This window comes from Ranitomeya variabilis, chromosome 3 (assembly GCF_051348905.1).
Source record: "Ranitomeya variabilis isolate aRanVar5 chromosome 3, aRanVar5.hap1, whole genome shotgun sequence".
Lineage (NCBI taxonomy): Eukaryota > Metazoa > Chordata > Amphibia > Anura > Dendrobatidae > Ranitomeya > Ranitomeya variabilis.
In genome coordinates this window covers 7,289,548-7,361,636 of record NC_135234.1, presented here as the reverse complement: position 1 = coordinate 7,361,636, position 72,089 = coordinate 7,289,548, and the positions used below count along the sequence as shown (strand labels likewise).

Genomic DNA, 72,089 nt, shown 5'->3' with positions numbered 1-72,089 from the left:
TGTTTACACTTAAGAGTTCCCATGATGTGGGGATCCTCCTGATCATGGTATCTTTTGTATACGAGATTTGTACAGTGAGCTAGGTAGAAAAAATGGTTGCCATAACTTTACGTAAAGGGGAGGTTTAAACCTCCAAGTGAGATCACCACAGGGGGGTGACTGGGTTTTAGGCTAGGAAATAAGTAGTGAAGCAGCAGTGTCCACGTGGTCTTTGTCCGGGGTCTAGCTGCTATACAGATGTGCTATGCATCTAGATGTGGCCCTTCCTCCACAGCACACGGTCGGCCATGAGATAAGATGACATAACGAAATGTAAGTGTTTTTCAACCTTAATCCCATTTTATTTGTAATTGTATTGTACATATGATATTTGTCTTCTTTATAATATCTTTTATTACCTCTGTAAACACTGCTTACCTGTTTTTGGAGTATAATATAACATTTACTAGCTTGTCTCTCCTTGCTCTATCACGTACGGTCAAGTCCTCTGAAGTGAATTACGCTACTAATCTGGGTTGGCTCCAGACCCGTTAATAATTAAGATATCAGAGCTGGTGGCAGCGGAATTTGTCCTGTGCGTTGGGTGGCTTTGTAGCGACGGCGGCATTGATAATTATTGTTCCCACCTGAGTGGGAGTAGTTACATCACCCTCGCTGTAGCCAGTACAAAGTAAGGCAGCCTTTCTGGTGACTAATTATCCTAGGTGCAGTACCCGGACTGACCTGAGGGTAAGGGGGCGCCAGAGAGCTGCAAGTTCCAAACTGGTACTGGGAAGTGGGATATAGATAAGTCCCCTTCAGAAAGAACCGGGGGCAACCAAACACCCGGTTCATGACAAATTGGTATGAGCGGTGGGGATGATAAAGGTATCCTCCCTGTGAACCGTGACATATTGGCAGCGCGATGGGATTCCTGACATCAGATATGCCACACTTGCTAAACTATTCACTGTTAGTAACAATGCAATACAGGCAACAGAAACCTTGGTCCCCTCCGACCAGGCGGAGGACAATGGCTCTGCAGGACAGTTGGAGAATTGGTGTCAAAAGTCACACATAGGCACTGATTCCACTCCTTTACACCAAAAGCATGGGGCCTACCGGGTGGTCCAAGAGTATGAACGGGTATTCAGCAAACACCCACTAGACTTTGGGCAGGTAAAATGGGTTTAACATCATATCCCCACTGGTGATCATCTGCCCATTAAAGAGAGGTACTGGCCTGTACCTCCAGCTCACTAACAATGTGCCAAGAGTATGTTATGGGAGATGAATGAGACTGGGGTAATCAGAGGCAGTTGTAGCCCCTGGGCAGCTCCATCAGTCCTCGTTAGAAAGAAGGATGGTACAGTGAGGATGTGTGTGGACTAGAGGCAGATTAACAGCATTACACATAAGGATGCATACCCATTACCCAGAATTGAAGAGTCATTAGCGGCTTTGAAATCGGCTAACTATTTCTCCACCTTAGATCTCACTAGTGGGTATTGGCAGTTTCCCGTGGCAGAGGTGGATAAAGAGAAGACCACCTTCACGACACCAATGGGCCTCTGAGAATTCAACCACATGCCGTTCGGACTGTGCAACGCACCAGGGACGTTCTAGAGGATGATGGAGTTCTGTCTTGGGCACAAGAACTTTGAAACCATTCTGTTGTACCTGAATGATGTCATTGTTTTTTCCAAGACCTATGAAGACCACTTGAAGCACCTGGCCGAGGTGTCTGAAGCTCTGTCGAACTTTGGCCTGAAAGTAAAGCCTTCAAAGTGCCACCTGTTAAAGCCCAAAGTGCAGTACCTGGGCCATGTGGTAAGTGCCGAAGGTGTGGCACCAGACCCTGAGAAAGTCACCGTGATCAGGGACTGGCCGAAACTCAGCAACATCCACGAAGTCCAGCAGTTCCTCGGGTTGGTAGGCTACTACCGAAGATTATTCAAGAACTTTACTAAGATAGCTGAACCACTGCAAGACCTGTTAGTGGGCCAATCCAAGAAGACCAAGAACAAGGGTCCTCTGTTTGAGTGAAGCGACAGGCTGGAAGGATCCTTCACTCGGTTGAAGTTAGCTCCCACGAGAGATGAATACTGGCCTACCCTGACTATGACCAACCGTTTGTGCTCTACACAGATGTCAGCAACGTGTGATTAGGAGCTGTGCTGTCCCAAGTACAGAAAGGCAGAGAAAGAGTGATTGCCTACGCCAGTAGGAAGCTTCGTCCCACTGAAAGGAACCCCGAAAACTACAGTTCCTTCAAGCTGGAGTTCCTCGCCATAGTCTGGGCGGTAACTGAGCAAATCAAGCACTACCTGGCTTCAGCAAAGTTCACTGTTTTCACGGACAACAATCTGCTGACTCACCTGGAGTCGGCAAAATTAGGTGCATTGGAGCAGCAATGGATGGCCCGGTTGTCCAACTACGGATTTACCATCAAGTACCGAGTGGGACATAAGAACGCAAATGCTGATGCACTGTCATGTATGCCCAATTCACCAGAAGAGGGAGGAGATCAAGAAGCACTCAAAGAAATCGAGTTACCAGCCTTCCACTGCCCAGTTGTGGCCCAACATTCCCATTGTGTGAGGGACAAGCGCCATGTCATGCAAGAGGCCAAGCTTAATCCATTGTCCCACCATGGATGGCCAGAGGCACAAGATGTTGACCCAGCGGTCCGCCTGGTAAAAGAGCTGCTGACACAGGCTGATTCACACCCTGGCCCAGATGTTCCACAGGAAACACAACAGTGGTGGAAGGAGAAGGGCAGGCTGCTCATTTACGAGGGAAAGCTGTGTCAGAGGAAAATCAACTCACGCACCCATGAACTGATCTGGCAAGTGGTAGTCCCGAAGCGGGATGCGCCAATGGTCTTAGAAGCATACCACGATGGAGCAGGACACTTCAGATTGAAGAAGTTTGAAGTCCTACTTCGTGAGAGATTTTACTGGATTGGCATGAAAAGAGCCATTGAAAAGTGGTGCAGAGAGTGTCACCCATGCAACCTACGCAGAAAGGATCGCAACAGCCAGAGGGCTCTCCTACAGCCCATAGTCACGAAACAGCCACTTGAGCTGGTAGACTTAGACCACGTGAAGCTAACCCCAAGCCAGTCAGGCTATGTCTGCACCCTGACCATAGTGGGCCATTACTCCAGATTCCTGGTAGTCATGCCTGTCAAGGACCAAACAGCGAAGACGGCACCCAAGGCACTTCAACAACACTTTTGTCGACCACATGGTTACCCTGAAAAGATACTCACTGACCAAGGCCCAGCATTTGAAGCAGAAGTGTTCCAGGAGTTCTGTAATCTGTACGGATACAAGAAAATCAGGACAACACCATACCATCCACAGACAAATGACAAATGTGTGAGAAGATGAACCAGGTGGTAATTGGCTTACTGAAGACCTTGCCCTTGGAAGAGAGAAGCCTGTGGCCAGAGAAGTTGCCGGACTTGGTAGATCTGTGTAACCATATCCTGGTGAATTCTACCAACTGCAGTCCAGCCTACCTAATGAGAGCAAGACCTGGCAAACTACCTATTGGACATGGGAGTCGTAACACCTGAAGTCACATCACCAGATGCAGACTGGGATAAAGAGCAGCAACAGCGATACCGCAAAGTGCAAGAGTGTGTAGAAAGAAGTTTGTCATAAGCAAGACAGAAGCAAGAGAGAGGCTATAATCAACATGCTCCTGCAATTCCCTTGTTACCTGGTGTCACGGTTCACGGAGAGGATATCTTTATCATCCCCACCGCTTACACCAGTTTGTCATGAACCAGGGTTGTTTGGTTGCCCACTTCTTTTCTGAAGGGGATTTATCTATATCCCACTTCCCAGTTCTGGTTTGGAACTTGCAGCTCTCTGGCACCCCCCTCACCCTCAGGTCAGACAGGGTACTGCACCCAGGAAAATTAGTTGCCAGAAAGGCTGCCTTACTTTGCACTGGGAGGGGTATACATAATAAAAACAAGTACAATCTATCAATCCCTGTACTGCGTAGATCTACCCGTAGTGCCTGTGGTCAGATACCAGCCCGTTACAGGGACTAAAATATAAGGTGTCAATCATTGTTGTTACCTGTTTAAAAATGTTTCGTTATGCTTATTGAAAATCTTAAATGGACAATAGGGTAATAGAAGGTGAATTGCCCAAAAATTTTACTGTAAATAGTTGGCACCTCTTAAGGTGCATCCTATTGGTTCTACCCACATTGCCAGCGTGGGTAGGGCCTTGTTTGTCCTTAAGACCAAAGAAGCACTGGTGCCGCCGAAGACCAGGTCTGGATGTTACGCCTTGCAGCCCGCCCAAAGCCTATGTTGAGGGTTTAGAACGGGTCCCCCACATCATTACTGTTGTTGGTGCACAAGGACACCCTGGTACTAAAATGACTGCACCTTTATAAATATGTTTTGTAATGTTAAAGAAAAACAGTCTCCCATAAAGGGAAGAAAAGTTTATGTATCTGTTGAAATGCATTTCCCAAAATGTTTGCATTATCTAACCAATTTATTGTTGTTTTTGTTTTCCCAGTCCAGGAGTACTGGATTTAACGAGGGTGAAGAGTGTAACACCCCAGGTAACTGGTTGTTACAGTGGCATTGCTTTCCTAATGGGGAGAGTGATGTTACACTTGGAAGCGAGGAAGGATCCCTTTGACAGGTATTCAGCACATACAATACTGTTCTGACTCCAGTCCAGAAGTGGGAGCTCTACACCTGCCTTCAGGGGAGCTGCTCTCTCTGGTTGGGAGGAGGAGTTAGTTGCAAGGCAGTTGCTAAGCAGTTGGAGTTAGACAGTTGGTGAGAGGAGAGTGAGGAGAGAGGAAGGAAGCTGGGGCCGTGGAGATGAGTGATACTGCAGCTCCTGGGAAGCCAGAAGACCGAGGTTGTGGGGGTAACTTCATGCCCCACGGCAGAAACCGGCGGATTGTAACTTACCTGTCCATCATTAACACCCGAGGACACAGTAGCAAATAGAGCCTGGGTCGTCATAGAGATCCTGTAAAAAGGCTCGAGCTACCTGTTGTATGGGTAGTGTCCTACCTAAAGGGGGACAGAGAGAAAACTTGAGGACCTTGTGCGAGGCCTAAGGCAGCAAGGGACTACAACACCAAAGCGCTGGAAGGTTTACAACCCCACCTGGTTAGAGGGATTCCCAATTCACTTCCAAGCTGGCTGGACCCTACCTGTACCTTTAATCTGGTACCCTGGACTGTGGTTGCCTTGAACCAAGTAGAGTTAAAGAGACTGCAACCCTGTCTCCTCCGTTTCTTAACCCCTTCCCGACCTTTGACGCAGCATATGCGTAATGAAAACCTGTGCCAATACGAGCTGTGACACAGCATATGCGTCATGGTCGGATCGCGCTACTGCAGGTCAGGTGAAAGGGTTAACTGTAATTTCACCTGACCTGCAGGGACAGAGAGAGTGGTACTTGAGCCCAGGGGGGTGGCTTTGCCCCTCGTGGCTACGATCGCTCTGATTGGCTGTTGAAAGTGACGTTTCACTTTCACTTTCAATCAGAGCAATCGTAATATTTCACCAATGAAAATTGGTGAAATATTACAATCCAGCCATGGCTGATGCTGCAATATCATCGGCCATGGCTGGAGACCGCGATCTGCCTCCGCCACCGATCCACCGCCCCCATCCTCAGTCCTGTCCTCTGCTGTCCTTCATCCTCCTGTCCGCTCCCCCCGCAGTCCAATCTCACCCCCCGCTGTCTGATCCCATCCCCGCATACTTACCAAGCTCCGGTGTCCCTCCCGGTGTTCGTCCATCTTCTCCATGGGCGCCGCCATCTTCCAAAATGGTGGGCGCATGCGCAGTGCGCCCGCCGAATCGGCCGGCAGATTCATTCCAGGCACATTTTGATTGCTGTAGAAGGTTCTATCACAGCGATCAAAATAAAAAAAATTATAAATTAACTCCCCCCTTTATAACCCCCATAGGTAGGGACTAAACTAAAATAAAGAAAATATATTTACTTTTATTTTTCCACTAGGGTTAGGGCTAGAACTAGGGTTAAAACTAGGGTTAGGGTTACAACTAGGGTTAGGGTTAGAACTAGGGTTAGGGTTCCATCTAGGGTTAAGGTTAGAACTAGGGTTAAGGTTAGAATTAGGGTTAGAACTAGGGTTAGGGTTAGAAGTAGGGTTAGAACTAGGGTTAGGGTTAGAATTAGGGTTAGAACTAGGGTTAGGGTTAGAAATAGGGTTAGAACTAGGGTCAGGGTTAGAATTAGGGTTAGAACTAGGGTTAGAACTAGGGTTAGGGTTTCAATTAGGGTTAGAATTAGGGTTAGGGTTGCAATTAGGGTTAGGGTTGCAGTTAGGGTTAGAGTTAGGCTATGTGCACACGGTGCGGATTTGGCTACGGATTGGCCACTGCGGATTCATAGCAGTTTTCCATCACGTTTACAGTACCATGTACACCTATGGAAAACCAAATCCGCTGTGCTCATGGTGCAGAAAATACCGCGTGGAAATGCTGTGTTGTATTTTCCGCAGCATGTCAATTCTTTGTGCGGATTCTGCAGGGTTTTACACCTATTCCTCAATAGGAAGCCGCAGGTGAAATCCGCACAAAAAACACTGGAAATCCGCGGTAAATTTGCAGGTAAAACGCAGTGCGTTTTACCTGCGGATTTTTCAAAAACTGTGCGGAAAAATCCTCACACGAATCCGCAACGTGGGCACATAGCCTTAGGGTTGGAATTAGTTAGGGTTGAATTAGGGTTAGGGTTGGAAATAGGGTTAAGATTAGGGTTAGGGGTGTGTTGGCGTTAGGGTTAGGCTTGTGGTTAGGGTTATGGTTAGGGTTGGGATTAGGGTTAGGGGTGTGTTTGGGTTAGGGTTGAGGTTAGGGTTGGGATTAGGGTTAGGGATGTGTTGGGGTTAGGGTTGTAATTAGGGTTATGGCTAGAGTTGGGATTAGGGTAGGGGTGTGTTGGGGTTAGTGTTGGAGTTAGAATTGAGGGTTTTCCACTGTTTAGGCACATCAGGGGTCTCCAAACGCGACATGGCGCCACCATTGATTCCAGCCAATCTTGCTGTCAAAAAGTCAAATGGTGCTCCCTCCCTTCCGAGCCCCGACGTGCGCCCAAACAGTGGTTTACCCAAACATATGGGGCACTAGCGTACTCAGGAAAAATTGCACAACAACTTTGGGGGTCTAATTTCTCCTGTTACCATTGGGAAATTAAAAAAATGTGGGCTGAAAACTTATTTTTTTGTGGGAAAAAATGTTTTTTTATTTTCACGGCTCTACGTTATAAACTTCTGTGAAGCACTTGGGGGTTCAAAGTTCTCACCACACATCTAGATAAGTTCCTTGGGGGGGTCTAATTTCCAAAATGGGGTCACTTGTGGGGGGTTTCTACTGTTTATGCACATCAGGGACTCTGCAAACTTAACATGACGCCCGCAGACCATTCCATCAACGTCTGCATTCCAAAAGTCACTACTTCCCTTCCGAGCCCTGATGTGTGCCCAAATAGTGGTTTCCCCCCACATATGGGATATCAGCGTACTCAGGACAAACTCGCCAACAACTTTTGGGGTCCAATTTCTCTTGTTACCCTTGTGAAAATAAAAAATTGCTTGCTAAAAACTAATTTTTGAGGAAAGAAAAATTATTTTTTATTTTCACGGCTCTGCGTTATAAACTTCTGTGAAGCACTTGGGGGTTCAAAGTTCTCACCACACATCTAGATAAGTTCCTTGGGAGGTTTAGTCTCCAAAATGGGGTCGCTTGTGGGGGAGCTCCAATGTTTAAGCACACAGGGGCTCTTCAAACGTGACATGGTGTCCGCTAATGATTGGAGCTAATTTTTCATTCAAAAAGTCAAATGGCGCTCCTTCCCTTCCAAGCCCTGCCGTGCGCCCAAACAGTGGTTTACCCCCACATATGGGGTATCGGCGTACTCAGGATAAATTGTACAATAACTTTTGGGGTCCACTTTCTCCTTTTACCCTTGGGAAAATAAAAAAATGTTGCTAAAATATGATTTTTGTGACTAAAAAGTTAAATCTTCATTTTTTCTTTCCATGTTGCTTCTGCTGCTGTGAAGCACCTGAAGGGTTAATAATCTTTTTGAATGTAGTTTTGAGCACCTTGAGGGGTGCAGTTTTTAGATTGGTGTCACTTTTGGGTATTTTCAGCCATATAGAACCCTCAAACTAACTTCAAATGTGAGGTGGTTCCTAAAAAAATGGTTTTGTAAATTTTGTTGTAAAAATGAGAAATCGCTGGTCAAATTTTAACTCTTATAACTTCCTAGCAAACAAAAATGTTGGTTCCAAAATTGTGCTGATGTAAAGTAGACATGTGGGAAATGTTATTTATTAACTGTTTTGTGTCACATAACTCTCTGGTTTAACAGAATAAAAATTTTAAATTTGAAAATTGCGAAATTTTCAAAATTTTAGCCAAATTTCCTTTTTTTCCACAAATAAACACAAAAATGATCGACCTAAATTTACCACTAACATGAAGCCCAATATGTCACGAAAAAACAATCGCTAGGATCCGTTGAAGCGTTCCTGAGTTATTACCTCATAAAGGGACACTGGTCAGAATTGCAAAAAACGGCAAGGTCATTAAGGTCGAAATAGGCTGGGTCATGAAGGGTTAATACACCACCTACCACCATCTTCATCTATTACACCGGGAGCCCTGGGGACCCAGTTTCACCTATGGGAATCCATACCATCCCTGCTGCCACAACCTCATCCCAGTGGACCCCTTTAAGCAGCATCGGTCACCCCTGACCGAATACCATAGGTGGTGCCACAAACTTTTATTATTCAACTAACCGCTTTAAAGACCATCCCTTTAACATGGGCACCCAGGGCCATGGACCGGGTCACTGTGACACATCCCTTTAAGTACCGGACCCAGTACCGAGTACCCGACCCAGTACCGAGTACCCCACGGCCCTGGTGGGCGTTTCAGGTGCATTGGGGGTACTGGTACCTGAAGGGGAAGTGGTGCATTGAGGTTCCTGTTACTTGAAGGGGAGGCGGTGCATTGGGGGTCCTGTTACCTGAAGGGGAGGCGGTGCATTGGGGGTCCTGTTACCTGAAGGGGAGATGGTGCATTGGGGGTCCTGTTACCTGAAGGGGAGATGGTCCATTGGGGGTCATGTTACCTGAAGGGGAGATGGTGCATTGGGGATCCTGTTACCTGAAGTGGAGGCGGTGAATTGGGGGTCCTGTTACCTGAAGGGGAGGCGGTGCATTGGGGTCCTGTTACCTGAAGGGGAGGCGGTGCATTGGGGGTCCTGTTACCTGAAGGGGAGGCGGTGCATTGGGGGTCCTGTTACCTGAAGGGGAGGCGGTGCATTGGGGGTCATGTTACGTGACGTGGAGATGGTGCATTGGGAGTCCTGTTACCTGAAGGGGAGGCAGTGCATATGGTGTCCTGTTACCTGAAGGGGAGGCGGTGCATTGGGGGTCATGTTACGTGAAGCAGAGATGGTGCATTGGGGGTCCTGTTAACTGAAGGGGAGGTGGTGCATATGGTGTCCTGTTACCTGAAGGGGAGGCGGTGCATAGGGTGTCCTGTTTCCTGAAGGGGAGGCGGTGCATTGGGGTACTGTTACCTGAAGGGGAGGCGGTGCATTGGGGGTTCTGTTACGTGAAGCGGAGGCGGTGCATATGGTGTCCTGTTACCTGAAGGGGAGGTGGTGCATTGGGGTCCTGTTACCTGAAGGGGAGGCGGTGCATTGGGGGTTCTGTTACGTGAAGCGGAGGCGGTGCATATGGTGTCCTGTTACCTGAAGGGGAGGCGGTGCATTGGGGTCCTGTTACCTAAAGGGGAGGCGGTGCATAGGGTGTCCTGTTTCCTGAAGGGGAGGCGGTGCATTGGGGTCCTGTTACCTAAAGGGGAGGCGGTGCATATGGTGTCCTGTTACCTGAAGGGGAGGTGGTGCATTGGGGTCCTGTTACCTGAAGGGGAGGCGGTGCATTGGGGGTTCTGTTACGTGAAGCGGAGGCGGTGCATATGGTGTCCTGTTACCTGAAGGGGTGGCGGTGCATATGGTGTCCTGTTACCTGAAGGGGAAGCGGTGCATTGGGGGTCGTGTTACGTGACGCGGAGATGGTGCATTGGGGTACTGTTACCTGAAGGGGAGGCGGTGCATTGGGGGTTCTGTTACGTGAAGGGGAGGCGGTGCATATGGTGTCCTGTTACCTGAAGGGGAGGCGGTGCATTGGTGTCCTGTTACCTGAAGGGGAGGCGGTGCATTGGGGGTCCTGTTACCTGAAGGGGAGGTGGGTGCATTGGGGTCCTGTTACCTAAAGGGGAGGCGGTGCATAGGGTGTCCTGTTTCCTGAAGGGGAGGCGGTGCATTGGGGTCCTGTTACCTAAAGGGGAGGCGGTGCATAGGGTGTCCTGTTACCTGAAGGGGAGGCGGTGCATTGGGGGTCGTGTTACGTGACGCGGAGATGGTGCATTGGGGTCCTGTTACCTGAAGGGGAGGCGGTGCATTGGGGGTCATGTTACGTGAAGCAGAGATGGTGCATTGGGGGTCCTGTTAACTGAAGGGGAGGTGGTGCATATGGTGTCCTGTTACCTGAAGGGGAGGCGGTGCATAGGGTGTCCTGTTTCCTGAAGGGGAGGCGGTGCATTGGGGTCCTGTTACCTGAAGGGGAGGCGGTGCATTGGGGGTCGTGTTACGTGGCGCGGAGATGGTGCATTGGGGTACTGTTACCTGAAGGGGAGGCGGTGCATTGGGGGTTCTGTTACGTGAAGCGGAGGCGGTGCATATGGTGTCCTGTTACCTGAAGGGGAGGTGGTGCATTGGGGTCCTGTTACCTGAAGGGGAGGCGGTGCATTGGGGGTTCTGTTACGTGAAGCGGAGGCGGTGCATATGGTGTCCTGTTACCTGAAGGGGTGGCGGTGCATTGGGGTCCTGTTACCTAAAGGGGAGGCGGTGCATAGGGTGTCCTGTTTCCTGAAGGGGAGGCGGTGCATTGGGGTCCTGTTACCTAAAGGGGAGGCGGTGCATAGGGTGTCCTGTTACCTGAAGGGGAAGCGGTGCATTGGGGGTCGTGTTACGTGACGCGGAGATGGTGCATTGGGGTACTGTTACCTGAAGGGGAGGCGGTGCATTGGGGGTTCTGTTACGTGAAGGGGAGGCGGTGCATATGGTGTCCTGTTACCTGAAGGGGAGGCGGTGCATTGGTGTCCTGTTACCTGAAGGGGAGGCGGTGCATTGGGGGTCCTGTTACCTGAAGGGGAGGCGGTGCATTGGGGTCCTGTTACCTAAAGGGGAGGCGGTGCATAGGGTGTCCTGTTTCCTGAAGGGGAGGCGGTGCATTGGGGTCCTGTTACCTAAAGGGGAGGCGGTGCATAGGGTGTCCTGTTACCTGAAGGGGAGGCGGTGCATTGGGGGTCGTGTTACGTGACGCGGAGATGGTGCATTGGGGTCCTGTTACCTGAAGGGGAGGCGGTGCATTGGGGGTTCTGTTACGTGAAGGGGAGGCGGTGCATTGGGGTCCTGTTACCTGAAGGGGAGGCGGTGCATTGGGGTCCTGTTACCTGAAGGGGAGGCGGTGCATTGGGGTCCTGTTACCTGAAGGGGAGGCGGTGCATTGGGGGTCCTGTTACCTGAAGGGGAGGCGGTGCATTGGGGTCCTGTTACCTGAAGGGGAGGTGGTGCATTGGGGTCCTGTTACCTGAAGGGGAGGCGGTGCATTGGGGGTCCTGTTACCTGAAGGGGAGGCGGTGCATTGGGGTCCTGTTACCTGAAGGGAAGGCGGTGCATTGGGGGTCCTGTTACATGAAGTGGAACAATGGGGGTCCCGTTACCAGAAGGGGAGGTGGTGTATTGGGAGTCCTGTTACCTGAAGGGGAGGCGGTGCATTGGGGGTTCTGTTACGTGAAGCGGAGGCGGTGCATATGGTGTCCTGTTACCTGAAGGGGTGGCGGTGCATTGGGGTCCTGTTACCTAAAGGGGAGGCGGTGCATAGGGTGTCCTGTTTCCTGAAGGGGAGGCGGTGCATTGGGGTCCTGTTACCTAAAGGGGAGGCGGTGCATAGGGTGTCCTGTTACCTGAAGGGGAAGCGGTGCATTGGGGGTCGTGTTACGTGACGCGGAGATGGTGCATTGGGGTACTGTTACCTGAAGGGGAGGCGGTGCATTGGGGGTTCTGTTACGTGAAGGGGAGGCGGTGCATATGGTGTCCTGTTACCTGAAGGGGAGGCGGTGCATTGGTGTCCTGTTACCTGAAGGGGAGGCGGTGCATTGGGGGTCCTGTTACCTGAAGGGGAGGCGGTGCATTGGGGTCCTGTTACCTAAAGGGGAGGCGGTGCATAGGGTGTCCTGTTTCCTGAAGGGGAGGCGGTGCATTGGGGTCCTGTTACCTGAAGGGGAGGTGGTGCATTGGGGTCCTGTTACCTGAAGGGGAGGCGGTGCATTGGGGGTCCTGTTACCTGAAGGGGAGGCGGTGCATTGGGGTCCTGTTACCTGAAGGGAAGGCGGTGCATTGGGGGTCCTGTTACATGAAGTGGAACAATGGGGGTCCCGTTACCAGAAGGGGAGGTGGTGTATTGGGAGTCCTGTTACCTGAAGGGGAGGTGGTAGATTGGGAGCTGTTACCTGAAGGGGAGGCGGTGCATTGGGGTCCTGTTACCTGAAGGGAAGGCGGTGCATTGGGGGTCCTGTTACATGAAGTGGAACAATGGGGGTCCCGTTACCAGAAGGGGAGGTGGTGTATTGGGAGTCCTGTTACATGAAGGGGAGCTGGTAGATTGGGAGCTGTTATCTGAAGGGGAGGTGGCGCATTGGGGGGTCCTTTTACCTTAGTCTCTGACCCATTCCTTTCCTTAGGGGGAAGGGCGCCATCGTCTTCATCTGCCCAGGGCACCAAAATACCTTGTCCCAGCTCTAACTGCAGAGCAGGGGTGGCATGGGTTCCTCTCCAGGTGACATCATGGATGACCTCAGAGGTGTTTGACAGTGAGACGCCGACCTCCGGGCCGTGTGATGTCAGCCTGAAATTACAGTCTGGCATCTTATCAAGGCTCAGATCCCTGGCACACCCACAGAGATCCGAGACGGTGTGTCAACCACCCAGAGGGTCAGTCAGGTTCCCCTCCCGAACAGAAGCCTCCATGGACCATCCTGATACAAGCATTGTGGATGCAGTTGACCCCCCACCATGCCTGCCGATGACGAAGGCCGGAAGCCTTGCCCATAAATCCTTTGTTTCTGCAGTTGAATATTTCATCAGCAGGGAGTGGCAGGGCCCCCGGGGGCCGTTATCTGCACAGATCACGTCTCCTCTTAATTACTTGTATTTTTCTTCAAGGTTATGAGGGAAAGGACTGGAACGGCCGGTATTTTATATTCCGCAGATCTCGCACTGTGATCATTATCTATTTATAATGCAGCATCGCGCTCTACAACACGCCTGCGGGCGACGCACTGACTGATCCCAGGAGGTCCGGAGGCGCTGATTGGCCTAAGGGAACGGTGGTGGCACCGGTCCACTATTCTAGGAGGCTGTGTGTTGCAGTGACTGGTGTATTGGAACACCCTTCAGATTCCTGCAGGCAGGTGCTGCTCTCTGACCCGCTCCCCCATCCATTTTCCCGCTGCGCCCCTTGGTGCCAACATCATAGAACCTCAGCAGAATCTGTATGTGTCTCCTGGATCACTAGGGGTCTCTCCTCCACCAGCCTGCGGCCAGCCTTTATGGTCGCGGCCTATCTCCAACCTTATTGTGGACGGTTACTTACAACTCTGGAGATAAGCGACAGCCGGGACGAGCAGCGTCACAATACTGGTAAAAAGGGACGTATACCCAGATCTCAGGTACAAGGACGGAAAAGATCACGGACATCCTGATAGTCAGTGCACACTCGATATCTGCCACCACTGACATACAGAAAAAGGGCTGTAAAACACAACTGAGCGTGGAGAGGTGATAATCAGGAGCAGCTATCTGCCGCATGAAAACAAGAGGCCAAACAAGATACATGGCGAGCAGCTGCATGAAATCGGAGGCCAAGCTTGATTCAAGGCAGTAGCATGAAAATCAGAGGCCATACATGATGCAAGAGCAGCCGCATGAAAATTGGAGGCCATACATGATGCAAGAGCAGTCACATGAAAACCGGAGGCCATACATGATGCAAGAGCAGTCGCATGAAAAACAGAGGCCATACATGATACTAGAGCAGTCACATGAAAACCAGAGGCCATACATGATGCAAGAGCAGTCGCATGAACACCGGAGGACAAGCATGATACAAGGTGAGCAGCCGCATGAAAACCGGAGGCCATACATGATAAAAGAGCAACCACATGAAAACCGGAGGACAAGAATGATACAAGGTGAGCAGCGGCTTGAAAACCGGAGGCCAAATATGATGCAAGAGCAGCCGCATGAAAACCGGAGGCCATACATGATGCAAGAGCAGTCGCATGAACACCGGAGGACAAGCATGATACAAGGTGAGCAGCCGCATGAAAACCGGAGGCCATACATGATAAAAGAGCAACCACATGAAAACCGGAGGACAAGAATGATACAAGGTGAGCAGCGGCTTGAAAACCGGAGGCCAAATATGATGCAAGAGCAGCCGCATGAAAACCGGAGGCCATACATGATGCAAGAGCAGTCGCATGAACACCGGAGGACAAGCATGATACAAGAGCTGCCGCATAGTCTTTCCTGCTCTGCTTTTGAACTCAGCAAACTGGATCCATAATACAATGCACAATTAGTAAACCTCAATAGTCACCAAAGATAAGCGCACACTGTGTTATATGAAATATCAGCTTACAAGTCAATATCATAGGCTTAAGGTACCTTCACACGAAACGACTTTGTAACGATATCGCTAGCGATCCGTGACGTTGCAGCGTCCTGGCTAGCGATATCATTGAGTGTGACACGCAGCAGCGATCAGGATCCTGCTGTGATGTCGCTGGTCGCTGAATAAAGTTCAGAACTTTATTTGGTCGTCCGATCGCCGTGTATCGTTGTGTTTGACACCAAAAGCAACGATGCCAGCGATATTTTACACTGGTAACCAGGGTAAACATCGGGTTACTAAGTGCAGGGCCGCGATTAGTAACCCGATGTTTACCCTGGTTACCAGTGTAAAATGTAAAAAAAACAAACAGTACATACTTACATTCGCATCTCCCGCCGTCTGCTTCCCACACTGACTGAGCGCCGCAAAGTGAAAGTGAAAGCACAACAGTGACGTCACCGCTGTGCCCTGCTACTGCCGGCGCTCAGTCAGCCAGTCAGTGCAGGAAGCGGACGCCGGGGGACGCGAATGTAAGTATGTACTGTTTGTTTTTTTACATTTTACACTGGTAACCAGGGTAAACATCGGGTTACTAAGCGCGGCCCTGCACTTAGCAACCCGATGTTTACCCTGGTTACCCGGGGACCTCGGCATCGTTGGTCGCTGGAGAGCGGTCTGTGTGACAGCTCTCCAGCGATCAAACAGCGACGCTGCAGCGATCGGCATCGTTGTCGCTATCGCTGCAGCGTCGTTTCGTGTGAAGGTACCTTTACACAAACGAAAGTCTGTTTTCTTGACCACCAGAAATCAACACTTAAATCCAAAATCCAACATACAGATAAAAAGTCAATTCTTCTTGGTTTGCTAAACATAGTCTTCTGGGTAATTAAGATATAATCTGGTTTCTTCACATCTTGTTTGCCAGAGGGATCAAATACTTATTTCTCAATGCAAATAAAGTTATATAATTTATACAATGTGATTTTCTAGATTTTACTTCTGATATTCTATCTCTCAATGTCAAAATTAACCGACCCTTAAAATTATAGACTGTTCAGGTCTGTCAGTGGGCAAACTTAAAAAATCAGCAAGGGATCAAATACATATTTATTTCACTGTATCTACAGCCGGTATAACCTGGGCATCTCCTTTATATAATTATACATGTAGAGCCGGTATAACCTGGGCATCTCCTGTATATAATTATATATGTACAGCCGGTATAACCTGGGCATCTCCTGTATATAATTATATATACACAACCGGTATAACCTGGGCATCTCCTGTATATAATTATATATGTACAGCCGGTATAACCTGGGCATCTCCTGTATATAATTATATATACACAACCGGTATAACCTGGGCATCTCCTGTATATAATTATATATGCACAGCCGGTATAGCCTGGGCATCTCCTGTATATAGTTATGTATGCACAGCTGGTATAACCTGGGCATCTCCTGTATATAATTATATATGTACAGCCGGTATAACCTGGGCATCTCCTGTATATAATTATATATGTACAGCCGGTATAACCTGGGCGTCTCCTGTATATAATTATATACGTACAGCTGGTATAACCTGGGCATCTCCTGTATATAATTATATATGTACAGCCGGTATAACTTGGGCATCTCCTGTATATAATTATATACGTACAGCTGGTATAACCTGGGCATCTCCTGTATATAATTATATATGTACAGCCGGTATAACTTGGGCATCTCCTGTATATAATTATATATGTACAGCTGGTATAACCTGGGCATCTCCTGTATATAATTATATATGTACAGCCGGTATAACCTGGGCGTCTCCTGTATATAATTATATATGTATAGCTGGTATAACCTGGGCATCTCCTGTATATAATTATATATGTATAGCTGGTATAACTTGGGCATCTCCTGTATATAATTAGATATGCACAGCCGGTATAACCTGGGTGAATTATTTTATACAGATATAAACAGAGGGGGAGCTGAAGCTGTAGATATTCTTTCTTTCCAGTGTGAGACTCATCCTGGGTAAAGAAAAAAGAATGGAAGACATCAGTGATCACCCACAGACGAGGAGGAGCAGCACTACATATGGCGGTCACACATCACCCGCAGACGAGGAGGAGCAGCACTACATATGGCGGTCACACATCACCGTGATACTGCCCGCTCACACATCACCCACAGACGAGGAGGAGCAGCACTACATATGGCGGTCACACATCACCGTGACACTGCCCGCTCACACATCACCCACAGACGAGGAGGAGCAGCACTACATATGGCGGTCACACATCACCATGATACTGTCCGCTCACACATCACCCGCAGACGAGGAGGAGCAGCACTACATATGGCGGTCACACATCACCGTGATACTGCCCGCTCACACATCACCCACAGATGAGGAGGAGCAGCACTACATATGGCGGTCACACATCACCGTGACACTGCCCGCTCACACATCACCCTGGCGCTGCCCTCACACACACTGATTGCCCGCAGACAAAGAGGAGTTGATTACGCGTGGAGTTTCCCAGTCAAGCCAAAGATCAGAGGGAGGATATGGAGGATCCAGTCTCAGAATCCTCCCCCAGCGGGAATTTGGCAAGATCTACAAGATCATATGAGAGAAGCTGGAGATGACTGATGTGCATAAGGATGGCAAATAAATTGTTCTGAAGGAAGACATGGAAACTGAGGACACTGGAAGGTACAAAGTTTCTTTCTCACGAAGGTGAAACCTCTTACATTCATGTCTCTGCTTAAAGACATGCTGATGGACTGTCCCCGATAAGTGGAGAAGGATGATATGCAAGCCTATCGGGTCCACCTAATTAGGATGGGGGAGATATGTGGCCACACCGTATTCTATCTAAACTATCCAGACGTTTATTATCAGTAGGCCAGGAGACACAGCCTATTGTTTCAATGTTGACTTTTGAGTAGTTGTTGGCTGCAGATTATTGTCTGCTGTCTTTGGAGGACAGGGACGCAGGGTAATTGAACAACAGATGTTTGCTAATAAGTTGATTACCCATTGTATAAGTCATAATAGTTTGCTAACTTGTTAAACAGGAAAGAAAGACGAACTATGCAAATTGACTAAATACTCAACAATGAGAGTTAAACTCATCCCACCTCCACCTGACGGGTGGATGATGACCTGAACTACAGATGTGAGTATAAAAAGGGATTTCTATCCCTCTGCAAGAGGAGACACTTTATAGAACCAGAGCCAGGAACACTCTACGTGACTGTAGGCATGGCATCATGGCTCCAACTGAAGGAATACAGAGCTGCTCCACTGACCGTCACTGAACCATGGAGATGTTCGGAGAATCCAGGTTTTGACAATCGGGTCACCTGGCCTCATACATCAATAGACTGTCCCACTTCCTAAGCTTGTTGTTACCTCCTCACGGGGGGGGGGCCGTAAAATGTGGGGTGCCTCAGATGAGTAGGAGCAGCTCTACATATGGCGGTCACACGTTAACCCCCGCTCACTCCTTGATCGCCCCAGCACTGCCCGCTCACACCGTGATCACTAAGACGAGAAAATAACAGAACACAGACTTTACTGTCAATTAAAGATCATAAAAAAACAAGCTCAGTGCAACGTATCACAAGTTGGCGGAGACGGGCGGCAGTGGCAGCGGTGGCAGCGTGCAGCAGTCGCTCTCAGGTTTTGGTTCCAGTCCTTTAGGAAGCAGGATTTTATAAAAAGGAAGACGGGAGTCCAGCAGGGGGCGCCTCTGTACACGATCCAACCGCTGCGTTCCATTCCTGAGTCATCCTGCGCCACCAGATTCAAGATGGCTGCCCCGCAGGCTCGCAGAGAGGAAGACTGGGCTACCTGACCGCCTGATGCCCACCAATAACACTTTCACTCCTGGAGTGTAATATTACAAGTTCGGTCCTTCCGTGGCGCCACGGTCCAGCGCCGACCCATAATCCAACAGTGCAACATAGAAACATACAGAAATATCAAGGGTTAAAAACGAGACGTATAAAATACCATCCACGGGCAGAGCGGGCACATACAATGGCATCATGTCTGTACCCACCCAGAGGCAGGAAGAGCAGCGCGTCCCGGGGCCCTTGGGGGCCACAGACCGGTCCTGGTGGGTGAAATGCATATAGAAATGATACAATCTCCTGCTGCTGGAGTCCGTGCCCACCCTTCCCCCACTGCCAGAGCAGGGGGCAGTGCCAGCGCCCCCTCCCAGAAAGTGGCACAAGCCCTGTGGGCAGCAGCGGGCATCGTCGGCGGAGCAGATATACAAAGCTGCGGTGCAGTCCAGGGGAGGTCCGGTGCCGGCACAGATGCCCCTGGCTCGCCGTGCCCACGTTCCCCTTGGCTGAGATGAGCGTGGCTGCAGGAGCCGGACCGCGGCTCTAGTCAATGGTGCCCGGGTGGATGCTGAGCACCGGCGGCTCCAGGCAGGTGGGCGAGTAGTTCAGGTGCGGCTCCTTGATCCACAGCAGCGGCACGCCGTTCTTGCCCTCGCCCGTCTTACCGGACGGTCGGCTGCGGAACCTGACGAGGAGGATGGTGATGATGAGGATGCCGAAGATGGGGAAGGGGTAGAAGAAGACCAGGTAGAAGAGCGCGTCATTGGCGCAGATGAAGGACTGCAGCGTGGACTCTGCGGGAGAGAGAGCACGGGTCAGACAGCAGCGCAGCGCCACGCGGAGGAGGCGTGCTGTACTCCAGCCACACCCAGAGCTGCAAGCACAGGGGTCAGACAGCAGCGCAGCGCCACGCGGAGGAGGCGTGCTGTACTCCAGCCACACCCAGAGCTGCAAGCACACAGGTCAGACAGCAGCGCAGCGCCACGCGGAGGAGGCGTGCTGTACTCCAGCCACACCCAGAGCTGCAAACACACATGTCAGACAGCAGCGCAGCGCCATGCGGAGGAGGCGTGCTGGACTCCAGCCACACCCAGAGCTGCAAACACAGGGGTCAGACAGCAGCGCAGCGCCACGCGGAGGAGGCGTGCTGTACTCCAGCCACACCCAGAGCTGCAAACACAGGGGTCAGACAGCAGCGCCACGCGGAGGAGGCGTGCTGGACTCCAGCCACCCCCAGAGCTGCAAACACACAGGTCAGACAGCAGCACAGCGCCATGCGGAGGAGGCGTGCTGTACTCCAGCCACACCCAGAGCTGCAAACACACAGGTAAGACAGCAGCGCAGCGCCATGCGGAGGAGGCGTGCTGTACCCCAGCCACATCCAGAGCTGCAAGCAAAGGGGTCAGACAGCAGCGCAGCGCCACGCGGAGGCGGCATGCTGGACTCCAGCCACACCCAGAGCTGCAAGCACACAGGTCAGACAGCAGCGCAGCGCCACGCGGAGGAGGCGTGCTGTACTCCAGCCACATCCAGAGCTGCAAGCACAGGGGTCAGACAGCAGCGCAGCGCCACACGGATTAGGCGTGCTGTACTCCAGCCACACCTAGAGCTGCAAACACACAGGTCAGACAGCAGCGCCACGCGGAGGAGGCGTGCTGGACTCCAGCCACACCCAGAGCTGCAAGCACACAGGTCAGACAGCAGCGCAGCGCCACGCGGAGGAGTCGTGCTGTACTCCAGCCACACCCAGAGCTGCAAGCACAGGGGTCAGACAGCAGCGCAGCGCCACGCGGAGGCGGCGTGCTGGACTCCAGCCACACCCAGAGCTGCAAGCACAGGGGTCAGACAGCAGCACAGCACCACGTGGAGGAGGCGTGCTGTACCCCAGCCACATCCAGAGCTGCAAGCACAGGGGTCAGACAGCAGCGCAGCGCCACGCGGAGGAGGCGTGCTGTACTCCAGCCACACCCAGAGCTGCAAGTACAGGGGTCAGACAGCAGCGCAGCGCCACGTGGAGGAGGTGTGCTGGACTCCAGCCACACCCAGAGCTGCAAGCACACGGGTCAGACAGCAGCGCAGCGCCACGCGGAGGAGGCGTGCTGTACCCCAGCCACATCCAGAGCTGCAAGCACACGGATCAGACTTCAGCGCAGCACCACGTGGAGGAGGCGTGCTGTACTCTAGCCACACCCAGAGCTGCAAGCACACGTCAGACAGCAGCGCCACGTGGAGGAGGCGTGCTGTACCCCAGTCACATCCAGAGCTGCAAGTACACGGGTCAGACAGCAGCGCAGCACCACACGGAGGAGGTGTGCTGTACTCCAGTCACATCCAGAGCTGACAACCCTTGCCACCGCCGAGAGTCAGCACATAGCAACCCAGCTAAAAATGTACACTCACACGACGGTGTCCAGAATACAGGGCAGCTTGGAAGGTGACTGGAGGATAAGACACGATGTAGCAGCAGAATAGTGACTGCAGCTCTGGAGGTGACTGGAGCATAAGCCCTGAGTGCAGCTCTGGAGGTGACTGGAGCATAAGCCCTGAGTGCAGCTCTGGAAGAGGATGCTCAGCCGGACCCGTGCCCTCCCTCGGTGGCCGCCACTTACCCTTGCTCTGCACGGTGACCCATCCCACCAGGCTTTCGTCCTGTGCCAGCAGGTACCAGTCCCCGCGGGGCCCCATCATCCACTCCTGGACGGAGCAGGTGTAGTTGCCGGTGTCAGCCGCGCCGGCCTGCGGGACCCTCAGTTTGTACATGGTGGGTGAGAGCTGGATCTGCTGCAGGCGGCCCTCCCAGCGGGGGGTGAGGGGGCTCCACACCCCGGAGCGGTCAGTGGTCAGGACGGCCTCGGCCCCTTGTCCCCGGCTGCTGCTGAGGAATGACCAGGACACAGCCAGCTGCGAGCCGGGCACCGAGCGAGACAGGATGGTGCAGTCCAGGGAGAAATGGCCGCCGTCCAGCACAGAGACGTTTTGGGGCGCGGTGTCCAGCTGCAGGTCGGCGTCTGTGGGAGACAACACGGGGTTAATCGTAATCACCGATAATGGACGGCAGCTGTCAGTGACCTCACAGCTGAGGGGCTGCTACAATGTAACAGATGGGGCGGCGGGCTCACCTGGGCGCCGCACACTGACGTAGGTGGCGGCTGAGCGCTCCTCCGCCCGCTTATACCAGTGTCCCCGGGGGTCCTGCAGCCATTCCTGCACCCGGCAGCTGTAGGCCCCGCTGTCCTGCTCCTCGGCCCGCTGCAGGGTGAGCGCGTAGAGCCCGGGCGATGGCTGGGACAGATGGAGGCGGCTGGGCAGCTCCCAGCGCCCGCGCTCCTCATCCTCATCGGGGGGCAGAGTCATCCCATCAGGGGAGAACCGCGCCACCGTCCTCCGCTCCGGCTCCCCGGCCCGCCACACCAGCCACTCCAGGGACAGGCGCGACTGCGGACGGCTGCGGTTCAGCACCTGGCACGTCACCGCGAAGCTGTCTCCCTCCAGAGAGGAGAGATTCCGGGGGAGCGGGTCCACCTGGAGGTTGTCATCTGCGGAGGAGAGGAGCACCCGAGTCAGACGCCCCCCATATCGTACACATCGTATGCTGCTGACTGGCGCCCCCCACCGTGTACCTCTCTGACTGGGCCCCCCCACCTCGTCCCTCTGATTGGTGCCCCCCCACCTCGTACCTCTGACTGGGGCCCCCCCACCTCGTACCTCTCCGACTTGGGCCCCCCACGTACCTCTCTGACTGGGGGCCCCCCCACCTCGTACCTCTCTGACTGACGCTCCCACCTCGTACCTCTTTGACTGGTGCCCACCACCTCGTACCTCTTTGACTGGTGCCCCCCCACCGTGTACCTCTCTGACTGGCGCCCACCACCACGTACCTCTCTGACTGGCGCCCACCACCTCGTACCTCTCTGACTGGTGCCCCCCCACAGTGTACCTCTCTAACTGGCGCCCACCACCTCGTACCTCTCTGACTGGCGCCCACCACCTCGTACCTCTCTGACTGGTGCCCCCCCACAGTGTACCTCTCTGACTGGCGCCCACCACCTCGTACCTCTCTGACTGGCGCCCACCACCTCGTACCTCTCTGACTGGTGCCCCCCCACAGTGTACCTCGCTGACTGGTGCCCACCACCTCGTACCTCTTTGACTGGTGCCCCCCCACCGTGTACCTCTCTAACTGGCGCCCACCACCTCGTACCTCTCCGACTGACGCTCCCACCTCATACCTCTCCGACTGGCGCCCACCACCTCGTACCTCTTTGACTGGTACCCCCCCCACCGTGTACCTCTCTGACTGGCGCCCACCACCTCGTACCTCTCTGACTGGCGCCCACCACCTCGTACCTCTCTGACTGGTGCCCCCCCACAGTGTACCTCTCTGACTGGCGCCCACCACCTCGTACCTCTTTGACTGGTGCCCCCCCACCGTGTACCTCTGACTGGCGCCCACCACCTCGTACCTCTCTGACTGGCGCCCACCACCTCGTACCTCTCTGACTGGTGCCCCCCCACCGTGTACCTCTCTGACTGGTGCCCCCCCACCGTGTACCTCTCTGACTGGCGCCCACCACCTCGTACCTCTCTGACTGGCGCCCACCACCTCGTACCTCTCTGACTGGTGCCCCCCCACCGTGTACCTCTCTGACTGGAGCCGCTGCCTGGTACCAGTTCCCCTGATTAGCATGCGACCTTCCCCATACACCTCTGCCCACACCTGTGTCTCACCTGGCATTTTCACGTTGACCTCCGTCAGTCCGGACGCGTCCTTGGCCAGCTGGTACCAGGCCTGGTTGGGGTCCAGCACCCACTCCTCCACCTGGCAGTAGTAGTCTCCGCTGTCCTCCTGTCGTGCCCCCAGCAGGGTGAGGGTGTAGTGACCGGGGGTCAGTTCCTCCAGCTGCAGCCGATCCTTCAGATCCGCCTCCTCGGCATAAGTGCCGTACTCCATGCCCGTACCGCTGCGCACAATCAGTTTTCCGTCTGTCCCCGAAGGCTCCTGAGCGAACCAGAGCACTGAGAAGCGGGCATCGGGGCTGCTCTGGGCCCGCACGGTACAGGAAAGGGTCACCGCCGATCCCTCCAGCACCGCCACCGAGCGCTGCCCCTTACTGACCTGCAGTCGTGACACTGAAAGACAAGAGACAGCGGTGAGGACCCCACATCTGTAAATACGACCCACTGACCCTCACTGCACTACAGACTCATGTGGCGGGCATCCGCAGGGCCGGGGCAACCTCACAGCGGGGGGGGTAGGCTGATCGGCGCAATCTCGAGGCGCTGGAGGGCAGGCAGGACTGGGGTGACCTTGCGGTGGGGGGGTGGTCGCAGGCAGGGTCAGGGTGATCTTGAGGTGTGGGGGGGCAGGCAGGGCCGGGATGACCATGCTGAGGTCGCCCTTCCTCATCCGCTGATCACTCCGTCTTCCGGACTCTTCACTCCCGTTATCCCAATTATTCTTTTCCCGACAGATACCGGGACACGCAGACTGCCATCACCTCCCTCCTAGGCAACAGTAACTAAGATACGCGTTTCCAGGGAAACCACAGGCAGAGTCCCGAGGAGTGGGCGTACGGGCGGAGGACAGCACGGAAATAGAGGGATCAGAAAATACAGAGAACTGAACTGCGCCTGATGTTACGGAGAGTCAGCGGGACCAGAATGCAACAGGAGAGAATATGCAAATGAGGCAGCAAGCGCCATATAATCTGACCCCACCCACCACGAGAGCCCCCCATCATGAGACCCCACAGAAGGAGGAACCCATAGGGGCGATGTATAGACTAGACACCCACTGCTGAGTTTACAGCGAGTTTGGAGTGCATGTAACATCCTCCTGGGTGGGGCTTACCTATCAGGGTGGGACTTCTCCTCCTGGGTGGGGCCTATCCTTCATATCTGTAATCATGAAAGTCTCCTCAGGGGCAGAGCAGCAAATACATAACAGGGCAGAATCGCGACATTCAGGGGGAACACGATTGCTGGATGCCTGTGCACGAACTGCCGAGAGGGGGAGATGCAAGGTGCGGTGCAGAAAAGGGGGAGATGAAAGGGTTGGCACAGAGAAGGGGGAGGGAGACACAATAGGCAGCATCGTGAATGGGAGGGAGACTGAAAGGGCTGCGCCAAGAGGGGGAGATGCAAAGGGCGGCACAGAGAAGGGGGAGATGTAGTAGCATGGTACAGAGAGGGAGAGGTCAGTAGGGCGGCACAGAGAGGGGGAGAGGTCATTAGGGCGGCACAGAGAGGGAGGAGAGGTCAGTAGGGTGGCACAGAAAGGGAGAGGTCAGTAGGGCGGCACAGAAAGGGGAAGAGGTCAGTAGGGCGGCACAGAGAGGGGGAGAGGTCAGTAGGGCAGCACAGAGAGGGCCCAGAGGTCAGTAGGGCGGCACAGAGAGGGGGAGAGGTCAGTAGGGCGGCACAGAGAGGGGGAGAGGTCAGTAGGGCGGCACAGAGAGGGGGAGAGGTCAGTAGGGCGGCACAGAGAGGGGGAGAGGTCAGTAGGGCGGCACAGACAGGGGGAGAGGTCAGTAGGGCGGCACAGAGAGGGGGAGAGGTCAGTAGAGTCACACACAGAAAGGGGGAGAGGATAGTAGAGCAGCACAGAGAGGGAGGAGAGGTCAGTAGGGTGGCACAGAACGGGGGAGAGGATAGTAGACCAGCACAGAGAGGGAGGAGAGGTCAGTAGGGTGGCACAGAAAGGGGGAGAGGTCAGTAGGGCGGCGCAGAGAGGGGGTGAGGACAGTAGGGTGGCACAGAAAAGTGGGGAGAGGTCAGTAAGGCAGCACAGAGGGAGGAGGGGTCAGTAGAGTGGCACAGAAAGGGGGGAGAGGACAGTAGGGCGGCACAGTGAAGGTGGGAGAGGTCAGTAGGGCGGCACAGAGAGGGAGTAGTGGTCAGTAGGGAGGCACAGAGGGGGAGAGGTCGGTAGGGCGGCACAGAGAGGAAGGAGAGGTCAGTAGGGCGGCACAGAGAGGGGGAGAGGTCAGTAGGGTGGCACAGAGAAGGTGGAGAGGTCATTCGCCCAGCTGGTTGCTGTGGGGGCAGTGTACATTGCCCGGTGTATGGAGGGCAGGATACCTGTGTGTGGTTACAGGGAGCAGAGTGAGTGATGTCACCCCCCATGTATTGTGCGCTTGGCTTCTCTCCCGTCACCGGAGGGAGTATATCTGGATTTACCAGTCTGACGGTGAATGCCGCGCCCGGCTCCCTCGCACTCTCCCCCTTGCTGTGTGATGGCGGAAGTCTCACCTGGCCGCTGGACTCGGATCTCCAGCAGGTTGGACGCCCTCTCTGCCAGGCGGCTCCAGCTGGCATTGTAGTCTCTCCTCCACAGCTCGGCCACACACTGGTACTTGCCGGCCTCGGACTCGCTGGCCCGGCTCACGCTCAGGCGCACGTTGTGGCTGGAATCCGCTTTCTCCACAATGCTCCGACCCCGGAAGTTTCCAGCTCGCTCTCCCCACTGCACCCCGCCGGAGCGGCTGAATGTCACCAGGTCGTGGGTGTCCCCGCCACTGGCCGGTTGGAATCGCCAGGTCACAGAGATGCCCACCCAGGGCGGATAGTGAGGCTTGAGGATACACTGAAGGTCAAAGGAATCATAGTAGCTGACGCCTGGGGTGCGGGAAATGGCCGTGACCGAAAAACCAGTCTCTGGAGGAAGAGGAAGGTGAAAATCAGGAAAAGCCAGTGGGGTGCTGAAATACTCTGTGCTGCAGTGGCCACATGCACCTTTTATGGTTTAACTCTTAGTCTTCGACTTCCTATAAGAGCAGCACACTCCTCTCCTGAAATACTCTACTGCTGACACTAGTGCTCCATCGCCACGAGTCACACGATTGGCGGTCACATGGCGGTGGTGACAAGTGTCAGTGAAGTTCGGGGGCCATCATTGCTCGCAGTTACTCAATCGCGTCTGTCACTTACACTCATTGTCCTCTGTCAGATTACGGCACAATCGGCGTGGCACTCGTCATGGAGCCACACCAGTGAAAACGGAGATTCGCCGTCATTGCGCCAGGGGACATCGCCAGCGCTGCAGTCACACTCAGAGCTGCAGTCCGAACTCCTATCACACGTCGAGATGTCAGCTGTGAGGGTGTGCGGAGTAACCGCAGCTGTGACTGGAGGAGAGGCTGCAGTGACTCACCCAGGGCGGTGACATCCACGCTGGTCTTGGCGGACCGCTCGCCCAGCCGCTGCCAGTCTCCGTCATAACTCGGCAGCCATTCCGTCACGCGGCACTCGTATGAGCCGGCGTCCTGGTGCAGGCTGCTCTCCAGCTCTAGGGTGAAGGTGTCGGAGCCGGACCTCACCATCCGCAGACCTCCAGTCGCGGCCCGTTCTCTGTACACCTGGCTTGCCCAGGTCACGCCGTCCCGATCCTGCTGGATCACCTCTCTCTGGCGGCTCTGCGAGTCCTGGAGGTGCCACGAAGCGGAGATGCGGCTCTGCGGCCCATACAGCGAGGCCACCAGGCAAGTCAGGAAGACGCGAGAGCCCTCCAGGACCGAGCTGGAATTCGCCACCACTGTTACCGTCACCGAAGTCCCTGCAAGAGAGGAGAACCATGAGGAACTGGCCTAAAATGCTGAGAGAGCCGGCCTCGAATCACACCAGGCCACAGGAGAGTGGGGCTACGAGCCAGGGGCTTGCTCGCAGGGGCTCGCTCAGGCCGACGGCCATAGGTTGCTCGCAGAGGCCGATGCGAGTGCTCGCAGGGGCCATGTCAGGGTCTCGCTCGCAGGGGTTGATACTATCACAGGGGCTTCCTCGCAGAGGCTGATGCCATGGCAGGGGCTCGCTCGCAGGGTCATGGCAGGGGCTTACTCGCGGGGGCCATGGCCAGGGCTCACGCGCAGGGGTTGAAGGCTGTAGCAGCGGTTCGCTCGCAGGGACCGCGTCAGGGTAGGTGGACTGTGGCGGTAACTTACTCAGGAGGGACACAGTGATGGGGATGTTCTTGGGCCTCTTGCTGTCGCGGTCCACCATCTCTCCAGACGCCGACCTCTCTCTCTCGGTCACTCTGCAGTTGTATTTGCCGCTGTCTTCGGGGCGAAGCCGGTAGATGCGCAGTGAGAAGATGCTGTCACTGTCCCGGGCCACGCGCAGCTCTCCTTGACTCTCTCGCTGGCTGTAGTCTCCCGTGAGCGTGGCCACTCCGCCGGGGCTCAGACTGGCGATTAACGAGCTGTTGAAGGCCCAGGACACCGCAAATATCCGATCCGCTGCGTTCTGAGCCTCAATTATGCAGCGCAGCTCCGCGCTCTCTCCCGCGCTGTACGAACGGCGGTCCGTCTCCAGCCGCACATTGAAATCCTTATCTACAGCACAGAGATGGATCAGGTGATAGATATATCCTGTATACCACAGCACCTACTGCTACTGACAACCAGCCTGTATACAGGCGACAGGTTGTCAGCACCGCCCATTATTTAGAGCCGAGCATGATTACGGATGGTGTTCTCTCCAGATATCGTGTGTGCTGAGGGGTTTCGCAGTTCTTACCTGTGGCCTGGATGATGACCTCTGACCCCTCGGAGCGCTTGCGGGTCATAGCGTACCAGGATCCGTCGGGGTCCTCTATCCACTCTGTTCCTTGGCAGTAGAACTCGCCCTGGTCTGTCGGCTGCAGGTTGTGCACGGTGAGGCGGAAGGTGCTGTTCCCCACCTTGTCCAGCCGGACGTCCCCCACCGAGAAGCGCTGGGTGTAGGAGGAGCCGGGGCCCAGGGCGAAGTCCCGGCTCAGAGAAATGACCTCTTCTGTTTGCTCACTGGCTTTGCGGTACCAGGACACTGAGAGATGGGCATGCTGGACCGTGCTGTGCGACACCTCACACGAGAGCTGCAGAGAGCCGCCCTCCACCTTCTGGAGCATCTGGGCCGAGGACGAGACGAGCAGCGTGTCAGGAATCACTGCGAACAGAAGCAGCGAGGTCAGTGTGGAGAGCGACACCTGCCCGGAAATAATGGGGACCACCAGAACCGCCCCAAAACTGGGAGAATGACCCACAAAACCATCCATCCTATGAAACATAGTGATGACATTCAACGATCACTCCCCAGTAATAGGAGGACCGCGAGGGGTCCCGAAAAGGAGGAGATGACAGCGAGGGGTCCCGAGGAAGAGATGACAGAGGACAGCGAGGGGTCCCGAGGAGGAGGAGGAAGAGATGACAGAGGACAGCGAGGGTCCCGAGGAGAAGGAGGAAGAGATGACAGAGGACAGCGAGGGGTCCCGAGGAGGAGGAGGAGATGACAGAGGACAGCGAGGGGTCCCGAGGAGGAGATGGAGATGACAGAGGACAGCGAGGGGTCCCGAGGAGGAGGAGGAGATGACAGAGGACAGCGAGGGGTCCCGAGGAGGAGATGGAGATGACAGAGGACAGCGAGGGGTCCCGAGGAGGAGATGGAGATGACAGAGGACAGCGAGGGGTCCCGAGGAGGAGGAGATGACAGTGGACAGCGAGGGGTCCCGAGGAGGAGGAGATGACAGAACAGCGAGGGGTCCCGAGGAGGAGGAGGAGATGACAGAACAGCGAGGGGTCCCGAGGAGAAGGAGGAGATGACAGAGGACAGCGAGGGGTCCCGAGGAGGAGGAGGAGATGGAGATGACAGAGGACAGCGAGGGGTCCCGAGGAGGAGGAGATGACAGAGGACAGTAAGGGGTCCCGAGGAGGAGGAGATGACAGTGGACAGCGAGGGGTCCCGAGGAGGAGGAGATGACAGAACAGCGAGGGGTCCCGAGGAGGAGGAGATGACAGAACAGCGAGGGGTCCCGAGGAGGAGGAGATGACAGAACAGCGAGGGGTCCCGAGGAGAAGGAGGAGATGACAGAGGACAGCGAGGGGTCCCGAGGAGAAGATGACAGAGGACAGCGAGGGGTCCCGAGGAGGAGGAGGAGATGGAGATGACAGAGGACAGCGAGGGGTCCCGAGGAGGAGGAGGATACAAGGTGTCTGGGATAATCTTATTTCCCTCTCCTCATTGAGAACACTTCACTTGGGTTGTGCTACACATACAAGTACAGAAGATCAGGAATAACAATGAACTGTGAGTAGCAGATGGGGAGTATCAGGAATATCGATGGACACTCACTAGCCGTGTATGGGTCTGGACTATGGCGGGGGAGGGGGACTGCAGCGGAGGATAAGACGACGTAATCTCATGTTCCAGCCTCGCCGATCCATCTTCATTTAATAAAGCCGAGCGTTTGTGTGTGGGGGCGGGTGATGGTGGTATAGAAATAACCGGAGGAGGGAAGGTGATGGGGGAGAGGGCATAGAGGAGGGAAGGTGATGGGGAGAGAGAACGGAGGAGGGAAAGTGATGGGGAGAGGGCACAGAGGAGGTAAGGTGATGGGGGAGAGGGTACAGAGGAGGTAAGGTGATGGGGGAGAGGGTACAGAGGAGGTAAGGTGATGGGGGAGAGGGTACAGAGGAGGGAAGGTGATGGGGGAGAGGGTACAGAGGAGGGAAGGTGATGGGGGAGAGGGTACAGAGGGAAGGTGATGGGGGTAAAGAAATAACCGGAGGAGGGAAGGTGATGGGGGAGTGGGCACAGAGGAGGTAAGGTGATGGGGGAGAGGGCACAGAGGAGGTAAGGTGATGGGGGAGAGGGTACAGAGGAGGGAAGGTGATGGGGGAGAGGGTACAGAGGAGGGAAGGTGATGGGGGAGAGGGTACAGAGGAGGGAAGGTGATGGGGGAGAGGGTACAGAGGAGGGAAGGTGATGGGGGAGAGGGTACAGAGGGAAGGTGATGGGGGTAAAGAAATAACCGGAGGAGGGAAGGTGATGGGGAGAGGGCACAGAGGAGGTAAGGTGATGGGGGAGAGGGCACAGAGGAGGGGAGGTGATGGGGGAGAGGGCGGAGGAGGGGAGGTGATGGGGGAGAGGGCACAGAGGTGGGGAGGTGATGGGGGAGAGGGCACAGAGGAGGGGAGGTGATGGGGGAGAGGGCGGAGGAGGGGAGGTGATGGGGGAGAGGGCACAGAGGTGGGGAGGTGATGGGGGAGAGGGCACAGAGGAGGGGAGGTGATGGGGGAGAGGGCACAGAGGTGGGGAGGTGATGGGGGAGAGGGCACAGAGGAGGGGAGGTGATGGGGGAGAGGGCACAGAGGTGGGGAGGTGATGGGGGAGAGGGCACAGAGGAGGGGAGGTGATGGGGGAGAGGGCGGAGGAGGGGAGGTGATGGGGGAGAGGGCACAGAGGAGGGGAGGTGATGGGGGAGAGGGCACAGAGGAGGGGAGGTGATGGGGGAGAGGGCACAGAGGTGGGGAGGTGATGGGGGAGAGGGCACAGAGGAGGGGAGGTGATGGGGGAGAGGGCACAGAGGTGGGGAGGTGATGGGGGAGAGGGCACAGAGGAGGGGAGGTGATGGGGGAGAGGGCACAGAGGAGGGGAGGTTCCGTGGAGGGGGTCTTGGAGGAGACACTATCAGCCTGGATACATTGCAGCATTACTGCTCTTGGCTCACAGGGGATTGTGCAGAGCAGCCACCATTGTGAGCAGCCCTCTGCTGTGTGAGCAGCCACCATTGTGAGCAGCCCTCTGCTGTGTGAGCAGCCACTATTGTGAGCAGCCCTCTGCTGTGTGAGCAGCCACCATTGTGAGCAGCCCTGTGCTGTGTGAGCAGCCACCATTGTGAGCAGCCCTCTGCTGTGTGAGCAGGACGAGGTCGGGGCCGGTTTCCATCCTCTGGGTATACACAATGACTGACATCAATGATAGATCTCGAGCTGGTGATGAACGGAGGCTGAGTAATAGAATATTCCAGAACCTTCCATGATACAGTTATTAATATTGCATGCCCCTGTAATGGCTGCAGAGATCTAGCCGCTCCCTTCAGCCCCGGCGTCCTGGTGTAAGAGCAGCAGTCGTGGGCACTGGTGCTGCCACCTGCATTATCCTGAAGGGTCTCTTCCGTCTGGTCGGCTCCAGCTGTCGCCGTCTGCCCCCTGCGGCTCCTACCTTACACCAGAGTCCCCCGAGCTTGTCTCTAAAAGCCGCTGCCGGGGTGGGAAGTGTTCCAGAAAATGTCCCATTAACTATTCATGTGGCAGCTGGGAAAGCAGAGGGGTCCCCACGTGTAGCCTGCGGGATGGGGGCAGCGACACTTACACAGCTCATATTTACTGGATGACCTGTAGCCCCCCGACACCCCAACTAATGGATCCTAATTACTTCTGCTGGGATTACCGCCTCCTGCGCCCGGTGCTCCGGCCGCTCCACGCCTTATGATTAGTTAAGGAGAAATGTATTTGTGTGGAGCGAGCGGAGGATGGAGGAAACCGCAATCAATAGCCGGACGTCAGGAGACACAGCTGCCATTAGCGGTACGCCAGGCAGGCGGCGCGGAGCCCCTGGTGCAGGCGGACGGCAGAGCCCATGACTATCCGGTACTGAGCACCGCCATCAGTTCTTACCCTTCAGGTTGACTTTGGCGCTGTAGCTGCCGTAGAACTGTGGGTCGGTGTTGGGCGTGTGACACTCGTACTCTCCCGCGTCCCGTTCCTGCAGCTGGCGGATGTGGAGGACAGTGTGATCGCCCGCCAGCCTCTCTATGGAGATGTCCCCACGGCTGACGCGCGAGCTGTAGATGGCATAGGAGAAGCCGGGGTCTTTGGTGCTCACGATCTGGACCTCCCTGTCCGGGGAAGTCGGCAGGTAGATGGAGAACTGGAAGTTCTGCTCGGAGGGGCCCTGGTAGCCACTGACCTTACACCAGATGGTAACGTCGGAGCCCACGGTGCGGTACAGGGGCCCCTGCTGGATGGTCACCTCCCGCTGAGCCCAGGAGACACCTGTCAGGAAGACAACATGGAGAATTACATCCGGTGCCAGGTGCCAATCATTTACAGTAAATATTCCGCCAACGTCTCTCCGCCACCCCGTTCTCTGCTGTGTAGGATGAAGCCTAAATCACATTTCATTTCCTGGCACATTAATACTCTGCCCACACAACAGACAGCTCCGCAGTGCCAGGATGCCAGCAAGTGCCAGAAGGAAGGGTGGAGCCAAGAGGGGGCCAGGGGTCACGGGTCATACATGAGCTTCTATAGGCCGTGTGTGGGGTCAGGGATCATATATGACCCTGTATGAGGTCACAGATCATATGACCCTGTATATGCAGTAGGTGGGGGGGTCACAAATCATACTATATATGACCCTGAATACACCATGTATGGAGTCACAGATCATATGACCCTGTAAATGCAGTTTGTGGGGTCATGGATCATATATGACCCTGTATACGCCATGTATGGGGTCACAGATCATACATGACCCTGTATATGCCGTAGGTGGGGTCATGGACTATACATGAGCCTGTATATGCTGTAGGTGGGGTCACGGATCATATGACCCTGTATATGCCGTAGGTGGAGTCACGGATCACACATGACCCTGTATATGCCGTAGGTGGGGTCACGGATTATACATGAGCCTGTATATGCCGTAGGTGGGGTCATGGACTATACATGAGCCTGTATATGCTGTAGGTGGGGTCACGGATCATATGACCCTGTATATGCCGTAGGTGGGGTCACGGATCACACATGACCCTGTATATGCCGTAGGTGGGGTCACGGATTATACATGAGCCTGTATATGCCGTAGGTGGGGTCACGGATCATATATGACCTTGTATAGACCGTGTATGGGGTCATAGATCATATATGATCCTGTATGTACTCACACAGCATTGCCTCTTAATTAACCAGACGTCTATTTTCAGTGATCCAGGAGGCACAGACTTATCTACATGTTGACTTTTGAATTTATGCATTCGTTCTTTATTTGGTCAAGAACCATACACTGTTGTCATGAGTCTTAAACATTGATTTTGATATTTTTGCATGGCTAACGTTTGCCTCATATCCTACAGCTTATTGTCGGCTCTCTTTGCAAGACAGGGATGCAGGGTCATTGAACAATGGATGTTTGCTTGATATGTTGAATGACCATTGTGTGGGTCTTGTGGCTTATTGACTTTCAAAACAGAGGAGTAAAAACTATGCAAATTGATTAAACAGTCAAACAATGCCAGTTAACCTCATCACATTTTCCTCTTGACCTCTGAATGCTGGCTTGAAGGACAACAGTTGTGAGCTATATAAGTGGGATATGCTTCTAACAATATACATCCAGACATCCAAGAGATCCAGAGATCCAAAGACTCTTTACAAAACCACAGACAGGAACACTCTACAGATCATTGCTCCATTATGAGAGACACAGATTTGACATTCTACAGGATGCCAGCTTAGGGGACCTCGGCCCCAGCTGAAAAAATACAGATCTGCTCCATTGACCATCACTGATCACCATCATTCATGGATACGTTTGGGGTAGTCAGGATTTGGACCCATCGGTCACCTAGCTCCATAGAGATGTTCGGAGAAGCCAGGTTGTGACCTTCCAGTCACCTGGCCTTGTACCTCAATCTACTGTCACCTTCCTATACTTGTCGTTACCTCCTCTGTGTGTGTGTGTGTGTGTGTATCACAGGTGGGGTAGTCGGCCCTGGAAGCTCTGAAGTAACAGCTGCCATTATCCCGGCGAGTCAGCGGAAGGATGAGACCCTAAATGTGCACCATTTCGGGGTATTTTGCTGGGACTGTTCTATGTGTCATTTGCTGTTTTGTGGTTCAATAAAGCATTGCCACACTGTTTTACCTTCACCCTGTGTTGTCTGAGTAGTGTTACGTCCACGGGGAAAGGAGAGCAGGCGTTCAGTGGGACAATCCCTAGTCCATGTGGTTTGAGCCAGTGGACTAGTGCACCCACTGGCCCTTGTGTCACCACACTGTATATGCTGTGTGGGCAGTGATGATCATATATGACCCTGTACTCTGTGTGTGGGGTCACAGATCATACATGACCCCTGTATATGAAGTGTGTGGGGTCACGGATCATACATGACCCCTGTATATGAAGTGTGTGGGGTCACGGATCATACATGACCCCTGTATATGCCGTGTGTGGGGTCACTGATCATGCATGACCCTTTATAAGCCGAGTGTGATCATATTTGACCCCTGCATATGCCGTGTGTGGGGTCACTGATCATACATGACCCTTTATAAGCTGAGTGTGGAGTGATCATATTTGACCCCTGCATATGCCGTGTGTGGGGTCACTGATCATACATAAGCCTTTATATGCTGTGTGTGGAGTGATGATCATATATGATCCTGTAAACACTGTGTGTGGGGTCACGGATCATACATGATGCTGTATATGCTGTGTATGGAGTCAGAGATCATACATAATCTTGTATACGCCATGTGTGGCGTGGTGATCATACATAAACCTTTATATGCTATGTGTGGTGATGATCATATATGATCCTGTGTGGGGTCACGGATCATACATGATGCTGTATATGCTATATGTGGAGTGATGATCATACAGGACCCTGTATATGCTGTGTATGGGGTCAGAGATCATACATGACCCTGCATATGCCGTGTGTGGCGTGGTGATCATACATGACTACATGACCCTGTATATGCTATGTGTGGGGTGATGATCATATATGATCCTGTAAACACCGAGTGTGGGGTCACGGATCATACATGACCCTGTATATGCCGTGTGTGGAGTGACGGCCCCATATGACGTAGCATACACCTCAGACGCAGAAGGACATGGATTCTGTGGAGATTGGTGAATGCCCCCCCCCCCCCATGCACCTCCCCCACCCTGACAGCTGGATGTGAGAGGCCGGGAGGAGGGGGCAACAATACATCAAGGTCAAGGACCAGCGTCTCCAGGAGGAGCTGAGGCCACCATGTCCCACCGCGCTGTACTGAAGTGACAACACAGACACTGCTCAGATTTTAGTCCAGGACACAGAGGCCACATTTCTGACCACTGAGCAACCATATAGCCTGTCACACAGAGACATGTCCATAGTATCATGTACTAATTATCAAAAATCTGTCCTTACGGTGCACGTGGTAAACACCATTCACAAGATCCTCCATGTATGCCGCTTATCCTTATTATCTGTACTAGCGGACACAGAGAACCAGAACCCGAGATATGACAGAAAGAACCAAAACCCGAGCGGGCGAGATATGACAGAAAGAACCAGAACCCAAGAGGTCGAGATATGACAGAAAGAACCGGAACCCATGAGGGCGAGATATGACAGAAAGAACCAGAACCCATGAGGGCGAGATATGACAGAAAGAACCAGAACCCATGAGGGCGAGATATGACAGAAAGAACCGGAACCCATGAGGGCGAGATATGACAGAAAGAACCAGAACCCATGAGGGCGAGATATGACAGAAAGAACCAGAACCCATGAGGGCGAGAAATGACAGAAACTACCAGAACCCGTGACAGCGAGAGATAACAGAAAGAACCAAATCCTGAGAGAGTGAGATATGACAGAAAGAACCAGAACCCCAGAGGGCGAGAGGCAAGAAATAACTGAAAGAACCAGAACCTGAGAGGGCGAGAGATAACAGAAAGAACCAGAACCTGAGAGGGCGAGATATGATACAAGGAGCCAGAATGTAAGGGGGGTGAGGCATGACCGAGAACAAAAACCTGAGGAGGGGGGGAATTGAGATATGACATGAGGAGCCATAATCTGAAGGGGAGGAGGCAAGATAGGACAGAGAAAACACAAATCTCTGGGGGTGAGATATGTTACGAGGAGCCAGAACCTGAGGTGAGCGAAATGTAACATGAGGAGCAAGAACTTTAAGAGGATCAAGATATGATACGGGAAACCAGAACGTGAGGGCTGAGATAGGATATGAAGAACCAGAACCTGAGAGGAGCCATGAGATATGACATGAGGAGCCAGAATCTGTTGGGGAAGGGGGTGAGATTTGACAGAGAACCAGAACCTGTGGGGTGAGGTAGGACACAGAACCAGTAGCTGAGAGGGATAAGTTAGGACACAGGAACCAGAACGTGACAGGTGAGATCTGACATGGAGAACCTGAACATATGAGGAAGCAGAGCACGGCACTGCGGATATGAGGGATCTCGGTAGTGACAGGTCACCGGATACTTCCAGTTACTCAGCAGTCAGACCAGTTCTACCACGAATGAGTAAACCAGCGACTCATTGGCCATCCTCGCCCCAGGGTCAGAGTGCTCACACTGCCATCACTGAGACTACACACCCATGTCCTGGAGATACACTCAGATACACACCGTCCCCATGTGGGAACTTTCACTGAATCCTCACCCTTTGGACTTTCCATAGCATCTCCTCGTGGGCTGCTGATAGAGCCTCAGAGCTGTAATCACTCAGCTTCAGTCCTCGCAGCAGGGGATTGTGGGAGGACATGAATATCAATAGCTGCCTGTGTGATATAAGCCCTGTGATTATCGCCAGTCACACCGCTGCGCCTCCACCGTACGGGGGTCCGTGGGGTAATATTAGGCGCAGTTACGTAACGCCATATGAGGAGTCAGCACACCAGACCCCGCGGCGAGCGCGGCTTTAATCCACAACTTCTGAGCGTTATTATTAAACATCTCGCACAACAAACACGGATCAGAACCCGGTGCCGGGGGAACCGTCAGCCGTCACCATGGTAACACCGAGCACCCGCGTCATAGCAGCGAGGATCTCAGACACTAATAGGTAATGTGATTTTATCCGAAAGACTGAGGGTGGAGGAGGGGATGGTGGCAGCCACCATAGCGCTGCTGCCACTGCGCAGCCAAACCTTCCTCTGGTGGATTGTTCTGGTGCCGCGTTCACTAGAACAATCCAAGAGCGGCGGTGCGTGCGCTCAGGCAGGATGTCGAGCCAGGATCAGATTACAGGTGGAGGTGTCTGCATGGCGGCAGGCGAGAGTGGGCAGGCAGAGGCGGCAGCATGGTGGCAGGTGAGAGTGAGCAGGCAGAGGCGGCAGCATCGTGGCAGGTGAGGGTGGGCAGGCAGAGGCGGCAGCATCGTGGCAGGTGAGGGTGGGCAGGCAGGCAGAGGCGGCAGCATGGTGGCAGGTTAGGGTGGGCAGGCAGAGGCAGCAGCATCGTGGCAGGTGAGGGTGAGCAGGCAGAGGTGGCAGCATGGTGGCAGGTGAGGGTGGGCAGGCAGAGGCGGCAGCATGGTGGCAGGTTAGGGTGGGCAGGCAGAGGCAGCAGCATCGTGGCAGGTGAGGGTGGGCAGGCAGAGGCGGCTGCATGGCGGCAGACGAGAGTGGGCAGGCAGAGGCGGCAGCATGGTGGCAGGTGAGGGTGAGCAGGCAGAGGCAGCAGCATCGTGGCAGGTGAGGGTGGGCAGGCAGAGGCAGCTGCATCGTGGCAGGTGATGGTGGGCAAGGAAAGACAGCAACATGACAGCAGCCAAGGTGGGCGCCATGGGAATCAGAGTAAGACATTAATTAAGGCTACTGTCACACTAGCGTCGTGCACTGCGTCACTATGCGTCGTTTTGTAGAAAAAACGCATCCTGCAAAAGTGCTTGCAGGATGCGTTTTTTCTCCATAGACTTGCATTAGCGACGCAGTGCGACGCATTGCCACACGTCGCAACCGTCGTGCGGTTGCGTCGGTCTGTCACCACCAAAAAACGTTGCATGTAACGTTCTTTGGTGCGTCGAGACCGTCTTTTCAGACCGCGCAAGCGCTACAGGAACTCCGCCCCCGCCTCGCCGCTCATCACAAAGGGGCAGCGGATGCGTTGAAAAACAGCATCCGCTGCCCCCGTTGTGCGGCGCTTTCACTGCTTGCGTCGGTACGTCGCAACGACGCAATTCGTCGTACGACGCTAGTGTGAAAGTAGCCTTACATACAGCCATATCACGCTCCAGAGCCACAGACATCCGCCGCCGTGTAATCCGCCAACAATCACACAAGCCATTGTTACCATCCCCCTCTCATGTCTCCCCTTTTCCTCATAGATTGTACCTTACGAGCAGCAGGGCCCTCGCTCCTCCTGTATCTGGTGATCGGGGCCCTCGCTCCTCCTGTATCTGGTGATCGGGGCCCTCGCTCCTCCTGTATCTGGTGATCGGGGCCCTCGCTCCTCCTGTATCTGGTGATCGGGGCCCTCGCTCCTCCTGTATCTGGTGATCGGGGCCCTCGCTCCTCCTGTATCTGGTGATCGGGGCCCTCGCTCCTCCTGTATCTGGTGATCGGGGCCCTCGCTCCTCCTGTATCTGGTGATCGGGGCCCTCGCTCCTCCTGTATCTGGTGATCGGGGCCCTCGCTCCTCCTGTATCTGGTGATCGGGGCCCTCGCTCCTCCTGTATCTGGTGATCGGGGCCCTCGCTCCTCCTGTATCTGGTGATCGGGGCCCTCGCTCCTCCTGTATCTGGTGATCGGGGCCCTCGCTCCTCCTGTATCTGGTGATCGGGGCCCTCGCTCCTCCTGTATCTGGTGATCGGGGCCCTCGCTCCTCCTGTATCTGGTGATCGGGGCCCTCGCTCCTCCTGTATCTGGTGATCGGGGCCCTCGCTCCTCCTGTATCTGGTGATCGGGGCCCTCGCTCCTCCTGTATCTGGTGATCGGGGCCCTCGCTCCTCCTGTATCTGGTGATCGGGGCCCTCACTCCTCCTGTATCTGGTGATCGGGGCCCTCGCTCCTCCTGTATCTGGTGATCGGGGCCCTCACTCCTCCTGTATCTGGTGATCGGGGCCCTCACTCCTCCTGTATCTGGTGATCGGGGCCCTCACTCCTCCTGTATCTGGTGATCGGGGCCCTCACTCCTCCTGTATCTGGTGATCGGGGCCCTCACTCCTCCTGTATCTGGTGATCGGGGCCCTCACTCCTCCTGTATCTGGTGATCGGGGCCCTCACTCCTCCTGTATCTGGTGATCGGGGCCCTCGCTCCTCCTGTATCTGGTGATCGGGGCCCTCGCTCCTCCTGTATCTGGTGATCGGGGCCCTCACTCCTCCTGTATCTGGTGATCGGGGCCCTCACTCCTCCTGTATCTGGTGATCGGGGCCCTCACTCCTCCTGTATCTGGTGATCGGGGCCCTCACTCCTCCTGTATCTGGTGATCGGGGCCCTCACTCCTCCTGTATCTGGTGATCGGGGCCCTCACTCCTCCTGTATCTGGTGATCGGGGCCCTCACTCCTCCTGTATCTGGTGATCGGGGCCCTCACTCCTCCTGTATCTGGTGATCGGGGCCCTCACTCCTCTTGTATCTGGTGAGCGGGGCCCTCACTCCTCTTGTATCTGGTGAGCGGGGCCCTCACTCCTCCTGTATCTGGTGATCGGGGCCCTCGCTTCTCCTGTATCTGGTGATCGGGGCCCTCACTCCTCCTGTATCTGGTGAGCGGGGCCCTCACTCCTCCTGTATCTGGTGATCGGGGCCCTCGCTTCTCCTGTATCTGGTGATCGGGGCCCTCACTCCTCCTGTATCTGGTGATCGGAGCCCTCACTCCTCCTGTATCTGGTGATCGGGCCCTCACTCCTCCTGTATCTGGTGATCGGGGTCCTCACTCCTCCTGTATCTGGTGATCGGGGCCCTCACTCCTCCTGTATCTGGTGATCGGGGCCCTCACTCCTCCTGTATCTGGTGATCAGGGCCCTCACTCCTCCTGTATCTGGTGATCGGGGCCCTCACTCCTCCTGTATCTGGTGATCGGGGCCCTCGCTCCTCCTGTATCTGGTGATCGGGGCCCTCGCTCCTCCTGTATCTGGTGATCGGGGCCCTCACTCCTCCTGTATCTGGTGATCGGGGCCCTCGCTCCTCCTGTATCTGGTGATCGGGGCCCTCGCTCCTCCTGTATCTGGTGATCGGGACCCTCACTCCTCCTGTATCTGGTGATCGGGGCCCTCGCTTCTCCTGTATCTGGTGATCGGGGCCCTCGCTCCTCCTGTATCTGGTGATCGGGGCCCTCACTCCTCCTGTATCTGGTGATCGGGGCCCTCACTCCTCCTGTATCTGGTGATCGGGGCCCTCATTTCTCCTGTATCTGGTGATCGGGGCCCTCACTCCTCTTGTATCTGGTGATCGGGGCCCTCACTCCTCCTGTATCTGGTGATCGGGGCCCTCACTCCTCCTGTATCTGGTGATCGGGGCCCTCATTTCTCCTGTATCTGGTGATCGGGGCCCTCACTCCTCCTGTATCTGGTGATCGGGGCCCTCACTCCTCCTGTATCTGGTGATCGGGGCCCTCGCTCCTCCTGTATCTGGTGATCGGGGCCCTCGCTCCTCCTGTATCTGGTGATCGGGGCCCTCACTCCTCTTGTATCTGGTGATCGGGGCCCTCGCTCCTCCTGTATCTGGTGATCGGGGCCCTCGCTCCTCCTGTATCTGGTGATCGGGGCCCTCGCTCCTCCTGTATCTGGTGATCGGGGCCCTCACTCCTCCTGTATCTGGTGATCGGGGCCCTCACTCCTCCTGTATCTGGTGATCGGGGCCCTCACTCCTCCTGTATCTGGTGATCGGGGCCCTCACTCCTCCTGTATCTGGTGATCGGGGTCCTCACTCCTCCTGTATCTGGTGATCGGGGCCCTCGCTCCTCCTGTATCTGGTGATCGGGGCCCTCACTCCTCCTGTATCTGGTGATCGGGGCCCTCACTCCTCCTGTATCTGGTGATCGGGGCCCTCACTCCTCCTGTATCTGGTGATCGGGGCCCTCGCTCCTCCTGTATCTGGTGATCGGGGCCCTCACTCCTCCTGTATCTGGTGATCGGGGCCCTCACTCCTCCTGTATCTGGTGATCGGGGCCCTCACTCCTCCTGTATCTGGTGATCGGGGCCCTCACTCCTCCTGTATCTGGTGATCGGGGTCCTCACTCCTCCTGTATCTGGTGATCGGGGCCCTCGCTCCTCCTGTATCTGGTGATCGGGGCCCTCACTCCTCCTGTATCTGGTGATCGGGGCCCTCACTCCTCCTGTATCTGGTGATCGGGGCCCTCACTCCTCCTGTATCTGGTGATCGGGGCCCTCACTCCTCCTGTATCTGGTGATCGGGGCCCTCACTCCTCCTGTATCTGGTGATCGGGGCCCTCACTCCTCCTGTATCTGGTGATCGGGGCCCTCACTCCTCATGTATCTGGTGATCGGGGCCCTCACTCCTCCTGTATCTGGTGATCGGGGCCCTCACTCCTCTTGTATCTGGTGATCGGGGCCCTCACTCCTCCTGTATCTGGTGATCGGGGGCCCTCACTCCTCCTGTATCTGGTGATCGGGGCCCTCGCTCCTCCTGTATCTGGTGATCGGGGCCCTCGCTCCTCCTGTATCTGGTGATCGGGGCCCTCACTCCTCCTGTATCTGGTGATCGGGGCCCTCACTCCTCCTGTATCTGGTGATCGGGGCCCTCACTCCTCCTGTATCTGGTGATCGGGGCCCTCACTCCTCCTGTATCTGGTGATCGGGGTCCTCACTCCTCCTGTATCTGGTGATCGGGGCCCTCGCTCCTCCTGTATCTGGTGATCGGGGCCCTCACTCCTCCTGTATCTGGTGATCGGGGCCCTCACTCCTCCTGTATCTGGTGATCGGGGCCCTCACTCCTCCTGTATCTGGTGATCGGGGCCCTCGCTCCTCCTGTATCTGGTGATCGGGGCCCTCACTCCTCCTGTATCTGGTGATCGGGGCCCTCACTCCTCCTGTATCTGGTGATCGGGGCCCTCACTCCTCCTGTATCTGGTGATCGGGGCCCTCACTCCTCCTGTATCTGGTGATCGGGGTCCTCACTCCTCCTGTATCTGGTGATCGGGGCCCTCGCTCCTCCTGTATCTGGTGATCGGGGCCCTCACTCCTCCTGTATCTGGTGATCGGGGCCCTCACTCCTCCTGTATCTGGTGATCGGGGCCCTCACTCCTCCTGTATCTGGTGATCGGGGCCCTCACTCCTCCTGTATCTGGTGATCGGGGCCCTCACTCCTCCTGTATCTGGTGATCGGGGCCCTCACTCCTCCTGTATCTGGTGATCGGGGCCCTCACTCCTCCTGTATCTGGTGATCGGGGCCCTCACTCCTCCTGTATCTGGTGATCGGGGCCCTCACTCCTCCTGTATCTGGTGATCGGGGCCCTCGCTCCTCCTGTATCTGGTGATCGGGGCCCTCGCTCCTCCTGTATCTGGTGATCGGGGCCCTCACTCCTCCTGTATCTGGTGATCGGGGCCCTCACTCCTCCTGTATCTGGTGATCGGGGCCCTCACTCCTCCTGTATCTGGTGATCGGGGCCCTCACTCCTCCTGTATCTGGTGATCGGGGCCCTCACTCCTCCTGTATCTGGTGATCGGGGCCCTCGCTCCTCCTGTATCTGGTGATCGGGGCCCTCATTCCTCCTGTATCTGGTCTGATCTGTGATTTCTGTTATACTGTAATGTCTATTGTCTGTATAAGTCCCCTCTATAATTGTAAAGCGCTGCAGAATATGTTGGCGCTATATAAATAAAATTATTATTATTATTATTTATTATTATCTCCGCCAGCCCGTTACATGGATGCTCCCGCCGCCTCTGCTATACATTAGGACACATTAAATATTTATCACCAACTGCAGCTGCTCAATCCAGCACTCAGCGACGGAGGAGAGGGAAGCTCCGCACCAACACCCTCCACAGGTCACGTGGCCAAACATCCACCACCATCTGCTACAACGCTGCAGTCATGGGAATATGAAAGATAAAGCCCAGGTTATACCAGCTGTATATATATATAAGTATATACAGGAGATGCCCAGGTTATACCGGCTGTACATATATAATTATATACAGGAGATACCCAGGTTATACCAGCTGTACATATATAATTATATACAGGAGATGCCCAGGTTATACCAGCTGTACATGTATAATTATATATAGGAGATGCCCAGGTTATACCAGCTGTACATATATAATTATATACAGGAGATGCCCAGGTTATACCAGCTGTACATATATAATTATATACAGGAGATGCCCAGGTTATACCGGCTGTACATATATAATTATATATAGGAGATGCCCAGGTTATACCAGCTGTACATATATAATTATATACAGGAGATGCCCAGGTTATACCGGCTGTACATGTATAATTATATACAGGAGATGCCCGGGTTATAGCAGCTGTACATATATAATTATATACAGGAGATGCCCAGGTTATACCAGCTGTACATATATAATTATATACAGGAGATGCCCAGGTTATACCAGCTGTACATATATAATTATATACACGCGATATATACAGTGTGGGGGTCACACAGGCACCAGGCTATCCCACCAGTGAGGGGTCACACGGGCACCAGGCTATCCCACCAGTGAGGGGGTCACATGGGTACCAGGCTATCCCACCAGTGAGGGGTCACACAGGCACCAGGCTATCCCACCAGTGGGGGGGGGGGGTGTCACTTGGGCAGCAGGCTATCCCACCAGTGAGGGGCCACACGGGCACCAGGCTATCCCACCAGTGAGGGGCCACACAGGCACCAGGCTATCCCACCAGTGAGGGGGGGGGGTCACACGGGCACCAGGCTATCCCACCAGTGAGGGGCCACACGGGCACCAGGCTATCCCACCAGTGAGGGGTCACACGGGCACCAGGCTATCCCACCAGTGAGGGGTCACACGGGCACCAGGCTATCCCACCAGTGAGGGGTCACACGGGCACCAGGCTATCCCACCAGTGAGGGGTCACACGGGCACCAGGCTATCCCACCAGTGAGGGGTCACACGGGCACCAGGCTATCCCACCAGTGAGGGGGTCACATGGGTACCAGGCTATTCCACCAGTGAGGGGTCACACGGGCACCAGGCTATCCCACCAGTGAGGGGGTCACATGGGTACCAGGCTATCCCACCAGTGAGGGGGGGGTCACTCGGGCACCAGGCTATCCCACCAGTGAGGGGGGGGGTCACACGGGCACCAGGCTATCCCACCAGTGAGGGGTCACACGGGTACCAGGCTATCCCACCAGTGAGGGGGTCACATGGGCACCAGGCTATCCCACCAGTGAGGGGGTCACACAGGCACCAGGCTATCCCACCAGTGAGGGGGTCACACAGGCACCAGGCTATCCCACCAGTGAGGGGGTCACACAGGCACCAGGCTATCCCACCAGTGAGGGGGTCATACAGGCACCAGGCTATCCCACCAGTGAGGGGGGGGTCACTCGGGCACCAGGCTATCCCACCAGTGAGGGGGGGGGTCACTCGGGCACCAGGCTATCCCACCAGTGAGGGGGGGGGTCACACGGGCACCAGGCTATCCCACCAGTGAGGGGTCATGTATCAGGATAGGTGAAGCCTCAGAATGATCAGTTGGGCTGCTGTGGGAATATGGTGGGTATATACACAGCATTGGCACAGAAGGCCCCCCAGGTGATGTCCCCCAGGTGATGCCCCCCAGGTGATGCCCTCAGTATGGGGGATGTGACAGAACCAATGTTGTGTGCCACATTAACCCCTTCTCTTCCCTGCCAGCCAGTAATGGCAGTGTCCGGCACCAAAACAGAATACCACCGGGACCGCTATCGAGACCAGTCTATACCAAGTACGTAGACAGTACACCACCCTCTGCCAGGAACCTGGGCACCCCCGTGTTAACCCCTCCTATGCCAGAATCTCACCATCCAGACCTGCACTATGCCTTCCCAGTAAGCACATGTCCAACCAGTAGATGATTAACTCTGTCAGTGCTGGCATCTAAGCAAGCCCAGCCCTTAACCCCATAATGCCCAGCTTACCCCAGAAGTAGGACCTACCTGCGAGCAGAAGCCCAGTGAGAAGAAACCAGCTGTCCGGGCCGCCCATGGTGGGTACGGTCACTGCGCCATGCGCGTCCTGTAACCTCTGAATCAAAGCTCAGGTGGTCGGCGGAGCCCCTCAGTCCTGTGGGCAAGAAGGGGGCACATGGTGAGTGGGGGCCGGACACAGGAGACACAAGCAGACACGTGACCTGGCATTGCCAGTGTGCGGCACAACTCAGCAACCCTCCCCTCGCAAGATACACACACAGTATACACACACACTATATACACAATAGTGACATCACACACACAGTATACACAACAGAGTGACATCACACACAATATATATATATATATATATATATATATATATATATATATATATATACACACACATACTCTATATACACACACACACACAGTATACACACACAATACACCGACATCACACACAGTATATACACGATAGAGTGACATCACACACAGTATATATACACACACACTCTATACACACACACACACACACACACAGTATGTATACACACACACTATATACACGATAGAGTGACATCACACACAGTATATATACACACACACACACACACACTATATACACACACACACAGTATATACACGATAGAGTGACATCACACACACAGTATATATATATATATATATATATATATATATATATATATATATACACACGATGCAGTGACATCATACACAGTATATAAACCCGATGGAAACATTGCTCATTGATTCCACACAGACAACAAGATAAATATTTACAATCAAAATGGTAACAAAGTGTCCGACAATGAGCAGAGTCCACAGATCTCCTGTATCTGATCCCACACACAATGGAAGAAGCCTCCGATGAACACACAATATCCGCCCCGCTCTGGACACAATGTATACACTCCCATACACAATGTATACACACACTGATATACTATGTATACACACAATATACACAATGTAGCACTCACCTATACACAGCGCTGCTCCTCCATCCACAGAGACTGAAAAAACCAACTGACAATGAAATCCCAGCCAAACACAGCCCCACCTCTAGACAGCCCAGCAAGAGACAGCCCACACCAAGAGACAGCCCCACCTCTAGACAGCCCAGCAAGAGACAGCCCCACCTCTAGACAGCCCAGCAAGAGACAGCCCACACCAAGAGACAGCCACACCTCTAGACAGCCCAGCAAGAGACAGCCCCACCTCTAGACAGCCCAGCAAGAGACAGCCCACACCAAGAGACAGCCCCACCTCTAGACAGCCCAGCAAGAGACAGCCCACACCAAGAGACAGCCCCACCTCTAGACAGCCCAGCAAGAGACAGCCCACACCAAGAGACAGCCACACCTCTAGACAGCCCAGCAAGAGACAGCCCACACCAAGAGAGGAACCACACCTCTAGACACCTCTTGCAAAAAGAAAGCACAGCCCATTTTAAAAGACAGCCCAGATCTTTCCACACTCACAAGAGACAGCCCACACCTTTCACAATACATATCCCTCACTAATCCCAGAGACAGCTCAGCTCCAGATACAATCGAAATGAGAGCACAAATCCCCAACAGCCACTCACCTGTAGAAAGTTCAGCCCCTTCCCCAGAAACAGTGTCTGCAGGGAACAGTCAATAGTTACACAATAGACAGACTGCTGCCAGACCTCAGTATCCTCATGATGTGTGGTCAGCACAGAGACATCCACCCCAGAGAGACCCCTGTAACAATGAGACATCCACCAACGAGAGACCCCTGTAACAATGAGACATCCACCACTGAGGAACCCCTGTAACAATGAGACATCCACCAACGAGAGACCCCTGTAACAATGAGACATCCACCAACGAGAGACCCCTGTAACAATGAGACATCCACCACTGAGGAACCAATGTAACAATGAGACATCCACCACTGAGGAACCCCTGTAACAATGAGACATCCACCACTGAGAAACCCCTGTAACAATGAGACATCCACCAACGAGAGACCCCTGTAACAATGAGACATCCACCACTGAGGAACCCCTGTAACAATGAGACATCCACCACTGAGAAACCCCTGTAACAATGAGACATCCACCAACGAGAGACCCCTGTAACAATGAGACATCCACCACTGAGAAACCCCTGTAACAATGAGACATCCACCACTGAGGAACCAATGTAACAATGAGACATCCACCACTGAGGAACCCCTGTAACAATGAGACATCCACCAACGAGAGACCCCTGTAACAATGAGACATCCACCACTGAGAAACCCCTGTAACAATGAGACATCCACCACTGAGAAACCCCTGTAACAATGAGACATCCACCAACGAGAGACCCCTGTAACAATGAGACATCCACCACTGAGGAACCAATGTAACAATGAGACATCCACCACTGAGGAACCCCTGTAACAATGAGACATCCACCAACGAGAGACCCCTGTAACAATGAGACATCCACCACTGAGAGACCCCTGTAACAATGAGACATCCACCACTGAGGAACCCCTGTAACAATGAGACATGCACCACTGAGGAACCCATGTAACAATGAGACATCCACCACTGAGAAACCCCTGTAACAATGAGACATCCACCACTGAGGAACCCATGTAACAATGAGACATCCACCACTGAGGAACCCCTGTAACAATGAGACATCCACCAACGAGAGACCCCTGTAACAATGAGACATCCACCACTGAGAGACCCCTGTAACAATGAGACATCCACCACTGAGGAACCCCTGTAACAATGAGACATGCACCACTGAGGAACCCCTGTAACAATGAGACATCCACCACTGAGAAACCCCTGTAACAATGAGACATCCACCACTGAGGAACCCCTGTAACAATGAGACATCCACCAACGAGAGACCCCTGTAACAATGAGACATCCACCACTGAGGAACCCATGTAACAATGAGACATCCACCACTGAGGAACCCCTGTAACAATGAGACATCCACCACTGAGGAACCCATGTAACAATGAGACATCCACCACTGAGGAACCCCTGTAACAATGAGACATCCACCACTGAGAAACTCCTGTAACAATGAGACATCCACCACTGAGGAACCCCTGTAACAATGAGACATCCACCAACGAGAGACCCCTGTAACAATGAGACATCCACCACTGAGGAACCCATGTAACAATGAGACATCCACCACTGAGGAACCCCTGTAACAATGAGACATCCACCACTGAGGAACCCCTGTAACAATGAGACATCCACCACTGAGGAACCCCTGTAACAATGAGACATCCACCACTGAGGAACCCATGTAACAATGAGACATCCACCACTGAGGAACCCCTGTAACAATGAGACATCCACCAACGAGAGACCCCTGTAACAATGAGACATCCACCAACGAGAGACCCCTGTAACAATGAGACATCCACCAACGAGAGACCCCTGTAATAATGAGACATCCACCACTGAGGAACCTCTGTAACAATGAGACATCCACCCCAGAGAGACTAGATCATAAATATACTGCACAGATAACAGAGAGCAGAAATGTAGACAGATGTGAGACAGCCGAATAGATGCATGAAAAGATCGATACATTCAAAAATGCATGATATATAGATAGAGCTCTGTGCTCTATACAGAGGTCATTGTTCAGAGAGCTGAGGAGGTGAGCTGTGACATCACCTATCATACTCTACAAGAGTTGTGGGCATGCTCTGTGCTCTGCATAGAGGTCATTGTGCAGGGAGTGGAGGAGGTGAGCTGTGACATCATCTATTATCCTCTACAAGAGAGTTGTGGGCATGCTCTGTGCTCTATACAGAGGTCTTTGAGCAGGGAGCAGAGGAGGTGAGCTGTGACATCATCTATTATCCTCTACAAGAGAGTTGTGGGCATTCTCCATACTGTATAGAGAGGTCATTGTGCAGAGAGGGGAGTAGGCGAGCTGTGACATCACCTATTATCCTACTCAAGAGAGTTGTGGGCATGCTCTGTACTGTATAGGAGGTCATTGTGCAGGGAGCAGAGGAGGTGAGCTCTGACATCATCTATTATCCTCTACAAGACAGTTGTGGGTATGATCTGTGCTCCATACAGAGATCTTTGTGCAGGGAGCAAAGAAGGTGAGCTGTAACATCACCTATTATCCTCTACAAGAGAGTTGTGGGCATGCTCTGTGCTGTATACAGTGGTCTTTGTGCAGGGAGCGGAGGAGGTGAGCTGTGACAATCTATTATCCTCTACAAGAGAGTTGTGGGTATGCTCTGTGCTCTACACAGAGGTTTTTTTGCAGGGAGCAGAGGAGGTGAGCTGTGACATCACCTATTATCCTCTACAAGAGAGTTGTGGGTATGCTCTGTGCTCTATACAGAGGTTTTTGTGCAGGGAGCAGAGGAGGTGAGCTGTGACATCATCTATTATCCTCTACAAGAGAGTTGTGGGCATGCTCTGTGCTCTATACAGAGGTCATTGTGCAGGGAGCAGAGGAGGTGGGCTGTAACAAGATCCCACTCCAACGACCACTTCATCGCATTCAAACAGTCCCTCACTACTTTCAAGACCGCACTCGCCACAGCTAAACAAACCTACTTCTCATCTCTCATATCCTCCCTGTCTCACAACCCTAAACAGTTATTCAACACCTTCAATTCTCTCCTCCGTCCCCCAGCACCTCCTCGCTCCCCACTTATCTCTGCTGAAGACTTTGCCTCATTCTTCAAGCAGAAGATTGATAGCATCAGAGACAGTTTTGGTCAACAACCCCCAGAGCCCTTCCTCCCGACTTCCCAGCCCTCCACCTCCAAAACCAACTACTCCACCATTACAGAAGATCGACTCTCCACTCTACTCTCAAGATCGCATCTCACCACCTGTGCACTTGACCCGCTCCCATCCCACCTCATCCCAAACCTCACCACAGTCTTCATCCCAACCCTAACCCATCTCTTCAACCTATCACTAACAACTGGTGTTTTCCCCTCAAGCTTTAAACATGCCTCCATCACACCTATCCTCAAAAAGCCCTCTCTTGACCCATCCTCTGTATCTAGCTATCGCCCTATATCACTTCTCCCCTATGCCTCAAAACTACTGGAACAACACGTCTACCTTGAACTGTCCTCCCATCTCTCTTCTTGCTCCCTCTTCGACCGCTTACAATCTGGCTTCCGGTCACATCACTCCACTGAAACTGCCCTAACTAAGGTCACCAACGACCTCTTAACCGCCAAGAGCAAGCGACACTACTCTATCCTCCTCCTCCTGGACCTGTCCTCTGCCTTTGACACAGTGGACCATTCCCTATTATTACAGACCCTCTCATCCCTTGGCATCACAGACTTGGCCCTATCCTGGATCTCATCATACCTAACAGACCGGACATTCAGCGTCTCCCACTCACACACCTCCTCCTCACCTCGCCCCCTATCTGTCGGAGTCCCACAAGGTTCAGTCCTAGGGCCCCTGCTCTTCTCCATTTCCACCTTTGGCCTGGGACAGCTCATAGAATCTCATGGCTTTCAGTATCACCTCTATGATGACGACACACAGATTACATCTCTGGACCAGATATCACCTCCCTACTAACCAGAATCCCTCAATGTCTGTCCACTATTTCATCCTTCTTCTCCGCTAGATTTCTGAAACTTAACATGGACAAAACAGAACTCATCATCTTTCCCCCATCTCATGCGACCCCCCCAACGAACCTATCCATTACAGTAAATGGCTGCCCACTCTCCCCAGTCCCACAATCTCGCTGCCTCGGGGTTATCCTTGACACTGATCTCTCCTTCAAACCACATATCCAAGCCCTTTCCACTTCCTGCCGACTTCAACTCAAAAATATTGCACGAATCCGTTCATTCCTCAACCAAGAATCTGCAAAAACCCTAGTCCATGCCCTCATCCTCTCTCGCCTTGACTACTGCAACCTCCTGCTCTGTGGCCTCCCCTCAAACACTCTCGCACCCCTCCAATCTATTCTAAACTCTGCTGCCCGACTAATCCACCTGTCCCCCCGCTATTCCCCGGCCTCTCCCCTCTGTCAATCCCTTCACTGGCTCCCCATTGCCCAGAGACTCCAGTACAAAACCCTAACCATGACGTACAAAGCCATCCACAACCTGTCTCCTCCTTACATCTGTGACCTCATCTCCCGGTACTTTCCTACACGCAACCTCCGATCCTCACAAGATCTCCTTCTCTACTCCCCTCTTATCTCCTCTTCCCACAATCGCATACAAGATTTCTCTCGCGTATCACCCCTACTCTGGAACCCTCTACCACAACACATCAGACTCTCGCCTACCATCCAAACCATCAAAAAGAGCCTGAAGACCCACCTCTTCCGACAAGCCTACAACCTGCAGTAACCACCGATCAACCAAACCGCTACATGACCAGCTCTATCCTCACCTACTGTATCCTCACCCATCCCTTGTAGATTGTGAGCCTTCGCGGGCAGGGTCCTCTCTCCTCCTGTACCAGTTATGACTTGTATTGTTCAAGATTATTGTACTTGTTTTTATTATGTATACCCCTCCTCACATGTAAAGCGCCATGGAATAAATGGCGCTATAACAATAAATAATAATAATAATAATAATAACATCACCTAATATCCTATATAAGATAGTTGTGGGCATGCTCTGTGATCTCTACAGATGTTATTGTGCAGGGAGCAGAGGAGGTGAGCTGTGACATCACCTATTATCCTCTACGAGAGTTTTGGGCATGCTCTGCTGTATACAGAGGTCTTTGTGCAGGGAGCAGAGGAGGTGAGCTGTGACAATCTATTATCCTCTACAAGAGAGTTGTGGGTTTGCTCTTTGCTCTGTACAGAGGTCTTTGTGAAGGGGGTGGAGGAGGTGAGCTGTGACATCACCTATTATCTTCTAAAAGAGAGTTGTGGGCATGCTCTTTGCTCTATACAGAGGTCATTGTGCAAGGAGCAGAGCTGTAACATCACCTAATATCCTATATAAGATAGTTGTGGGCATGCTCTGTGATCTGTACAGAGGTTATTGTGCAGGGAGCAGAGGAGTTGAGCTGTGACATCACCTATTATCCTCTACAAGAGAGTTGTGGGCATGCTCTGTGCTGTATAGGGAGCAGAGGAGGTGAGCTGTGACAATCTATTATCCTCTACAAAAGAGTTGTGGGTATGCTCTGTGCTTTATACAGAGGTTTTTGTGCAGGGAGCAGAGGAGGTGAGCTGTGACATAATCTATTATCCTCTACAAGAGAGTTGTGGGCATGCTCTGTACTGTATAGAGAGGACATTGTGCAAAGAGGGGAGTAGGCGAACTGTGACATCACCTAATATCCTCTACAAGAGAGTTGTGGGCATGCTCTGTACTGTATAGAGAGGACATTGTGCAAAGAGGGGAGTAGGCGAACTGTGACATCACCTATTATCCTATTCAAGAGAGTTGTGGGCATGCTCTGTGCTGTATAGAGAGGTCATTGTGCATGGAGGGGAGTTGGCGAGCTGTAACATCACCTATTATTCTATTCAAGAGAGTTGTGGGCATGCTCTGTACTGTATAGAGAGGTCATTGTGCATGGAGGGGAGTAGGCGAGCTGTGACATCACCTATTATTCTATTCAAGAGAGTTGTGGGCATGCTCTGTGATCTGTACAGAGGTCATTGTGTAGAGCAGAGGAGGTGAGCTGTGACATCACCTAATATCCTCTACAAGAGAGTTGCGGGTATGCTCTGTACAGAGGTCTTTGTGCAGGGAGTGGAGGAGGTGAACTGTGACATCACTTATTATCCTCTACAAGAGAGTTGTGTGCATGCTCTTTGCTCTGTACAGAGGTCTTTTTGCAGGGAGCAGAGGAGGTGAGCTGTGACATAATCTATTATCCTCTACAAGAGTTGTGGTGGGTATGCTCTGTGCTCTATACAGAGGTTTTTGTGCAGGGAGCAGAGGAGGTGAGCTGTGACATAATCTATAATCCCCTACAAGAGAGTTGTGGGTTTGCTCTGTGCTCTATACAGAGGTCATTGTGCAGGGAGCAGAGGAGGTGAGCTGTGACATCACCTATTATCCTCTACAAGAGAGTTGTGGGCATGTTCTGTGCTCTATACAGAGGACATTGTGCAGGGAGCAGGAGGTGAGCTGTGACATCACCTATTATCCTCTACAAGAGAGTTGTGGGCATGCTCTGTACTGTATAAAGAAGACATTGTGCAGGAAAGGGAGTAGGTGAGCTGTGACATCACCTATTATCCCATTCAAGAGAGTTGTGGGCATGCTCTGTACTGTATAGAGAGGTCATTGTGCAGGGAGGGGAGTAGGTGAGCTGTGACATCACCTATTATCCTATTCAAGAGTGTTGGGCATGCTCTGTACTGCAGAGAGAGGTCATTGTGCAGGGAGGGGAGTAGGTGAGCTGTGACATCACCTATTATCCTTTAGAAGAGAGTTGTGGGCATGCTGTGAACTGTACAGAGGTCATTGTGTAGGGAGAGGGAGCAGAGGAGGTGAGCTGTGCCATCACCTAATATCCTCTACAAGAGAGTTGTGGGTATGCTGTGATCTGTACAGAGGTCATTGTGTAGGGAGAGGGAGCAGAGGAGGTGAGCTGTGACATCACCTAATATCCTCTACAAAAGAGTTGTGGGTATGCTCTGTACAGAGGTCTTTGTGCAGGGAGCAGGAGGTGAGCTGTGACATCACCTAATATCCTCTACAAGAGAGTTGCGGGTATGATCTGTGCTCTGTACAGAGGTCTTTCTGCAGGGAGCAGGAGGTGAGCTGTGACATCACCTATTATCCTATTCAAGAGAGTTGTGGGCATGCTCTGTACTGTATAGAGAGGTCATTGTGCAGGGAAGGGAGTAGGCGAGCTGTGACATCACCTATTATCCTATTCAAGAGAGTGTTGGGCATGCTCTGTACTGCATAGAGAGGTCATTGTGCAGGGAGGGGAGTAGGTGAGCTGTGACATCACCTATTATCCTTTACAAGAGAGTTGAGGGCATGCTGTGATCTGTACAGAGGTCATTGTGTAGGGAGAGGGAGCAGAGGAGGTGAGCTGTGCCATCTCCTAATATCCTCTACAAGAGAGTTGTGGGTATGCTCTGTACAGAGGTCTTTGTGCAGGGAGCAGGAGGTGAGCTGTGACATCACCTATTATCCTCTACAAGAGAGTTGCGGGCATGCTCTGTACTGTATAAAGAGGACATTGTGCAGGGAAGGGAGTAGGTGAGCTGTGACATCACCTATTATCCCATTCAAGAGAGTTGTGGGCATGCTCTGTGCTGTATAGAGATGTCATTGTGCAGGGAGGGGAGTAGGCGAGCTGTGACATCACCTATTATCCTATTCAAGAGAGTGTTGGGCATGCTCTGTACAGAGGTCTTTGTGCAGGGAGCAGAGGAGGTGAGCTGTGACATCACCTATTATCCTCTACAAGAGAGGTGTAGACATGCTTCGGGCTCTATGTGGGATGGCTTTTATTTTTATGCTTTTTGATCTTCTGTGTTATTTATAAGCACTCTTACTATTTACTCACAGCAGAGCATATGCTCATTTTGCTTCTTAGGTTTTGGCTGGTTAATGGCCACAGTGAGAACATGCTCCTGCACATTGCATGTATACCAACTTGTATTCCGGCTCATTCCTTTACATATTTCGGTTAGTGCATTTATGATAAACACGTGATCTAAACTGTCAAGGGATGGCAGCCTGGAAGGTCCTGCACATCCCCCCGCTGTGATCTTTGGAGCGAGCAGCCCTGTGCTGCCCCCCAGTGGCGTAACTACAAAGTTATGGGCCCCGGTGCGAACTTCCAAATGGGGCCCCCCCCGCCATAAAATTCAATGTAACCCCCATAGAATACAATGCAGCCCCCCTCATAGTATAATGCAGCCCCTCCATACAGGGGCAGTGAGAAAGACACGAGCAAATGGTGACTAGGGGGCAGGGGAGAGGGCACAAGTGGGCAAGGAAGACAAGCACAAGGGGACACATGGGGGCTAGGAGGCAGGGGAGAAGGTTACAAGGGGACTAGTGGGCAAGGGAGACTGACACAAGGGGACAATGGAGACTGACACAAGGGGCACATGGGGACAAGTGGGCAAGGGAGACTGACACACAGGGCACATGGGGACTAGTGGACAAGGGAGACTGGCACACGGGGACACACGGGGACAAGGGACAAGCACAAGGGGACAAGGGAGACAGGCACAAGGGGACACACAGGGACTAGTGGGCAAGAGACTGACACAAGGGATACAAGCACAAGGGGACACACAGGGACAAGTGGGAAAGGGAGACTGACACACAGGGACTAGTGGGCGAAGGAGACTGACACAAGCACAAGGGGACAAAGGAGACTGACACAAGCACAAGGGGACATAGGAGACAGGCACATGGGGACACACAGGGACTAATGGGCAAGGGAGACTGGCACATGGGGACACAAGCATAAGGGAGACAGGCTCAAGGGGACACACGGCCCCCTGACCTGCCAGAGCCGCTTGCAGCTGTGACCGTGGTAGTTACGCCGCTGCCTCACACACACACATACTACAGATATCACACACACTCTACAGATATCACACACACACACACACACACACACACACACACACACACACACCATACTACAGATATCACACACACACACACACACACACACACACACACACACACACACACATCAGTTATCACACACACACTACAGATATCACACATACTACAGATATCACACACACACTACAGATATCACACACACACATCATATTACAGATATCACACACATACTACAGTTATCACACACACACTACAGATATCAAACACACACTACAGATATCACACACACACACACAGACATACTACAGATATCACACACATACTACAGTTATCACACACACACTACAGATATCACACACACACATACTACAGATATCACACACACACACACACACACACACACACACACACACACCAGAGATACCAGCTCATATACACAACTCACAATCTCCTCTCTGGTACAGGGGTGGCTGATGTAAACCGGCTGCAGCTCCTCAGCTTCTCCTGACTAAAGCGGCTCTGTCCCGCACCTCCCCCCTGCTCTCGCCTTCTGTCCCGGGGTTATTTTGGCTTTCTCTTAAATACGATCTCATTCAGAGGTACATGAGATGTATGAGGGGGGAAAAACAGATTGAGAAGCTGTCTCATCGTGATGACTGGAGCTGCTTCCTGTCTCTCACGTGCCCCGGCTGCCCCCTTCCCCTAGATACGCCTCGGACTGTTGCTGTGCAGGAGGAATGCCCTGCACTGCAATATGGTGTTGGGTGCCAGCACAGCCCGCACAGTGGTCTATCCAGCACAGCCCGCACAGTGGTCTATCCAGCACAGCCCGCACAGTGGTCTATCCAGCACAGCCCGCACAGTGGTCTATCCAGCACAGCCCGCACAGTGGTCTATCCAGCACAGCCCGCACAGTGGTCTATCCAGCACAGCCCGCACAGTGGTATATCCAGCACAGCCCGCACAGTGGTCTATCCAGCACAGCCCGCACAGTGGTCTATCCAGCACAGCCCGCACAGTGGTCTATCCAGCACAGCCCGCACAGTGGTCTATCCAGCACAGCCCGCACAGTGGTCTATCCAGCACAGCCCGCACAGTGGTCTATACAGCACAGCCCGCATCTCTCGCCCCCCCCGAGAATGCCCCCACAGTCCAGTAAAAAAACAAAAAAACACTCTCCTTACCTTTCCTCTTGCCAGCGTTGCTTCCTGCTCCGATCTCAGGCTCGGCTGCAGTCTGCCCGGGACACAGCAGGTGCGCGATGATATGACGTCATCGCGCACCTGCAGTGTCAGAGGCAGAGCGGGGAATGATGAGAGAGGGAGCGTCTGTAGACGCTCTCTCCTCCGTCATTGCATTTAACTGTACCGGCGTCATAGACGCCGGTATAGTTGAATGCGACGGCGGGGGGGGTGAGTCGGTGGCGGGGGGAGGCGGATCGAGCAGCCCATGACTGGCACCGGCTCTTCTGGCATTTGCCAGAAGTGCCCGATGGCCAGTCCGGCCCTGCTCTGACCTGCCGGCCCCGGGCCCCTGACCTGCCGGGCCCGGTCGCAGTGGCGACCGCTGCAACCGCGGTAGTTACGCCCCTGTCCATACTGTACAATGGCCACACATAGTGCTCTATACTGTACAATGGCCACACATGATGCTCCATACTGTACAATTGGCCACACATGATATTGCCTACAGTATAATGGCCACACATAGTTACTCCTACACACGCGGCTGAGCTCCGTACACATTGCACATGCGGCTCCCCTCCGTACACCTCGTACACACCCGGCTCCGCTCCGTACACCTTGCACACACGGCTCCGCTCCGTATACCTCGTACACACACGGCTACGCTCCGTATACCTCATACACACACGGCTACGCTCCGTATACCTCGTACACACACGGCTCCGCTCCGTACACCTCGTACACACACGGCTCCGCTCCGTACACCTCGTACACACACGGCTCCGCTCCGTACACCTCGTACACACACGGCTCCGCTCCGTACACCTCGTACACACACGGCTCCGCTCCGTACACCTTGCACACACGGCTCCGCTCCGTATACCTCGTACACACATGGCTCCACTCCGTACACCTCGTACACACACGGCTCCGCTCCGCACACCTTGCACACACGGCTCCGCTCCGTATACCTCGTACACACATGGCTCCGCTCCGTACACCTCGTACACACACGGCTCCGCTCCGTACACCTTGCACACACGGCTCCGCTCCGTATACCTCGTACACACATGGCTCCACTCCGTACACCTCGTACACACACGGCTCCGCTCCGTACACCTTGCACACACGGCTCCGCTCCGTACACCTTGCACACACGGCTCCGCTCCGTATACCTCGTACACACATGGCTCCGCTCCGTACACCTTGCACCGTACTCCGTGTACGGAGCGGAGCCGTGTGTATGAGGTATACGGAGCGGAGCCGTGTGTGCAAGGTGTACGGAGCGGAGCCGTGTGTGTACGAGGTGTACGGAGCGTAGCCGTGTGTGTACGAGGTGTACGGAGCGTAGCCGTGTGTGTACGAGGTGTACGGAGCGTAGCCGTGTGTGTACGAGGTGTACGGAGCGTAGCCGTGTGTGTACGAGGTGTACGGAGCGTAGCCGTGTGTGTACGAGGTGTACGGAGCGTAGCCGTGTGTGTACGAGGTGTACGGAGCGTAGCCGTGTGTGTACGAGGTGTACGGAGCGTAGCCGTGTGTGTACAAGGTGTACGGATCGGAGCCATGTGTGTACGAGGTATACGGAGCGGAGCCGTGTGTGCAAGGTGTACGGAGCGGAGCCGGGTGTGTACGAGGTGTACGGAGGGGAGCCGCATGTGCAATGTGTACGGAGCTCAGCCGCGTGTGTAGGAGTAACTATGTGTGGCCATTATACTGTAGGCAATATCATGTGTGGCCATTGTACAGTATAGAGCACTATGTGTGGCCATTGTACAGTATGGACAGGGGCGTAACTACCGCGGTTGCAGCGGTCGCCACTGCGACCGGGCCCGGCAGGTCGGGCCCGGGGCCGGCAGGTCAGAGCAGGGCCGGACTGGCCATCGGGCACTTCTGGCAAATGCCAGAAGAGCCGGTGCCAGTCATGGGCTGCTCGATCCGCCTCCCCCCGCCGCCACCAACTCACCCCCCCCGCCGTCGCATTCAACTATACCGGCGTCTATGATCTCCGTACACCTCGTACACACACGGCTCCGCTCCGTACACCTTGCACACACGGCTCCGCTCCGTATGCCTCGTACACACATGGCTCCGCTCCGTACACCTCGTACACACACTGCTCCGCTCCGTACACCTCGTACACACACGGCTCCGCACACCTCGTACACACACGGCTCCGCTCCGTACACCTCGTACACACACGGCTCCGCTCCGTACACCTTGCACACATGGCTCTGCTCCGTATACCTCATACACACATGGCTCCGCTCCGTACACCTCGTACACACACGGCTCCGCTCCGTACACCTTGCACACACGGCTCCGCTCCGTATACCTCGTACACACATGGCTCCGCTCCGTACACCTCGTACACACACGGCTCCGCTCCGTACACCTTGCACACACGGCTCCGCTCCGTATACCTCGTACACACATGGCTCCGCTTCGTACACCTCGTACACACCCGGCTCCGCTTCGTACACCTCATACACACCCGGCTCCACCTTGTACACCTCATACACACCCAGCTCCGCCTTGTACACCTCATACACACACGGCTCCGCTCCGTACACCTCATACACACCCAGCTCCGCCTTGTACACCTCATACACACACGGCTCCGCTCCGTACACCTCGTACACACCCGGCTCCGCCTTGTACACCTCATACACACACGGCTCCGCTCCGTACACCTCATACACACCCAGCTCCGCCTTGTACACCTCATACACACACGGCTCCGCTCCGTACACCTCATACACACCCAGCTCTGCCTTGTACACCTCATACACACCCGGCTCTGCCTTGTACACCTCGTACACACACGGCTCCGCCTTGTACACCTCATACACACCCGGCTCCGCTCCGTACACCTCATACACACCCGGCTCCGCCTTGTACACCTCATACACACACGGCTCCGCTCCGTACACCTCATACACCCACGGCTCCGCTCCGTACACCTCATACACACACTGCTCCGCTCTGTACACCTCATACACACACTGCTCCGCTCTGTACACCTCATACACACACGGCTCCGCTCCGTACACCTCATACACACACGGCTCCGCTCCGTACACCTCATACACACCCGGCTCCGCCTTGTACACCTCATACACACACGGCTCCGCTCCGTACACCTCATACACACCCGGCTCCGCTCTGTACACCTCATACACACACTGCTCTGCTACATCCACACAAACCCCTCCTGACCTCACACAAAAGCTTACCCTCCTCCAGCACGATGACAACCAGCACTGCACTACTGTCCTGCACTACACGGAAGCCCTTGATCATGTGACTCCGACTCCTCCCCTCCTGTGACCTCATCCTAGGTCCTGTGCGCACAGAGCAGCGGCAGCCATAGTTGTGGTGTGCGGCTCTCTGCGGTGGAGGGGCTCTGCTGCGGGACAAGTGCAGTCCCACCCGTGATCGCGCATGCACTGAGAGAGTGCACGCGCACCAGGGCCTGTAAAGAAGGTTTATAAAGGGCCGGCGGCCCATTTTGTAGCTCAGAGTTCTTAGGGGCCCCTAAGCACTGCGGGCCCCGTCGCAATTGCGACCCCTGCGACCGCGGTAGTTACGCCCCTGCTGCCCCCTATCAACCGGACAATTACACGATGGACCGATGATTAGCAGAGGAGGCGCAGGCTATTTCCACTAATTGTCCGGTTATCGGGAAATAATAGTGAGTGTGTGGGATATATACCTCCGATTCCAACACATGGAGTATGTATATACCCCCGATAGAGTCACTACAATCTCTACAATAACCCCAGACTACTCACTGCCACCACCAGTCGCTAACAAAGGCTGAATGGAGGCCTGGTTCTGGTACTTCGGGGTGCGGATTACAGAACAAAAAGAACAGAAGTATTAAATTTTCTATTTAATCCGGAACAAGGCAGTGTTTGTAAAAAAATATACAATATATTTTACAAAAGGGACAAAACAAAACAGCATATACAATGACATAACATATAAGAAAAGAAACTTACTATGTTGATCACAGAGATGATTTGACCTAGGAGAGCGCTTCAATTAGAAAACATCCAGCTAATGGGAATCATGCATGCTGTCAGGACTCAAACCCAGCAGCTCTTCCCTCCAGCTATTCAGCTCTCTGGACAGTTCAGTGCTAATTCAGATACTTGTACCTGTGTGGTTCCTGATTGTCTCCATCCTGAGTTCCTGATTGTCTCCACCCTGATTGAACACCCTATTTAAACCTGGCATTGCACTCCCTTCATTGTGAGATTATTGAGCTACCATCCTCTAGTGAAGCTTCCGTTCACCTGCTCCTTCATTCTCAGATTACATTGCTGCTCCTGTGTACAGACTTCCTGTCTATCCCTGACTATGCTACCTGCCGGTGCTGCCCCTAGTGGTTGCAAGACTACTACTCCAATCCAGGTCAGTCCATAACACATACACTTACAGTATATGTAACTCTCTACATGAAGCCAGATCATAATTTGGCTTGATCTTTTATCAGCACCTGTTGTGGGATGTCGTCAACCCTTTAGGATTTTATAAAATTCTCAATTTATGCAATATCTTTGCTCATAATGATCGCAGAGGTTCGAGATTGCTGCCATATTTTTTATCTGGATTTTACCTTTCCCCAGACACCAAACATGACATGGCTGTTGTCAGTTATCTGCCCACTTTTGATTTGTGGCTTATAGGCAGGCGTTACAGTTGTGAAAAAACATCAGATCAATACAAGCTTCAATATTCGTAATTTTCTTTTGGAGACCCTAAGGCAAAGTGCACATGTCGCAGAATTGCCGTGGAAATTTCCACGGCAATTCTGCAACTCCTGCATCACATGCGATATTGGCATGCATATTCCCGCTAAACACTATCGTTTTGCAAGGGTAATTAGCTTGCAGATTGCTATCGTTTTCTAAGCGATCTGTAGCATCGCTTGGAAAACTGATTGACAGGTTGGTCACACAAACATAGTGTTTGACAAGTGTGACCAACTTTTTACTATTGATGCTGCCTATGCAGCAGGTACAATGAATACAACACCTATTAATACATTTTCATTTTGCGAAAACAACACCCCTACCCCCTAACCAACCCCCCCTCTCCCCTCCATCCCCCCAATCCCTGGCCCAATATCCGATAAAACCATCTGACAACATCACCTCTTGAAAGATGGTAGCAATCGTTACAAAAGCACAACAGTACATGTAGAAGTCCCCCCAGAAGCAATAAACGACCCCCATTCTACTCTGCAGTAACTCAGCAGACGCCACGCCTGGTGATCCATCCATCACACATCTTCAAATTTTGTATTCTGACCTCTCTTGATGTAGATATTCCTTTCCATGAGGACAATAACATTTATCTTGTTTATAAATTCCCTTTTCCCTGGCGGTTTTTCATCCAACCAATACATCGCAATAAGCTTTCTCGCAGCATACAACAATCTTGCGATAGTCAGCCTTCCACATTCATCCGTAGTAATATCATCCATACAGTCCAGAAGGCAGGTCAGCGGGTTACGCACCACATTTACCCCTGTCACCTCTTGGATCAAATTAAGCACCTTGGGCATTCCGAGTCACCTCTCAGTCCTGCCTTCCTCATCCATGCCGGGGGCCTGTACACCCTGTACACAGGTATAACTCCGACACCCTCTTAGCCTCACTCTGGGAAACATTGTGGATGTATTGACATAAAGACTCCCACAGGGACTCTGACAAAGGACCCACATCCGCCACCCATTTTTCCTTTATCCTTAACGGATACAGTCCGCCTCTCTTTGGTTTTGGGGCACCTATTTAATGCTGGTGGTTCCTGGGTTCTGAGTCGGTTATACTTCCATCTACTCGGTCTGAGATAGCTGACCAAGGTTATTTGTCTGTAATCGTTATACCTCTGTGAGTGTGTGCCTTGCTGTGTATGACACGGATTGCCCCCTGACTTCTGCCCTTGTTTTCTGCTTGGTACTTCTCTGTCTGTCCTGGCTTTCTGACCCCTTGGCTTGTCTCTGACTAATCTGCTGTTTTGCCCATTGGTACCTCCCTCCCGTCTGGCTCCCGACCCTCGGCTTGTCCTTTGACTATGTCTCTCTCTTAGTACTCTGTGTCCTGCGTTTTTTGGTAGATCCTCTGTCCCCCAACGTCCCTGCAGTGATCACGTGTACTGCCAAGTGCAGGTCCTGTGTGCACTGCATGCCTCATTCCTCCGTCTCCCGCTAGCACTCCCTTAGGCTGCCTCTCTACGACACCAGGCAGCGTCATTACATTTTAACCGACCCAAAGCATTAAAGGAGATTCTGCACTTTTTTTTCCCCTTTTCCTTCTGATATTGATCCGCTCCATGCTCTGTTAGATCAGGTAGCTAACCTGACCAAAATGATGCAGAATCTGTCAGTGGAGCAAAGAGCTTTGGTTGCTTCTCATCGACAGGTGCAGAGGGAGTTGGCGGATATGGTTAGTGTGGTTCGGGGCGCCTCCTCTCCATCTGGCAGTATGGATGGGGATGTCTCAGATGTTTCCCTTTCTTCTCCTGAACCCTCTGTAAAATTACCTGATACCTTTTCTGGGGATGAAAGTAAATTCCGGGTCTTTGGGGAGAGTTGCAAGTTGTTTTCCCTGCGTCCTAGGTATTCAGGGGATGAGAGCCAAAGGGTAGGGATATTGATATCTTTGTTACTTGAGGGCCCACTGTCCTGGGCTTTCTCCCTGCCCCCTACCTCCCCTGAGAGATTGTCTGTGGATCGGTTCTTCGAGGCCTTGGGTCTCATTTACGATGAACCCGATCGAATGAGATTGGCTGAGGACACGATTATGGGTCTCACTCAGGGGAAGCTCTCTGCCGAGTGGTACTGTTTTGCTACAGGTGGTGGGCCCCAATAGTGTCTTGGAATGACTCAGCGCTCAGAGGGCTATTCCGTAGGGGACTGTCCGAGCATTAAAAGGATGTGCTAGCCCTACATCCAACACCTGATTCTCTGGAAGAAGCTATAACACAGGCCGTCCGTATGGACTGTATACTGTGAGAGAGGGGAGTGGTGCACCGTGAAGCTCTGTTGTTGCCTATTAAGCCTGAACCCCTGTCATCGTTTGAGCCCATGGAGGTGGGGGCTGCCTCCACGAAGGAAAGGGAGAGAAGATGCCGAAGGGAGAAAAATCTTTGTTTTTATTGTGGAGCTCTGGGCCATTGGAGAAGAGACTTCCTCTCCTGTCCACTGGTTTCCAAGGTCTCGGGAAATGCCTAGGTCTGGGTAGCTGCCGAGGAGGCTGGCCAGACCCTCAGGTACTGTCTTCCTCAATCTTCAAATTATTATTGAAAGTGGAACTTGGTTTGAACAATTGTTTTTTCCCCTCTTCTGCTTTTGTGGATTGCGGTTCTACTGTGAATCTGATTGACTCTAAGTTGGTGGCCCATTGTGAAATAGGGACAGTCAGGTTGGGGAAACCCATGAAGCTCCTTGCTATTGACTTTACACCTTTCACCAAGGATGGTATCCTCTCCGTTACTAAGGAGTTCATCCTTAAGGTGGGCCCTGTTCATATGAAGCATATAGCCTGTTTTGTTCTGGACAACCTCCCTGCCGGGTTGGTCTTGAGGTTCCCCTGGTTGCAATGTCAGGCCGAGGGGTTGCCACCACACCGCCCTTTTAATTGTGCCATTGATCTTATTCCTGGGGCTAAGTTGCCTAAGGCCCGTTTGTTCAACCTTTCCGGTCCTGAGTGGTCCGCCATAAAGGAGTACATATCTGAAAGTCTCCGCAAGGGACATATTCGCCCTTCTGTATCTCCTGTTGCCACAGGATTCTTTTTTGTAAAAAAAAAAAAAAAAGATGATGGCCTCCGCTCATGCTTTGACTTTCGGGAACTTAATAAGATTACCGTGAGAAACACGTATCTCCTTCCACTCATTCCCGATTTGTGTAATCAATTGTCTGGGGCCAAGTGGTTTTCTAAGCTGGATTTGTGGGGGGCATATAATCTGATTCACGTACGGGATGGGGATGAGTGGAAGACTGCATTCCTCACTTCTGAAGGTTTATTCGAAAATGTAGTTATGCCGTTTGGTTTGAACAATGCTCCTGCGGTCTTCCAAAACTTCATCAATTTTGTGTTCTCTGATTTTATTGGGCGGCTTGGGGTTTTCTACTTAGATGACATTCTGGTTTATTCATTGGATAAGCAGGCCCATGTTGGTCATCTTCAGGCAGTTTTCATGAAACTCAGGGAGAACCTGCTTTTTGCTAAGTTTGAAAAATGCTCATTTATTATTATTATTATTATTATTATTTATATAGCTCCATTGATTCCATGGTGCTGTACATGAGAAGGGGTTACATACAAATTACAGATATCACTTACAGTAAGCAAACTAACAATTACAGACTGATACAGAGGGGAGAGGACCCGGCCCTTGCGGGCTTACATTCTACAGGATGGTGGGGATGGAGACAATAGGTTGAGGGTTGTAGGAGCTCCGGTGTTGGTGAGGCAGTAGCTTCAGTAGTGGTGAGGAGGCAGCGGGGTCAGTGCAGGCTGCAGGCTTTCCTGAAGAGATGGGTTTTCAGGTTCCGTCTGAAGGATCCGAATGTGGTTGATAGTTGGACGTGTTGGGACAAAGAATTCCAGAGGAGGAGGAATATTCTGGAGAAGTTTTGGAGGCGGTTGGGTGAGGAGCAAATAAGTGTGGAGGAGAGAAGGAGGTCTTGGGAGGACTGGAGATTATGTGAGGGAAGATATCGGGAGATTAGTTCAGAGATATATGGAGGAGACAGGTTATGGATGGCTTTGTAGGTCAGTATTAGTAATTTGAACTGGATACGCTGAGGGAATGGGATCCAGTGGAGGGATTTGCAGAGGGGGGAAGCGGAGGAGTAACGAGGAGAGAGATGAATTAGTCGGGCAGCAGAGTTAAGGATGGACTGGAGAGGTGCAAGGGTGTTAGCAGGGAGGCCACAGAGGAGAGTGTTGCAGTAGTCAAGGCGGGAGATGATTAGGGCATGCACAAGCATTTTATTAGATTGATGGTTGAGGAAAGGACGGATTCTGGAGATATTTTTGAGCTGGAGGTGACAGGAGGTGGAAAGAGCTTGGATGTGTGGTTTGAAGGACAGGGCAGAATCAAGGGTTACTCTGAGGCAGCGGACTTCCGGTACGAGGGAAAGCGTGATGTCGCTAATTGTGATAGATAGGTCAGGTATGGAAGATCTATGAGAGGGAGGAAAGATGATGAGTTCAGATTTGTCCACATTGAGTTTGAGGAAGCGAGAGGAGAAGAAGGAGGATATGGCTGAGAGACATTCTGGGATTCTGGACAGCAGAGAGGTGATGTCTGGGCCAGAAAGGTAGATCTGAGTGTCATCAGCATAAAGGTGGTACTGGAATCCATGGAACGTTATGAGTTGTCCCAGGCCAAGTGTGTAGATTGAGAAGAGTAGGGGTCCTAGAACAGAGCCTTGGGGGACTCCAACAGAGAGAGGGTGGGATGAGGAGGTAGTTTGGGAGTGGGAGACGCTGAATGTGTGGTTGGAAAGGTATGAGGAGATCCAGGACAGGGCGAGGTATTTGATGCCAAAGGAGGAGAGGATCTGTAGTAGGAGGCAGTGGTCAACTGTGTCAAGAGCAGAAGACAGGTCTAGAAGGAGGAGTACAGAGTATTGTCCATTAGCTTTGGCTGTAAGTAGGTCATTAGTGATTTTGGTCAGGGCTGTCTCAGTTGAGTGATGGGGGCGGAAACCAGATTGTAGATTGTCATAGAGCAAGATAGATGAGACGTGGGAGAAAATTTCAGCGTGGACGTGCTGCTCCGGGAGTTTGGAAGCGAATGGGAGCAGCGATATTGGGCGATAGCTGGACATAGCAGTTGGATCGAGGGTTGGCTTTTTAAGGATAGGTGTGATTGTGGCATGTTTGAAAACAGAAGGGAAGGTGCCAGAAGATAGTGATAGGTTGAAGAGGTGGGTTAGGGATGGGATCAGTGTGGTGGTGAGGTTGGGGAGGAGGTGGGATGGGGTCAAGCACACAAGTGGTGAGGTGCGATTTGGAGAGGAGACAATTAAGCCCCCCTTCAGTGATGTTGGATAGGGATGTTATGGGGTTTGGGCATTGGTCTGGTATACAAAGGGATTGTGGTGGTTGAACAATGAAGACTTGCCTTGTTTGGTCAATCTTATTTTTAAAGTGTGTGGTAAAGTCCTCAGCAGAGATGAGGGAGGTTGGAGGGGGCAGTGGGGGGCAGAGGAGAGAGTTAAAGGTTTTGAATAACTGTTTGGGGTTGTAGGATAGGGAAGATACGAGGGTTGTGAAGCAGGCCTGTTTAGCAGAGGTGAGAGCAGATTTAAAAGCGAGTGTTGCCTGTTTGAATGCAGTGAAGTCGTCTTGCGAATGTGTTTTCTTCCAATACCGCAACCCTGGACAGTTGCCTGAGCTTTTTACTGGTGTTATTGTGCCAGGGTTGTCTATTGATACGTCGCACTCTGCCATGAACGAGAGTGGCGACCATGTCAATAGCTGATGCGAGAGTGGCATTGTAGAAAGCAGTGGCAGTGTCTGTGTCGTGGAGTCAGGATATGGATGCCAGTGGTAGGATAGTCAGAGAGCGTGTGGGAGTCTAGGTGTGCAAGGTTTCTGCGGGGGTGCGCATGTTACTGGACATGAGTAACCGGTGAGGAGGACAGGGATGAGAAAGTGAGCAGATGGTGGTCGGATAGAGGGAGAGGGGCGGTGGTGAAGTTAGATAGAGAGCAGAGACGGGTGAAGACCAGGTCTAGGGTATGTCCGTCTGTGTGGGTGGCTGAGGAGGACCACTGAGTAAGTCCAAAAGATAAAGTAAGGGACAGAAGTTTGGAGGCAGTTGACTGAGGGGTATCAGTGGGGATGTTGAAGTCACCCATGATGATGGTGGGAATGTCAGCAGAGAGAAAGTGAAGGAGTCAGGTGGAGAATTGGTCAATAAAGGCAGTGGCTGGGCCTGGAGGTCGGTATATGACGGCCACTTGGAGGTTGGAGGGAGAGTAGATGCTGACAGAGTGGACTTCAAAAGAGGGGAGGATAAGGGAGGGTAGAGGTGGGATTGGGTTAAAGGTGCAGTTAGAAGAAAGGCGAAGACCCACTCCTCCACCATGTCTGTTGCCAGGACGAGGGGTGTGGGTGAAGTGGAGGCCGCCGTAACACAGCGCAGCAGAGGAGACAGTGTCAGAGGGTGTGTTATTGTTAGAAAAAATGTATCTTAGTGAGGATTGGGAAGAAAAGTAAAAATAGAATTGTTTGGATAAAACAGAACTCATTTAATGTCCATTCAAAAAGAGTGATTACAAAAATGAAGAAAAAGTAAATTATAAGTTCATTACACAAATTCAAGTATTAGGTTAAAAAGAAAATGAAAGCAAGCAGAGATCTTACATATGGTCTTGTGGCATGATGATGTGTTCGTCCGTGTAGAGAGGCTCAAGGTATGAGGACTCCCCCACATGCTGAGAAGAGACGGTTTATATACAAATCCGTCCCATAGGCTTTCATGGGTTTCTATTTTCTCCTACACAATATCCATATAAGGTAACCCAGTTTCATGCCAATGGTCTATACCATAAAAGTAGATTCCAGAATATTCCTTATCTTAGTTACACTTGTTTATCGGCTAGAAATAACGCTAGACATCCAAATATAGGTTGGGCTTCACAAACACCTCTAGCTTTTGACATGCAGAGGACAGATGGTCAATGACAAGACCTTCAGAAACTGTATCATACACTTTCCCTATACCCTTGGTTCTTTCCATATGTAAGTGATTATATATATTATTATTGGATTTTACATTCCCCCCTGATTATGATTTGAGAATATCATAATTAACCCTAAAATCTTTCTCTCACCATCCGTATCACATTCATTCTTTATTCTGAAAACCTTGTATTAACATCTGTCTCGAATGTCACCTGAGTTTTGAAAACTAAAATTAGATTAGAGAATTATATTTTTCTTTTCAGCATTTCTCTTAAAATATCATCTTCCTTTTTCATTTCTGTCTTTATCTTTTTATAAATGTTCTTAATTTTACACATAATAACTATTTGATATATTATACACAGCAAAACTATAATAAATATAATAACAATCGGATTAGATAATACATTTCCTACTGCCATCTTCGTTGAAGACTGTGACCAACTAGTTACTGATTTTCCTAAATTTTTCCACCAAGATGAGCCTGACATACTTGTCCATTCATGTTCAATATCATTTAAATTCCCTTGCTCATGTCTGAATACAATTTCAGCTTCTTTTAATTGTTTTGTTAACAAATTTAACAAACCCTTGTCTTTCTTTATCTCATTTGTCCACATATTCCAAGGAAAATTATTTATTTGGGACAAATTGAACTGTATTGGAAGGATTTTTAGGTTTCTTGAGCCTATTAATGTAATATTAATACTTCCTTCCTTCTTTGAGAGAGTTTTCACATTTCCCTCGATACAATATAACCTATTGTCAGATTTTCAGCATGTACACAGGATGGAGAATGCGGAAACAACTTCTTTCTCTGACATAACTTGGAAACAAATCTTATTAGCGCTTACTGGTGTCACCAAGTCATGGATCGTGTGTACATTCTCCACTCTGGCATGACATGAGGTATGATTATTGAAACATGAATGATAAATGACTTTATCCTGTCCAGGTAAACACATTACCTTAGAAACAAAATTTAAACATGAAGAAATGTCTAATTGTTCAGTGTTTGTTCCGTCAAATGCAAAATCTGTGTCCTGTAATTGATAATATAGCAATTGTGTGTGACTAACAGGGATTCCCAGAACAGTTATAGGAACCAGGGTTTCTTCTCTTCCCGACACTGGTATCAGTGATGTTCCTACACAAATATCCTGGTCACATCCTAACCACTTATTTACCCACAAATCTGTATGATTTAATGCAAAACTATATTCTGTAGGCAAATTTCTCATTAGTCCTAAAGGAGTAATTCCACTTTGTAATGCTTGTGCAATCATTTTTAGATTGGTGGAATATTCAATCTGAATTTCTAGACATGTTTTGGCCACTTGAGATTCCTGTTCACTTTCTATTAATGCTAGAGTAGCATCTTGTAGATGTGAGACAGAAGACCCCAATACAGAAGCAGTGCTCAAAACCATTTTCTCAAGAACTTGATTCAAACTTTTCTGAATTTTTACTCCTTTACCTCCGATATACCCAATATTTTCCAAATCTGATTTAAGAGTATGTATGTCCATAGTGTTAATTAGACTTCCTACTGTACCTAATCCCCCCAAAATTCCTTCCAACACTCCCCTCTTACTTCTAACTTGTGTTGGAGTTCTTTTCCCAAACCATTGTTCTATTCCCATTTCCATATTAATGAGATGTGATTGACATTGAATCTCCTTGTAACTGTATAAACCCAGCCTTAGGTCCTGTGGTAGCATGTAATATTATGTCAGTGCCGTGTATGAAGTGTAGCTCAATACAGCATTTCACCCCATAACCCATGCAGATGTTTCCAGTAATATCTACTGAATTGTCCGGTATGTCTTCATCTTTAAGGTTTTGTAAACTTGATCCTCTTGGTTTCCTCGAATGTAGAGTTCTTCTGAAAGGTTCATTCACTTCACTAGTGTCTGTTTCACGATGTAAGATGTCTTCTGCGTAGATCACAGTTGAAATAGTACATAGCAGCAGAAATGCGATTCCCATCAGATAGTAGCTTTTCCTGGGAACTGTCGTCTTCTTCCGAAGGATTGGTGTTGAATCCCTTCCATCAAGGTCATGGTGTTCCGTATTCCAGCTCTTATTGGAATCCATTTCTTCCTATAAGAAATGCAGTATCATTATTTTGCAATATACAATTTGCATTGATCAACATGTACCCACACTCTTTGTTGCCTGCGGGTATTTTTAACCACGTTTGATGCTCGTTGCACAAGAATCATAACTTGTCCCATGGTTTCAATGATATCAAAGGGACCTTCCCAGTTACTTTCCCAAGGTCCATTCTTCCTGAAAGTTTTGATCATCACCTGAGCCCCTTTTTTGAATTTAGACTCATATGGTGGCTCCATTCTCTGCATTCTTGATGCAGCATGAGGAAGAATTGTTTTCAAATTTTCCTGCAACAATTGCAACCATTTGGACCTTGCAACAGCATCTTTTTGAGGTGTGGACAAAAATGGTTCATGTGGAAAAATCAATGGCATTTTTCTTCCTGTCATTAGTTCAAAAGGAGTGAACTGAGTTGTGGAAGAAGTTGTTCCTCTCACACTCAACAATACAAAAGGTACGGCATCAACCCAAGTATTGCCTTTGTCCAATAGCATCTTGGCAATTCTGGATTTTATTGTCCTATTCATCCTTTCCACAATACCAGCAGACTGTGGATGGTAAGGTACATGGAACTGTTGTTGTACCCCTAGAATAGTACAAACGGCTTGCATGATTTTTCCTGTAAAGTGACTTCCTCGATCAGAGGAGATCATTCTTGGGATCCCCCAAGTACAAAAGACATGATTAACTAATGCTCTAGCTGTAGACAAAGCATCATCTTTTCTGACAGGTAAAATTTCAACCCATTTGGAAAAAACATCTACCACAACCAATGCATACCTGAGACCATTTTTACCTGATGGTAACGGACCAATGTAGTCGATTTGTAGTGTAGACCATGGACCATCTGCAGGTGCGGTTCGGAGTAGTGGCGGTTTCTGTCCTTTTGGTCTTGGATTAATTTGGGCACAAATGAGACATGATTGGACAATACTTTGTACTGTCTCTTCCATCTTTTCCCAGTAAAATTTCTCTCTGAGAATGTCTAACAATTTCTGTTGGCCCAAATGACCCAAACTTTCATGATTATATTTTGTGAACTCAGCCTGTAGATGTTTTGGTACAACAGGACGCAACTCCCCGTTTAAGTCATGACACAAAACCCCGTTTTCACAAACAAAGGGAGGTTTTGGATCAACCCGGGAAGCAACAAGAGATGTGTCTTTCTCCTGTTCTTCCGCAAAAGAAGGGATATGCGTGTCCGTTCTTTGAACTGCTAAAAGCTCAATAGTCTCTGGTTGAAACACTTCTTCTCCTGTCAGGACTGCCTCTTTGGCCAACCTATC

General features: G+C 52.3%; 1 protein-coding gene across 2 annotated transcripts; it reads right to left on the bottom strand.

The window, feature by feature from the left end:
- Nucleotides 1-18,332: 18,332 nt before the first annotated feature.
- On the bottom strand, nucleotides 18,333-46,382 carry LOC143814907 (immunoglobulin superfamily member 3-like). 2 transcript variants are annotated; one of them, XM_077293586.1, is made up of 12 exons: nucleotides 46,318-46,336; nucleotides 46,238-46,270; nucleotides 45,261-45,387; nucleotides 32,054-32,431; nucleotides 28,137-28,544; nucleotides 27,563-27,952; nucleotides 26,779-27,180; nucleotides 25,878-26,282; nucleotides 23,355-23,756; nucleotides 21,746-22,162; nucleotides 21,236-21,634; nucleotides 18,333-19,420 (listed from the first exon to the last, which is right to left on the bottom strand). In XM_077293586.1, exons 3-12 carry the CDS (start codon nucleotides 45,307-45,309, stop codon nucleotides 19,170-19,172), a joined length of 3,501 nt encoding a protein of 1,166 aa, XP_077149701.1. In that variant the 5' UTR covers nucleotides 45,310-45,387; nucleotides 46,238-46,270; nucleotides 46,318-46,336; the 3' UTR covers nucleotides 18,333-19,169. The 2 variants fall into 2 exon arrangements, with proteins under 2 accessions (XP_077149701.1, XP_077149699.1); XM_077293584.1 differs by having other exon boundaries at nucleotides 46,238-46,382.
- Between the last annotated feature and the right edge of the window lie 25,707 nt (nucleotides 46,383-72,089).

What these genes read in the sequence shown, in the direction of transcription:
- LOC143814907 (XM_077293584.1), bottom strand. Translation starts at nt 45,309, where the DNA reads ATGGGCGGCCCGGACAGCTGGTTTCTTCTCACTGGGCTTCTGCTCGCA. An exon ending in CGTGGATGTCACCGCCCTGG is followed by an intron (nt 26,283 to 26,778) that starts GTGAGTCACTGC and finishes CTCTTCCTCCAG; the next exon opens with AGACTGGTTTTTCGGTCACG. An exon ending in GGTCACCGTGCAGAGCAAGG is followed by an intron (nt 19,421 to 21,235) that starts GTAAGTGGCGGC and finishes TCTCTCCCGCAG; the next exon opens with AGTCCACGCTGCAGTCCTTC.